Below are 72,089 nucleotides of genomic sequence, written 5' to 3'. Positions count from 1 at the left end.
GTGCGTGGAGTAGATGGTGTTCAACACAAAATTGAGTTGAAGCCAGAGGCCACACCTAAGGCTCAGAAGCTACGAAGGCTAGGAGTCATCAAGGAGCAGATTTTACTCAAGGAGGTAAGAAAGCTTCTAGCAGCAGGTTTCATTTATCCAGTAGAGAATTCAGAGTGGGTCTCTTCCGTTGTTGTCACTCCTAAGAAAAACGGCAAGTGGAGGGTGTGTGTGGATTACCGTCCACTCAATGAGGCAACAAAAAGAGATCACTTTCCCCTCCCATTTCAGGATGAGATACTAAATGAGGTAGCTGGTCATGAGAAGTACACTGTTTGTGATGGCTACTTAGGTTACTTTTAAATAGGTATCGCATTGTAAGATCAGTTAAAAACAACCTTCATCACTCCTTGGGGTTGTTATGCTTTTAGAGTTATGTCATTTGGCCTGACAAATGCTCCTGCAACTTTCCAACGTTTCATGAACATGGTGTTTCAAGCATTCTTTGGAAGTTCAATCAGGGTGTTCATTGATGATTTCTGCATTTATAGCTCAAAATCATTGCATCTACAAAAGGTAGAAGAAGGTTTAAAAGAACTTTACGACATGGGAGGTCAACTCAACCCGGACAAGTGCCACATAGGTGAGGATGAAGTGATCTCACAAGGTTTCCTATAAAGGTATTGAGGTGGATCCAGCAAAGACAAAAGCTCTCATTGAGCTACCATCACCAAAGAGTCTTAAGGAGGTCATCTCATTCATTCAAAAGGTGAAGTATATGTCACGCTTCATTCACTTAGCCTCGGAGCTACTTCACCCTTTGCAAAAGTTGACACAACAAGTAGAATTTGCATGGTCTGATGATCTTGAAGAGTATTTTTGTAATATTAAAGTCATTTTGTCAGAGCTACCAACACTCATGCCTCCTTGTTGGGAGTACACATTCTTTGTTATCTCTAGTGTTGGAAAGGAAACGATTGGTGCAGTTTTATTACAACAAGATCCCCACAGTACCAGGATGCGACCCATCTACTTTGCTAGTAGGGTCATGAATGCTTTAGAGAGAGGCTACACGGAGGCAGAACTCATGATGCTTTCTCTCATGTTTGTAGTGAGAAAGTTTAGATCCTACTTGCTACCAAAACCTTTTGTAATTATCACTGCAGAAAATTTGTTCCATTGGGTGTCATCTCAAATGAATCTTAGTACTAGGATCTCGAAGTGGATTATGGAGTTGCAAGAGTTTCAATACTCTTTCAAGGTAGAAGATAGTGTGCGTGCACAATTGGCAGGGATTCTCACTTATAAGGTACATGAGAAGGAAATTAAGGTGCCTAAGGTAAAGACCCTACCATTGCCACCACCTAAAAGTATTTCTAATGCTTTTACCTTGTTCTTTGATGGAGCTTTTCGACGAGCCACAGGAAAAGCAGGGGGAGGGCTAGTGTTGCTCAAGCCAAGTGGGGAGGTGGTCATGAAAGAGAAGGTCAATCTACCAGGTTCAACTAGCAACAATGAAGCAGCATACGAGACACTACTTCATGGTTTAAAGATATGCATCGGCCAAGGTATACAACGTCTCATGGTAAAAGGGGATGCACTTCTCATTGTGAAGCAAATTTTAGGCATTTGGGCATGCAAGAATGAAAGCCTAAGGACAAAAGTTCATGCCATTCGTAGATTGTTTAATCAATTTGAAGAAGTGCAACTATATCATATTCCTAGGAAATAGAATGAAGATGCCGATTTACTTGCACAGCAAGTAGTTACATGTGTTGAGAAAGAAGTGCAGGTCATCATGGTGGCAGAACCTGTCAAGCAACCGAGATACCAAGGATTGGAGTCATTGACTCCCATTATTAGCTACATTTTGGAGGGTGAGTTTCCACAAGACTTCACGAAGGCTCAGAAGAGGAAACTCATGAAGAAGGCAAGCACGTATCTCTTCCTAGAAGGATCCCTCTATCAAAGAGGGAAGGATCAAGTGTGCAGAAGAGTACCAACTATCAAGGAGATTCCAACCATTCTAAAAGGTTTGCATGAAGAGGCATGTGGTGGTCATTTTGCCCAAGAATTAACTGTGAAGAAGATTTTGCTTGCGGGGTATGTTTGGCCAAGTCTGCATGTGGATGTCCAACATTGGTGTAAAAGTTATCACAATTGTCAGGTAAATGGGAATAGAAGATTGGTTTATGGTCCAAGGCAAATCGTGCTTGCAAATGGACCCTTTGAAAAGTGGGGCATTGATGCTATGGGTCCTCTGCCTAGGACAAAAAATGGTAAACTCTACATTCTAGTGGTTGTAGACTATATGACTAGGTGGGTGGAAGCACAAAGTGTGGCAAAGGTAAATGAGAGGATAGTGAGCAAATTTGTCTACACTCACATTTGTAGTAGATTTGGCACACCTTTGGAGATTGTTTCCGATAATGGTCCAGGGTTTAGAAAGGGCTTGCTCACAGAAGTCTGTGAAGAACTTCACATTCTACATCATCATAGTACACCCTACTACCCCCAATCAAATGGTTTGGTAGAAAACGCTAATGGTGTCATTGCAGGCATCATTAGAAAGATGGTGAAAAACAAGACAAAGTTGTGGGATGACTTCTTGGATGGTGCCTTGTGGGCGTATCGAACCACATATAGGGAAGCCACGGAGTTCACACCATTTCACTTGGTCTATGGTCAGGAGACTTTACAACCAATTGAGCTCAACATTCCAACAATGCGACTTCATGGCAAAGCAACACAAGATGATCAAGAAGCATGGATGGATCGACTTCTTACCTTAGCTGAGCTTGAGTGGAAAAGAGAAGCAGCATACGAGTGCTACAAGATGAAAGCCACACAAACGAAGGAAAAGCTTGACAAGAAACTGAAGGACAAAGGAATCAATGAAGGAGATCTTGTGCTAAGGTATGACAATCGACTCGATAATCGTTTTCATGCCAAGTTTGAAACTAGATGGCAGGGGCCATACATAGTCAAGAAGGATTTCAATTCAAGTTACTATCAACTTATGGACTTGAATGGGAAAGAGCACTCCAGGAAGGTAAACGAGTATCGCTTGAAGCCTTATTTGAGTCGCCTTCTACCAAAGGATCTACCAAAGATCTGTCAAAAGGCAGCTATCTCATGTGAGTATTGTTCCGTGAAGCATGAGTGTAACTCAAACCAAAATTCCAAGGGGCCAAACAATGAAGAGCTTGTCAAGGACTCTGAAGCACTCTCTTGGGAAAAGATGCTTTATGATGGTACATGAATATACCATCATTCTGGGGGAGGGCTAATGATAGCTGTTTTTCGGCTCTCTGTAATTTCCATAGCGAGTTACATCACCCTATCAAATCACTCAAACACTGTGGTTACCCTCACCCTTTCACTGTATATAGGTGTGTGTGAGTTAGGGGACTTTTTCCATATCTTCTAAAAAACCCTCAATTAGCTAGTCACTGGGCTAGTTGAGCCAAAAAAATAAAAAATACAAAAAATACAAAAATATAAGTATATTATGGCCCATTTATGTGTAAATATTTTATTGTATATAGGGCCTAAATAAAAGGATTTTTCATAATTATTTTGGTATTTATTTAAATATTTCTACCTATGGTGTGTTATTTATGCTATGTACATTGACTCACCATTACCATATTTTTTCTTACCATTTTTCATACTCTTTAATCCATATAAAAATAATTTCATGCAAGCTTCTCTTATTTTTGGTGTAACTCCATCCCAAAAAAAATCCAAAAAAACTAGTTCTATTTATGTGTATATTTTTTCACTATTGTGATTTTTTTCTTCCTACATCTATTCTCTCAATTTTTTTCTCAATTTTTTTTGAGCTACGAGCTGTGAGCTATGATTTTATTGGTGGACCCCAGTTTGCCCATGCTATGCAGCCACACTCCCTCTTCCACTTTATCATTTTCCTCTTTCACACACACTTCTCCACTCATCATCCCCACCTCTCTCACCACTCCTCTCTGCACCCTACTCACCTTCTTCTCAACCTTGAAGAATAAGAGAAACCATGGTGAACTCATGTCTCCTACACACACTTCCATTCCAAAATTGACCACCTAGTCTCATTTTTCCTCATCCATATTACCCATATCTATCAAAAAACCACAAAATTCAGCCTCTTCTCTTGAAAGACAGCATCATGGTGATTGATTACTCATGTTCACTTACCTTGGCTCCCAAGGAAGGTCAAGAGTGGAGAAAAAACGTACCGTCAAAGCTAGTGGACCGTCAACAAGCGTCAAAATTGACCCTACTCAAGACACTTGAAGCATCAACATTGTAAGAAATCCATGTTTTTTTACCTATTAGGAGTTTTTTCTTCCTTATTTGTATCCTACATGGATACTCCCATTGTAAATATCCAATTCCATTTGTAAATCAATAAAAATACTAACTCTACTAATTTACTAACACTAACCTACTATGAAAAGTCCTATCACCTCCACTTCTCTCCTCTCTCTCTTCTTCATCTATCCACACCAACTTCTTGATAATTCCAAGCAAAAGAAATTAGATAAGTGCTGAAAATCTAACCCAACCATGGTTAGAGGAGTAACCCTAGCCCCCAAAATTGCTATAAAAGGAGGGTGTAGCTAGCACAAATGGGGGAGCCATAAGCAAGAGCACTATGCTATAGCTTGAGAAGCCAAGCTCAACCTCTCTAGAAGGAGCTCTTGAGTGGAAGCTCATTGTCTTATGCATATGCATGTATTGTATTAGGGGTGATTAGCAAGGGAGCTCTATGACATTGTAAGAGAGAGTGATCATTCAATTGAGAGTAGGAAATCTATCATTTCTCCTACTAGTGTAAGCCCAACATTTGCTGAATCAAGAGGGTGGATTTGGACTGAGCTTGGATACTTTGTCTCTCTTCCAACTTGAAGTAATGGACAACAATGATGTGTAAGTGTCTTGGTGTTTTCTTTAAGTTCTTGATAGCTTGTCTCTGGGTGTTGTCATCAATTTAGCCATAAATCCCACATACTGTAAGAGGGCGACAGGGTGGAGAGGACTCCCCTGGCCTTAAGACAATGATTGGGGTGGCTTTTCTTGTGATGTGTTGTGGTGTAATTTACTCAAGCTATGTTGAACAAATACTAATCTCACTTTGATTGGTCATGACAGATTTGTAAGAAGGCTCCCCCTTCTCTCTCTTTCTTACATATATAATTGTGTTTTCTTGATCACTGCCGACACATTTCAAAGCAACCCGAGCACTATCTCTCTCTCTCTCTCTCTCTCTCTCTCTCTCTCTCTCTCTCTCTCTCTCTCTCTCTCTCTCTCTCTCTCTCTCTCTCTCTCTCTCTCTCTCTCTCTCTCTCTCTCTCTCTCTCTCTCTCTACGCGTCCTAGTTCGAATCCAAAACTAGGTGGTGCCCCAAATTTGTGTAGGGTTAGGTTGCGGGTTTGTGTGTGTGTTTGTTGTTTTTTCCAACCCCAACCCAATTGAGCAACACAGGAGCCTAGAAGGGTGCTTAGAGGCCGCTCTTCTTGTTGCCCGCCCCGGACCGCCTCAATATGCATACATTGAGAGGCTCAATGAGAAGGATATTGAGACTCAAGTCAAAATCCAGAGAGTGGGAAAGCTCAATATGGAGAGATGCAGATCACATGACAAGCTTGTAACTTCATACGATGGTAAAGACAACTCAAAACTTTTCTCATGAATATAACGGAGTCCTCCTTAGTGGGAACCTCAAGCACAAAACAAAATGAGGATGTTTCTAGACTCAAGAGATAAATAGAAGAAGAATACGGATGCTTTCTAGTGGTATCATGGCCACTACTTCTCAAAATCAAGCAAAGATCCGAAAGATGGGAGCAAATACCAAAAATGAAATAAAAAATGGAGCTCCAAGATACACAAACAAGAAGAAGATGCAAGAAAAATAAAAGTAGGATTTATGTAAGAGATCTACAAATAAGAGGGCTCCAACCAACAAATTGATAATTTCTTCAGCTAAACAAGCTTGGAACAACACAAAAATTTAGGAGACTATAGGCAAGGACTAAAAGAATCCATATAGAGTCTATAAAGCTATTTTTGAAAGGTACATGAATTGTGATTCATGGATTTGTAGGTGTGAAAATGTTACCATATATGTGGTAGTGATGTGTGAACACACATAGGACCGTGGGGGCACTTTTTCTCTCACTAGAAGTTTTTCCAAGTGCATTCAATGTGTATATGCCCATCACTTTAGGAGTAATTTATCTTTCTATTTGCACCACTAAGCAATAGACTCTTTGTTTTGTGCCTTGAGCTTCTTCATCTTCTCTAAGTTGTGTGTGCATCCGTGCAAACCTAATTCCAACAATTCATATTAGAGCAAGTTACGTTGTCTTGGGCAGAGTTTCCAACATCACCAGCAACCCCTGCTCACTTTCTTCAAATTGGGTGAGCTTTGGTGAGTGTTAACAGGTCAAATAATACTTTGGGTAAGCTAGTAGAGCTTATTGTGCTTTAGAATTTCAATCAAGGCTCATTTCAGCTTTTGTTTCCACTACAAGTAGTACTTTGCAGGCAATTTTGTCCTTTTGTGCAAGATTTTTCTCAGTACACTTTTAAAAAAACCAAGTCCCTTACAATCCTCTTCATGTTGTGCTACATAGCACATGTTAGAGTAATTTTCACATCGGGTGCAGTCACTCGCCATGGCTAACAACAACATAGATGTTTTCAAGATATTTGTTATTGAGGACACATTGGCATACCCAATGCGTGCTTACACGATGACACATGTTCTTGTCTCAAAGGGCATCTGGAATGTTGTGTAGTGCACTGATGTACATTCTCCTTCTGTGGATACAGACTCTATTGAGAATATTGCAGGTTCTAGCATGTCTATTCCTATTAAAGTTCATTGGGATGTTAGAGATGTGCACTATTACTCCTCACATTTGCTTAGAAAACTCGAAACAATGCACTACTGCCCCTCACATTTTCTCAGTAAACTAAAAAAAATCAGCTTGGGATACTTTGGCTAGTCTTTAAGCAAGTCGTATAATGAGGCTAAAATTGCATTGTTGCGTAAAGAGATTTAGGTGAAGTTACTTCTAATAGTTCACTTGTTCAGATTGTTCTCCATGCATGCGGTCAGACGCTTATCATCCTTTTGCTAGTACTTGGAGACTTATGAACCAAGAAAACCCTCAAGCTATCAAGCGTGATGCATTATGCACATTGTTGTTATAGGAGTCACTTTCAAGAAATAACAGGGCTTATAGCATTGTTGTGCATCTTTGCTTCCATGACGAGAAAATGAGCAAAGGGATGCATATTAAGCTTCTTTGATGGCTATGTATTCATTGATTAGTGGTCAGGGCTTGATCACAAGCTGAGTTTAAGCTAAATGTATGCTAGGTGTGGCTTTAAAGGGCCAAAAGTTGTCTTGTTAATGCTAACATAGAGTATTCTTGAAGTGGTCATAGCTGGGAGTTTATTGATTAGAATTGTAGTACTTAAAGTTCTCTACAGTCTTGTCTTTGAGGCTTGTCCATTGGAGCTACAAATAGGAAGTTATGCCAGTTGAAGTTTGAGTTGATAGCAGATCCGTACCGGATTGGATAGTTGTTGATGAAGGGTCGAAGTTGATATGAATGCATGGGCCTAAAGTGCTCACTTTGAGGAGCATGTTGGTCTTTTCAGATTGTCAATTGGAATTCCAACTGTCAAGATATTGCCATTTTAAGTTTCATCAGGGACCAGTTCCACACCACTTTAGTCGCCTCAGTTAGTTTGTCATTTGGGAGTTTTGAGCTTCAACTAGGTTTTGGAATATGGTAGAATAAGTGCTTGAGGAGTATCTTATTCAAAATTTTATCTCTTGCAGTGCATTGATAATTGGTGCTTCAATTGAATTGTATTTCATGGCCAGCTAATGAACATGAATGATGTGCTTAGCAGTGCCTTGGACGATAAATATGTTAAGTGGATGAAGTTCGAAAAGCATTAAAATGCTTGAGGAGCATTGATTGGGGGATATGCTAACCAGGGGTGGACACAAAGCTATGAACTGACATCCGTCAAAATACAATCACCTATAATTGCATTTTGAGGGCATGTGGCACTATCCAAGACATTGAAATGTGTAACAAAATTCATGACAATATTGTCAATCAAGGGCCGCTGAAAATAAAATATTGTGCTTAACATTGCCTTGGTTACTATGTACACCAAATGTGGTTCCATTACAAAATCACATTGAGTTCTTAATGAGGTTTGTGTCTCAATGCCATGCGAGGCAATGCCTTGGTTAACATGTAAACCAAATGTGGTGGGGTAGTGGCCACCCAAGAGGAGTTGGCCGCCTAAAAGCACAAGGCCAAGAATGTAAAAAGGTTTAACAAGTGGGAAATAAAGGAAAGAAGGCCAATGGTCACGAGTCCCAATGAGCAGAACGGGGAAAGGGGGAGAAAGGGATCACAAGGAGTGCTATGGTGCTCGGATGATGCCGCCAAAGAGACAAGTTTTGCTTAGCAGCCCTTGGTGCCCCTATTCAGTCTTGTTTTTTCCATGTTTGGCTTAGCTGCAAAAGTCGATTGCCACATCCTCAAGGGGTTGTGCCCACTAGCGATATCACTAGTGGTTGGTCATAAATAGAAAGGGGAGTTACCCATCAAAAGGCACGCTCCCATAGCCCACTCTCATGCAAAAAGGATGCACGCTCTCTCTCATGACACACATTGGGAGCCCTCTCTCATGCCAAAGGAGCCATAATCCTTGATCTCTCCCAAAGGGGCAAATAAGCCTTGATATCTTGGTCAATCCACACCCCTCCATAGCCACTCTCCTACTGAAAATATCACGCTCTCTCTCTTTCCTCCTTATCATGCTCAAGCCTTGGAGATTCATCGTCCGGCCATGTCAGAGCCACCTGGCTCTCTCTTGCAAAACCTAGAAAATCCATCAATGTCTCTTGCTTTCTATTGTGGATCATATCTTATTAGCCTAAACCTCATTAATCCTATCAAAATTATGTTGACTAAGCCAAGCTTGATAGTTTGAATATCATTAAGACTTACTTAATCATTATACCTCTCTCTCTCTCCCTTGAAGTAGAATGGGAGAAACGAAGGAGAGGAAGAGCATCAAGCCACACACCCGTGAGCACACGAAGGAGAAGGAGATAGAGATGGAGCAAGAGCACTTCTTAGCTTGCACCTCCAAGAATGAGGTTTTTTAGGTCAAACAGACCTTTTATAAGAGTTTGACCCATTCACACATGGGCATCCACAGTGGTCGGTAGTTGCAAAACTACTTTAAAAATAAGATAAGTGGGGCGCCTCTCATCGGCAATCACATACACACCTATTGGACCGACAAGCCCGGTCCATGATTCAATCAAATAACTTATAAGGTGTCCGTCCTTGAAGGTGATAGGGTGTTAATGAGGGTTAACATGACCCCCTTCCTGATGTAGATTCTATCCTCGAAAGCTATTGAGATGAAGCTCATTCTTCAAGGCGGAAGAGCATCTGAGGTTGAATATCCTTAGCCTTCTTCAATCACTGCAAAATCAACCAAAATTGGCACAATAATTACATTTTAATATACCATTAAAAAGCATATGCAATTATAGGCACACAAACTGATTGGTAACAGAATATTAAACATTTTTTAGCACTAAAACATTAAACTGTAGTATAATCAAACTTCATAAGCACTTGTAAAGGTCAAAAAATAAACAAGTCTGGGGTCGCTAATTTGACGGTCGAGAGGCACTAGAGGTCAACTGTTGATACCATGGGCAAGTTTCTCAATTCTCCCTGGTGAATTAAGCTGCTTAATCATGAGAGAAAATTATTTCATGTTCGAGGATTGAATAGAGGCTATACCTAGAAGACCTTGTAGTTAAGCTACGATAAAAGGAATTGCTCATGAAATCATCGCTAGACTTATTACCTTTTCTTTGACCCCCCAAGGTTCACATTGATCAGTTTTGATATGTGTGCTTATTTTGTATGCCTTGGGCTTTTTGCTTTTCAAGGAAAAGCGCCCACACTGGGAACCTCTGGGGCTCTAGTACCATAGGTAATACATGTGAGTGAAGTACCAAATCAAGATGGGATTTCCATTCTAGCTTAAGCTTTTACATTGTGGCACTTTTGATTTTATTGTTTGTTCGTTTTTAGCATTTCAATTTTGTAACTTTGGGGGGTCATATGACACTGTTATCCTCCCCAAACTCATCACACTAGTAAACTCCCGTTATAATACTTAAGCTAAAGATCAATAGGGACTAAGCCTACTAGAAATCCCTCAGTACATTGCACACAATGCTGCTTAAATCGGATTAAGAATGTAACCATTGATTATTAGGAAGGCATTCCCCATGGTATTAAGAGAACATCTCTAACGCCTAACTTGGTCAAACTAACTTAGTATTAAGTAAGACTGCTTGATTCATAAACCTAGACAAGGGATTATGACAAAAAATTATATAGAATCTAATTTTTAATCTAAGCAAATGTGTTGAATATTGTGCTACCAATCATAGTTAAAGTAGACAAACATGGATGCTAAAAAGAAAAACAACAGGCAATGCTAATGGACAAGAAACACCTGTTTGTGTTGATGATTGCACTCGATTCAAAGAGTGAGTGAGAGAAAGATTCCATGAAGTTCAAATTCCTAACAATGGCAACGCATTCATGTACACACTAGAAAACACAAGGAATACCTCTAGGAGGCACATCAATGGGAAGAGGCACCAACCTTTATTGAACAGAATCAAACAACATAAGGAACCTTAACCTAATTATTTGCACCCTCCTAGAGAGTCAAGGGAACAGGAAATTGAATAGATGGGCAGGTAGCCCTAGGTCTAAACCCCTATCCTTGTCATCGTCGAGAAAAACAAAGTCATCATCCGTCAGACCATGCGTGCCATCCGTGTAATCATGTAGCTCTTCCTCATCATTAGAGGCACAAATGTTCACTAAGAACGTCTATAATCATCTTGGTCAAGAGGGTAATCTTGTGCAATCGGAGAGATGTCCTCTATTAAGTATGGATCGGTCATGGTCAAGAGACATATCAGCCATTCTACTTCCTTGAAATTCCTCTCACATGCTAGTGTATCTACCAAATCCCATTCACAGGCAAGCATCGTGTAGACTATGTGAAACACTTGCGAAAAGTAAAGAGGGTACCTCTCACCCAAGGTAGGAGTGGATGACTCTAGCGTACTAGCTATATCTGTACACACAGATAGATGATGGTTAGAGTGAAAATATTATAAGGGTCATGATAAAAGGTAGTGTCCTTGCTCATAATGTGTTTTTATGATTTTGGGTCATGTACTAAAACTTGTAGGTTTCCAGCTTTTTGTTTGGTGGCTCTTGTTCTTTTACTTTTTTACTTTTTGTTTTTGTGAGTATAAGGTTATATATATACATTCACTAAGATTGTAAGATTGAGAGGTCAAGGAGGAAGGTTAAGAGGGGAGCAAGTGAATGATGGATTTCAAAAAACACTCTCCCCTTCCTTGGGTAGATCATACCTTTTGGAACGACGTCATCACCTTTTGGAATGATGTCGCCACCTTTTGGTGAAGACTTTGACCAATAGTTTTCAACCTCCCTAGGCATTTCTTCTAGTTGCAAGGGTGGTAAGGTATTCTCCCATGATTTTATTTGCAACGTTGTTTCAATTGGTGAACTTACAACGGGAGGTGCAAATTCTTTCTTGTTTGTATGGATATGTACAATGGTAGGTGGAGGTTGTGTCGAAGCTTCTATTTCCATATATATATGAACTACATGAAGATCAAGAAGCTTCATTTGTTTTTTCTATTTTGAGCTGAGCGAAACAAGCCTTTCTCGCTTGGGTACCCATACTAGCTCCGGATCCGCTGTATAGTGTTCTGTGACCTTTCCCTTCCCACAATCTTTAATCAGCTTCATCGTCAAAGGATTTGACTCACATGGGTCAGATGACAGGTAAGAACACAATTATGTTTTGGCACCCAGATTTGATCATTTCCTTGATAGTAGCCTTGGGCTTCCAATTTTTGTTTAGGAATCCAACACAATTTTTTCTTACCTTTCTGGGAGCAAGTGGGGCGTCTCTTACCAAGCTCGTGTTTTTTAGCATCAGCAATGGTTGCTAAAGAATCTTTAGGGACCCACTTGTATGTTTTCTTAGTTGTATTAGAGAGTTGGGCTATAGGGACATATGGTTCAACCTCCTGGACATGCACTGTTTTAGTTTTTATTTCCTCAAGAGGTAATATCTCAAGGACTATGGCTTGAGTGATAGGGCCAAGAGTTGGTTTCTGCATTGTGACACTCCCTATCCCCCAATCAATAGTGCATTTGGTCGATATCATCCACGTGTGTCCTAGGTTTATATTACCTTCCATATTTCCAGCAGGCATGACCAAAAAATCTTGGGTTACAACCCCCTTATCATAATTGACAAAAGTGTCTCAAATTCCAAAAACTATAGTTTTTTCTTGTTGACACCCTTGACTTGGATAGTACTCTCAGATAGAGATGGGTTTCCTAACTAACACCACACCCCATATGACAACAGATTATATTTAGCACCCATGTCCAATAAGGCATTATATAACACTTTTCCATAGATGCTATTTAGCTCAATAGGGTATTGTAGAGGTGTGTCAGAGTCCAACAAATCATCCTCTGTTTCAACATGGAATGCATGTGTAACTCTCTCATTGGCGTCTTATGCGTTGTTGTCGCTCCTTAGCCTCATCTTGAGCTTGTATCTTCTTCAATTTTTCTTGTGCCTTGGCTGCCTTTTTTTAATGGATGGCACGTAGCTCCTCTTGGCTTAAAGGATCATAATATCTTTTAAATTTTCTCCCATTGAGGAATCCAATGGTTTCAACTCCATCAAGAGTTTCCACACGAACGGTGCCTTGTGGGGTGATTTTGCATACTCTGTATGGTCCTTTTCCTGCATATTTTCAACTTTTGCTTCTCGTTTTGTAGTCCATACATAAGGACTATTACCAACATGATATCTTTGTCTTTCTCCTATCTTTTTCCACAAGTGCATTTTGCACAACCAATCGCCTTTATTTGTCTAACCTCTCAAGGATATATAAACGCTCAACGAAAGGGTTACCATCCCAACCTTCTTATGAAGATACTCATAGACTAGGAATTACAAACTCCCATGGCATAAATGCTTCTTGGCCATATGCCATTTTGAATGGTGTACAATTAATAGCCACTTTGTAAGAAGTATGATAAGCCCATAGAGCTGATGTCAGCTTAAAGTCCCAAAATGTACGATGAGCTTCCACTGTTTTGGCCAAGATAGAAATAAAGGTCTTGTTAGTGCTCTCAACTAGGCTATTTTCTTGTGGGTAATACGGTGTAGGCTTATGGTGAGCTATCAGGAAGTTTTTTGTAAGTTCCTTTATCACTCCAACGTTTTCCATTTTGCATAAGTGTAATAACGTTCTCAAAGAGAAACTTGGCAGTTGACCTTGCATCAGCCTTGCGTGTTGCCTTGGCTTCCGCCCACTTTGTCACATAGTCAGTGGCAACAATAATATATCAAGATTGAGTGTGATGAGCTACCGAACTAATTGGGCCTACAAAGTCTAAACCCCATTTTTCAAATGGTTGAGTCACTTTAACAGGATGTAAGGGCATCTTATCCTTTCATTATGTGATCTCATAATGTTGGAATTCATCACACCCTTTTGCAAAAAGTGATGCATCTATGAATAAGGTAGGCCACTAATAGCATTGCAACACCTTTCTAGCAGTTAGTCCTCTGGCTATACCCATGTAGGCTTCTTGGAGTATGTATAAATACTCATCCTCACGGGCACAACATCTAAGAATATCATCCTTCCCTAGCTTGTAGAGAGTTCCTGCAATTAGAGAATAAGGTTCACATTATTTTAGCAGTTTTTGAGCTATATCCTTACGAAGCTCCTTGGGTGGAAAAATGTTAACTAAAATGTTTACAATCTTCTCACTTCATTCAGGCATGGTCTCAACTAGGAATAGGGAAGGATTGGGCAATTCATCATCGGCTCCAGTAGGGACTTCACCATTGGGCATGCGAGACAAATGATCCGCCATGACATGTCTTTTACTAGGTTTCACCACAATGGTAAAATCAAACTCAAGAAGAATTAACAACCATCTTGTAATTCTTCCCGTGGAACAAGGTTTATTTACTAGATACAAAAATGCTTGATGATCAACATAGAAACAAACTTGTTGGCAAGAAGGTAGTAGCAAAACTTCTGGACTGCATAAATCATAGCTAAACCTTCCCTCTCGGTAGTGATGTAGCTCCTCTCAGCATCATTTAATTGACGACTTGCAAAGCTAATGGGTAGACCAATTTATGTTCTCCTGGTTGAGCTAGAACACACCCAATATCAAAGTTCGATGCATCAATATGCACATGGAAAATTACATTCCAATCAGGCACTCGTAGAATGGGAGCACTGGTTAAGGTCTTTTTTAATGACTCATAAGCATGGTCACACTCTGCGGTCCAATGGAACTCAATAAGAAGCTTGTACAAAGGACGAGCTATCTCGACAAAGTTTAAAATAAACCGCCTGTAATAACCAACATGACCCATGAACCTTTGAACTCCTTTATAGTTTGTAGATGGTGGAAAATTGGAAATGGCTTTAATTTTGCTATGGCATCTGTGGAAATCCCATTTTGGACACTATATGCCCTAACATGACTCCGTGTTTAACCCAAAATTGGCATTTGAAAGGGTTTAAGGAAATGAGATACAATCTGCACTTCTCAAACACTTTTTGTAAACATGATAGATGTCCTTTAAGAGGAATAAACACAAAGGTCATCTAAGAAAGCTTTACAAAACTCCCTCAAATATTCTCTAAAAGCAGTGTTTATCAATCTTTGGAAGGTAGCAGAGGCACAAATCTAGCCAAAAGCCCCACAAAATGCGAACACTCCGAATTCGGTTATAAAAGTAGTTTTAGCTTGGTCTCCTAGTGCAATTGTGATTTGATTGTATCCAGAGTACCCATCTAAAAAGCTATAAGCTTCCTTTCTTGCAACTCTTTCAAGCACATGTTTTGAATATGGCAAGGGTTAATGGTCCCTCCTAGTGGCGGCATTGACCTTCTTGAGATCCACGCACACTCTGAGTTTCCCATTCTTTTTTGGCACAATGATTGTTGGAGACACCCATTCTGAGTGCTCAATAGGGTATAAGAATTCGCATTTCACAAGATTTTCAATCTCTTCTTGAACAATCTTTGCATACTTAGGATTCATTGGGTAGGGTCGTTGCTGTACTAGTTTAGCCATGTTATTCATGGGAATCGTGTGTTGCATCGCAGAAGGTGGAACACCTTTCATATCATGATATATCCAAGCATATATAGAAACACCTTTCATATCATGATATGTCCAAGCAAATATATCCTTGAATTCCTTGAGAAGTCCTTTAAGTAGATACTCCTCAGTCTCTGTCAGCTCTTGGGCAATGAAAACAGGTTTGGACTCCTCACCAGGGTCTGCTAACTCTATTTCCTTACCTATTGTTGGACCATCATAGAATCCATCACTTCCATTGATTAGGTTTTCTATGGGCCACAACCTTATGTTCCTCCGTGGTGTAGGATTTGAAATGATCAAGTGGTGTAGGGTGTAAGTCTGTGGGGTCTTGTTGCTCTGTGGACTGTGATTTCTCTTTCGCTTCCTTTTGTTTTTGAGCTAACTCTTGATTTTGTCGTCTCCTTATGGTACGGATCAACTTTGGCTTCTCTATAGCCTCTAGCTATGCTATGTCAACGGGTTGTGGACTACACCACATGACGCTTTGAAGGTATTCACCCCAGTTATCTACCAGCTTTTGATGAACATCACATGCCCCTATATAATTAAGCCATTTTGTGACAGATTTCTTTTCATTTATCCTAGCATGCACATTTGCTCGATAATGTCGACTCTTATATCTCTTACTCTTCTTGTCTAATTTTTTATTGCGGCCGATATCCAGTGAAGAGTCACTAGATAAATTGCTACTTGTGTCTTCTCCCCTCCCGGATAGATTGTCATCTTGGGTACCACTCAGCCTTGAATTGTTTGTCCCCACATTTGCACCAAGATCTAACTCAGATTCTTCATCCTCAAAGTTGATTTGAATTGATGATTCTGACTCCAAATGGTGTGGGCTATAGTCTTTTGAGATGTTACTAGTCCCAATGTCAGTCAAGCCTTCATATGGTAGGTCATCAGAAGCTATATGCATTGCTTCTATCATATTTAAAGGTACAAGTGGTGGAATTTCATCCCCCCTCAGGTGTTACCCATGCCGTCCCCCTATTTTCCCAAGTGTCTATGGTTGCTGCTAGGTGGACCCAATCCACATTGTTAGACTTAGTCATCCCAGGTAGAACATCCATATAAGGAGAATCTTCCCCAACATCAGTGTCCATTTTACATGTGTAACAATACTGCAATGGGGCTGAGTGAACGGTGGTGTCAGATCTATGATCAATTATAAATTTGTTTCCTAGAGGATGTGCTCGACTAGTTACAAGATCAACTTGAATGACAAAATCTTGGAACTGCAAGTAGACATGGTTTTTAGACCAATCATGCACCATTTTTTCTTCCCTCATGAAAAATCCATAACAATGAAGGTATTTCTTATTCAATATGTTTAACAATAGTCCCATTGGCCATATTTACCACTATGTTTGTAGTCCCAAGGTGAGGTCTTCCCATAGTTTCTCATCAATTTTTAGTCACAATGCTAACCCCAGCGCCACCATCAAGAATTCCCTTCATAGTAACTCCCTTGGTAGTGATTGGTATGGTTGCATTGGATTCATCGCCTTCAAAGTATTGTCCCAACTTGCTAACGGGTCTCATCTAGGTTGGGGTTGTGGATCTAAGTGTTCCTCCTCCACTGGCATCTCCCTACTCCATCCATCTGTCCAAATTGTGGTAGCTTGAATTTCAGTTCTTCATTGAGGAAAGATCAAAGAGCTAAGAATAGCTCGGGGTCTCCATATAATTTGGACATGATGATGGTTCTAACTTCTAAAGCCATGAAAATTCATCCATTTGGCAATATTTAACGAGGACCTTTTGGTATTTAGTCCCTTGACTTGGGGAAGATGGGATCTCCATTTCTTCGATAGGGTCAGGTAATCCCTCTGTAAACATTCTCTCCAACAAGAAGGGAGTACATCCACTTTCCCATGACTTAAAGTCATCTTCTTCTTGGATGACACTAGGTATGGCTAGTGGTCTATGGACTTTGTGAGGTTGCTTTTGCATAAGGAACAATGTGTCAATAATCTGGATCTGAGCTCTAGATCCCTTTGGGTCTCTTCTACCAAACCTATTTATTGCTTGACTCGCTCCATCTGCTTTGTAGGGTTTGGGTAAGTTCCTAACTTCTTCTTGGGTCCTGATAAATTGTGGCTCATGACGATCTTCCTTGTTTGTTTCTTTCCTAGTGGTTGTTTTAGTCTCATGGTTTCGCTTGAATCAGAATCCTCTTCAGTGTTGTTCATATATATGGGGTCGTCACCAATCTCTATGTTGGTCTTTGAACTGGGATCTGACTTTTTTGCTTTTTGCAATCTCTTCCTTCTTTTTTTCTTTTCTTATGAGATTGGGCAATTGATGTTGTGTCTCTTTCTTCAAGAATATAATTTTGGTTTTGGAGCATTGATCATGTGACTACGCTTACTTGTACCACAAGCATACTTTGTGTTGGCTCCTCAGTAACCTCGATTAAATTCAATGGCGTTATCTTTGGTACATTTGGATTATTAGGACATTGGGCAATCAAATGATCTATGCCACATCGAGTACACATGAGTATTGGCATTGTAGATGTGCTCGCTTGATTGGTTTGCATCAGTGTGGCATTGTTTTGGACATTCGACTACACGATGTGGACCCTTCACACTCATAGCATTGAAGAGGTGGTCTCTTGGCAGTGTAATTTATATTTTGGCCTCTTGCCGCAAGAGAAGCTACTTGATAGAAAAGTTTGACTTGTTTCCAATAGTCCTCCATGTAGTTTTGTGGACTTTCTTCAAGTGCATCAATCCCATAGGCAATATTAGGGTCTATATTTCCTCATAGCCTTTCAAACCAACAAAACATTTCTCACAACCCACTTGATTCAAAGAAGTGATTCTTGCGGCCCTAGCACTGGAGGTGGTAAGGGTGTTGTTTGAGCAATATTTTTAGCCCTAGGGACCATGTGTTGTGATGTTTGTTCGAGAGGTGGGGCCTGCCTCAATGCAGGCACTCGAGGTGTATTTGTCCATGCTAAGGTTGGTCTATTGGCCATCGCATGTTTTAATACTATGCAATCCTTAACTTGATGACCATACTCCCACAGGCATTGCAATTTCCATTAAATTTTACTCTAAAAGTAGGGCATTCACTGGTACTATGTGGACCATAGCAAACTGAGCACCATTGTTGCTCCCTTCTTGGATACATATGATTGTTTTGCGGAGCACAATTATCTCTAAGACTTTCTTGAATGGCCTTGATGAGATCTGCTAAAGTCATCTCAGATATCTTTGGCTCCTTAGCAATATGCTTTAGGGTCATTGGATGATGCCCCGATGCTTGCGAACTAGTAGATTTAGGCTCAATAGACACTCTTTCTCCTTGAATCATTAAATTATCCTCCAATTGGATCGCATTGGTGGTGACTGCTTCCCAAGTGGTAATACATGTAATGACTAGACCCTCAGGGGATGCACTATGGAATCATGTTAATGTATAACCTGAGTTCAAAAGGAGGCATTTTAAAATACAAAAAGTTTAGGAAATTTAACAGAGATACATTAAAATAAGGGGTTTGTATATTCACTTTTCAAAAAAAATACTAAAATAAGGGATCATTTTATTCATTCAGACATGTTAAAAGAGGGGTTTTTAAATACCCCATGAATGCACGTTATGTAGGAGGGTATTGAACAGTGAACCCCCCAAGACTAGACCACTGTAGATATCCTCATGTCGTAGTCCCCTAATGAATCTATGAAGCAATTGGTTATTATTGAAGCACTCATTTGGATTACAACAAGAATTCAAATGCTTCAAGCGACTAATAAAGTTTCTCACGGACTCTTCTTCCTCTCGTTGGGCTTTCTGGAGCTAAGATGCTACGCCCCAAAGCACTCCCTCTCGTATGTATTCTTTCAAGAACAGTCTCCTAAGAGTAGGATAAATCATTTTTTCTTCCACCCTTTGGGTTCTATACCAATCCCCAGCCTTCCCACTCAAGTCAGGCTTAAAGCATTACTCTTATGCACGTCATTGTGTTCTCCTATGGAATTGCATATTTTTTCAAACACTTCGATACGATTTCCCACATTCCTGTCTCCACTAAATTTTTTGTGTGAGCTTGGGCTATTCGCACTGCCTTACTTCTAGGCTCTCTATCGGGCGTGTTACGCATATTTTCAGCAATGGATCGATCAATAGCTTGAGCAAAGGTTGCCAAGTCACCTACGTGAGCGGGTATAGAGGGGACAGGCGCTCTCGGAATTGCATGTGGAATGGGGGCTGGCATTGAGCTTGGCATATAGGAAGCCCTTGGGTTCCAATTTTGTTACGGTGTTATGCCATGTGGTGGCCCAAAGTTCAAATGTGTGGCCATAGGCATAGCAGACGTCGGATGTGACATGCTAATGCTAGCCAGTATGGTCCCGTTGAAATAAGAGCTTGGATGTCGTGGTTGGAATAAGTTGTTGAAAAAACGGGAGGGGTAGGAGCTACATGAGCATGAGGTGCATATGATTGATACACACTTGTAGGTACTATTGCATGCATTGGGCTACCATGTAGTGGTGCTTTACTAACAAATGAGTTCCATAGCGTGTTTTTTGTCATGCCCATCACCGGGGTAGGCATGGTAGCCGTGGTGTCATCAAGAGAGAGATGAGCTAAACTTGGAAAGGTAAAGCTATCACTTGTGGGCTCAGATTGTAGAGATACCCTTAGAGAAACAACATATGGAGGATCCATTGGACTTATCGAGAGAGTCTCTATTTGCAATAAGGTTGGTTGCTTAGCCTTCCATGTATCCAAGAATCTCATGAGACCCGTTGACGGCGTGTGGATCCCTTTGTTCTGCCTCTCCAGCTCAATAACCCTATGGATGACATCACAAACTCTTTGTTGTTTATCATCTACGCTAGTAGCACCCACTGTGGATTGTAGGACATCTAACCAACCCACGTGATAGGAGTGACATGTGTATAGGTTGGTTAGAGTTTTCGTTTGTAGTTCATACTCCCAATTCTCATTTAGAAATGCTCCATCTAGGATTGAGGTGCTAGGGGTGTCCTGTGAGCTAGATGCAATGTGGCTTTCTATGGGTTGACCCTTAGTGGTTGCTAATCTAGGAGCACTCAATTGCTCAACTAGCATGGATGTTGACATAGGGGCCTTTGCCTTAAGCTCTCTCCGTTGTTCCGCCTTGCGAAGACTCTCGATTTCCTTTTCCCTAGGCACAAGGATATATCGCTCAACTTCTTGCACTTTGGCAAGGCTTCTCCCATCACATAATATAAGCTTAGAGGGGAATATCTCTAAAGAGTCAGGGGGTGCAATGAACAGAGTATTCACATGCACACTCTCCAAGAGCATGGGATCTAAATTGGTCATAAATGGAAAACTTACTTCCCCATCCCCTTCATTCACATCGTTAGCTCCATGTTCGGAGTGAGTGGCTCTACTAAAAGTCTCCTTCAAGCGGCTAAGCACGCTCAGCCTAGACCGTGGGTCCATGGCATGCATGTCTTGGCTTGAACTATCGGGATCAGGCATCGGGTAACCTTCCATGATGTAGTAGTCAGAGGAAGAGTCACTAGACGCAATATGTGGGTCCTGAGTAGTACTACCTTGGGTTCCTACTGAGGGCCTAGAGCTTAAGGTGGAGGAATAATGAGTGCCTACATAAACGGATACACTCTCTATGTGCTCGTCCTCTAGCACACGACCAAAGCGTAGGTGCATGTGACCTCAACACTCTAGAATCGTTGGTGAGTGCCCGTAAAGGCCGCTCACCTAGTTTTTTAGGTGTTTACAATTCAAAAAATTTACTATTTTTGGTCCTTTTTTTGAACCAAGCCAGGAAATATGGCACGTGAGCTCAAAATGAGCATCTTGGCTAGAGAGACGTGTCATGCTTTACAGCCCCCAATTCGGTTACGTAAAGCCCTCGGAATTCTAAAAATAATATTTTCCTAGGTGGGAAGAGAGCTAGAATTAGTAAGTTCAAAGGGTGATTGTGAAGGGGATGGTGGAGGACTTGAGGAACTTGTCCCACATGCCCTTCCTTCACTTGAGGTCCTAGTCTTTATATATAGAGTAGTGTGTATAGTATATCATAAGACTGAGCCTCGGCTAGGGCTCAAACTTGGGCTCGAGCTCGGGCTCAGGCTTGGGCTCGAGCTCGGGCTCGGGACTCGAGGCTTGGGGGAATGATCCCAATCACGATCCTTCCTTTTAAGATAATTTTTTCTAATTTTCTTTTTGTTCTGAGTTTTCTTTTTAGTTCCAAATATCCCGAGCGTTTTTTTTCTTTTTCTTTTTCTTTTTAAAACTTATTTTTTAAAAAACTTTTTCAAAAAAATATTTTTTTCATTGGATAATGTTGCATGTGGGCGTCGAGCTCACACGGGCACACAGTAACTCTGTGTACCTCTTTCTAACCTCCTTACAACTAACACAGCTAATTAATGCTAAATACCTTTGCTCACACACTAACACAGCACAGTACACTACACACTCGCAATACAGTCAACTCTCTCATTGTCTACTCTATTGCTCACTGTCTACACTAACTAAAAGACCTATTAACATAGAGATCTTAGCAAATCTAACAAAAAACTTGTGCATTTCAACACTAACAAATTCTAAACAAACTTGCTAAACCTGTGCATTACAGCCACTTAGCAGATCTACACAAACTCAGACAAAAAGCTAAAAACAGATGGAAGAAAGGCTTCCAGAGGTAGCACAGAGTGCTCCTCAAGCTTAATGCAAGGCAGTCCCCAGCAGTGGCACCAAAAATTGTGCGCTTTGCCGTACGTGTCGAAGGCTGGCAACTTGCATATGCATTGTGTGTGAGCCTCGAAGGCTGTAAGCACACAACTAGACAGTCCTAGCAAGCTCAAAGAAACAATAGTGTGTTACGCACCACTCAATGCTTCCGTCGTGAAGGATCCTGTGCTACAAAGAAGAAGAAGTCACCGCTGAATGCCGCCCTCAACCGCCTCGCTGCCACAATGCTTGATCTCTCTCTCTCTCTCTCTCTCTCTCTCTCTCTCTCTCTCTCTCTCTCTCTCTCTCTCTCACACACACACACACACACACACACACACACACACACACACACAAGCATGCACACACACACACACCCGTGAGCACACGAAGGAGAAGGAGACAGAGATGGAGCAAGAGAACTTCTTACCTTACACCTCCAAGAATGAGGATTTTTAGGTTAGATGGACCTTTTATAAGAGTTTGATCCATTCACAAACGGGCACCCACAGTGGTCGGGCGTTGCAAAACTACTGTTAAAATAAGATAAGTGGTGCGCCTTTCATCGGCGGTCACCTACACATCTATTGGACCAACAAGCCCGGTCCATGACTCAATCAATTAAATAATAAGGCGTCCGTCCTTGAAGGTGATAGGGTGTCCGTGAGGGTTAACACTATTGGATATAACCTTTACAAAGTAAGAGTGGGATTGATAGATTCCATAAGAACAAATTAGGCTTGGACCATTTACATATTACAATGTGGCTTTAAAAGGAATATTATGCTAGAAGGAATATCTATGGCGGCATCGGGCCAAATAACGATTATCTCACAAAAGAATGGCCGATATTTTTTGCATGTGTATTGCAATCTAGCATAAGACAAGCATATTAAATCAATGCAAGCTCTATTTTTTACCATTAAAAAACACATCAACATTATTATGGCCTTGCTTCAAGCAATAAAGGAGAAAAATTCTAAAGGTTTGGGATTCTTGAAGAATCTTGTGGCGGAAAATTCTTGGAGTGAATAATGTTCTATGGAGATATTTCATACATTTCAAATCTTTACAACACTTTGATAAATAGAGTGGGCAATGGAGTAGATCCTCTCAATTTTGGGAAGGAGGTGAATTAGGAGAATCTCGAAAGATCCTCCCAAAGCTTAAGGGAAAAGTCGATAATGGCAAGGATCTGAAGAGATGCCAGAGACTTGTTGTAGCTGGAGTGTGGGCCATTAAAAGAAAAGGGAAAATATCAAAATATCCCTCTCATTGTAGAAATTCCCAAAATACCCCTTGTTGAAAACAGGCAATTGTTCATAGACAAGCGGTTTTCTTATGAGAAGCTACAGATTTTTTGATGTTTTTTTATTTTAAAATCATAAGTTAAAAATTTGAGCTTCTTTATGATTTTGGTTTTGCAAAAATGGGTGCAAGAAAAGTGAGAAAAAAGATCTTCTCAGATTCGCTATAATAAAGTATGTAGACCCAGTATGTCCCTATTAATAGATTGGGCAATGGAGTATAAGTATGAAACAATACTTATTGAGAATAAATCAAAGTTCTTAAATTGCTGGATTTTAAAGAAGAAAGAATAGTTTTTTTTTATTGGTAAACCTCTTAAAATAAGTTAAAAATTTGAGCTTCTTTATGACGAGCACAATGTGGCCAATGCAGAGCTTTAGTGGTGTGCTCTATGAAGACGCGAGTTCAACTCTCATAGGCATAATTTTAAAGGACATAAGCACAATGTGCTTTTGAATGATAAAACAATATAGCGATGATGCATAATCATATTTCTCACGTCTCTAAACAAATGGTGTTCTTCGACCAAAGTGCTTTTCTCGTTTGTTGTCTAGTACTTACTACATAAGAGAAGGTTTTCTTTAATCGTATGTTTTAAATCTTAGCCAATACAAGTACACTATAAAAACTAATTTGGTACCAAAAAGGCCACTTAAGTGTCCTTTTCTCTCAATTTTAAATAGAATGCTATGTGATATGTAGAAAATTTCACATAAAATTCTTTTGCAAGCATACAATATGTAAACCAAAGTATTTTTTGTTGGAATTATGGTTGCAGGAAAACACCCACAGCTTGGAGAAGACGAAGGAAGCTCAAGGCACACAACAGAGAGAGTTTTTTACTTAGTGTGCATTGGAAAAGCTAGATAGCCCTATAATAAATGGGCGTATATACGATGCATAGGGGAAAAAACCTCCTAGTGAAGAAAAAAATGCCCCGACGGTCCTAAGTGTGTTCACACACATCACTACCAGATGTATATGGTAACAAATCCCCCCTGGAGTGATGCGGTGAACGAGAGCTGGCACATGAGTAAAGGGAAGTGCCATGCTCTGAGGACATGATCAGCCCACAAAGGGGAGTAACACCAAAGCTTTGCGGAAACCTTTGAACTTCTCACGAGACAATGCCTTTGTAAAAAGATCTACAAGGTTGTCCTGTATTGGCACATAAGGCAAGCTGATATCTCCTGTTGAGAGCCTCTCCCTGACATAGTGATAATGCACATCAATGTGCTTTGTGCGAGCATGAAAAATTGGGTTCCTCGCAACTTCCAATGCGCTCTGACTATCAGTGTAGATAGTGTTGGCAGTGTCCTGTCCAACACCCAAATCAGACCCATAAGACGTCTGAGCCATACACACTCAATCGTAGTTGTTAAGACTGTCCTGTACTCAACCTCACAACTAGAAGTGGCCACAGTAGGTCGCTTCTTGCTCAACCATGATATACATGAACTGTCAAGCATGAAACAAAAACCACTAGTGGACACTCGCGTGTCAAAACAACCAGCCCAATCCGCGTCCAAAAAAGCATGTAAGTCTGGCGGTAATGACCCGGGTCCCTTGGGATAAAACAAGCCAAGATGTAAAGTGTCACTCAAGTAGCGAAAAATCCTCTCGACATCCTGCCAATGCTTAGACCTTGGGCTATGCATAAATCTGCTAACCTGTGAGATTGCAAACTGAATATCCGGCCTCGTGTTGCATACATAAATGAGGCATCCAACAGCAGTTTGGTAAAGAGTGACATCTGCAAGAACACCAGCATCATGAAAACTCAATTTCAAACTTGTTTCCATGGGAGTGGCAATAAGTTTGCAATCCTCAAGTCCAAACTTACATAGTAATGTCTCTATGTACTTTTTTGACAAAAAGCAATACCACCATCACCCTGCTTAAATTATATACCCAAGTAATGATGCAATAGCCCCAAATATTTCATCTTGAAAGTAGCATTCAAATCAACCTTAAATTTAGCAATATGTGCCTCATTGGAACCAGTGATCAGCAAATCATCTACATAAAGAACCACAATGAGAAGTACATCACCCTCATACTTTACATGCAATGTGCTTTCTGTTGGACTGTTACGAAAGCCTTGTTTGACCAAATGAGTGCCAGCCTTCTCATACCAAGCACGAGGAGATTGCTTCAACCTATATAAATCTTTGTTACATTTGCACACCTTATCCTCTTGTCCTTTCTTGACAAATCCGCGAGGCTGCGTTACATAAACTTTTTCAAATATGCCACCCTTCAAGAAAGCAGTAACAATGACCGATTGATGTACATCCCAACCAAAATGAGCTGCCAATGCACATAGAAAAGGCATAGTAGTCATACAAAAGTGGGTGAGAAAGTCTCTTCATAATCTATGCCTTTTTGTAGTGCATAACCCTCTGCAATAAGTGAGCCTTATAGCGATTAAACTCATTATCCGGCTTGTGTTTCAGCTTGTAAACCCACTTCATACCAATCGCTTTGCCAAGAGGCAAATCACATAAATACCATGTGTCATTTTCTATAAGTGCACCATATCCTAATTGCATGGCAGCCATCCAATTTTTTGAATTTTGTGCTCCATCAAAAGACAAAGATTCATCAACATCATGTAAGCTAGACAGCCAAAGCATAACAATCTGATGCATAAGATGCATGGTGAGAACCTGAATGAGTACGACTAGAAAAAGGTGCATCCAATTTACTGTCACGCAAAGTATGCACCAGCCATTTAGGCATACCTCTAGCCTGCTCATTCTTAGCCCTTCCCTCATCAAGTACATCATGTACATCCGCATCGGTAATAGGCTAATATGTAACATTTTCAAAAAACCCCATAGGCTGTACATTTGCCTCATTGGAATTTACATTCGTACTTCCACCACCACTGAAAAGAGGCACCAAAGTGTCATAAATGTCTTGTGAGCTGACATTATTGTCTCTGGTACATGACAGCAAGGGTTGAACAAAATCTTCCACAAACACAACATCCCGTGAAACCAAGATACGCTTTGTTTGCGGATGATACAACCTATAACCTTTTCTTTTAGCACTATAACCAACAAAAATACATTTGAAAGCCTTATCATCCAATTTTCTACGTTGTGTTTGTGGCACCAAAGCATATGCCAAACAGCCAAAAACATGCATGTGTTCAATAGAAGGCTTTCTATCATGCCATGCTTCATATGGAGTAATAGACTGCAAAGCTTTCATAGGACACCTGTTTAGTACATAAGTGGCACACATGATGGCCTCAAGCCAAAAAGAATGCGGCAAAGCTTGATTTTTGACCATACATCGTGCCATTTTTGTAAGTGACCTGTTTTTCCTCTCAGCAACACCATTTTGTTGAGGCGTATAAGGCACTGTACATTGGTCTTTTATCCCACGACTAGCCAAAAATGCATTAAATTCATGAGACATATACTCCCCCCCTCGATCAAAACGAAGGGTGTCCATAGTAAGTTTTGAGACATCACGATGTGAGGTAATGTGCGTTGTAGCACCACTGTCAAAATACCACGCATGTGAATCTGCAGCAACTGACGTGCATGCATCATGGACAACATGATTATAGGTACACTCTGCACTAAAAGCTTATTTTGCATCAACATTAGCATCACAGTCTCCTTTCACAGAAGACACAACAATAGCTGCATTTATAGTGGATCCAGCATTTGTAGTGGAGGCCCCTCTTTCTTCTTAGCCTCTTTGGCCTTCAACTTAGGACACTGCATTGTTGTTACCACCCTTTCTTTGAGCAGCAATAAAAGCCTGTTCAACTGCAAGTTGTCTAGTCCTTTTTTTTTTTGGAAAGTGACTCTTGCAGCAACAATGTGCACAATGCATCAAACTAGACAACTTCAAGATTTCCTTGGGTCATAATTCTCCAAGTACTAATAAAAGTATAGTAAGAGTTTGGCAAGGAATCAAGAACAGCCTGCACAAGGGAACTGTCTGAAATGACTTCACCTACAGAATTAAGTTGCTCATTGATATCCTTGACACCAGCAAAAAAGTGTCCATGTCATCTTCTTCCTGCATAATCTTCGATTCTCGCTCTTTACATAGCAATGCAATTTTAGCCTCATTGCGACTTGCATAAAGACCATCCAGAATATCCCACGCCTGTTTTGTAGATTTTATTGAACGAATGTGAGGAGTAATAGTGCGCTTCACAGACAACGCAATCAATGCATGAGCCTGCGCATCTTTTACATCCCAACGAGCTTGTTCTACCGTAGGTAAAACAACTCTAACATTAGAAATCTTTGCAGCAAGACCTACAACATCCACAACATTGCCTACATCCTCAGAACCAAGATGTACATCAATGTCCTGCACAACATTCTAAACACCCTTTGACACAAGAACATGTTGCATCATGTAAGCCCACATAGGGTAATTGTCCCCATCCAATCTGTCCTCATCAGCAACAAACATCTTGAACACATCTGTGTTGTTGTCGGCCATGATGAATGTCTGCACCTGATGTAAAACTTGTCCGAAAAGAGGAGAAATAAAGCGGGAACAACATGTGCTATATAGCACAAACCGTAGAAGACTGTAAGGGACTTGTTATGTAAAAAACGGCACTGATAAAATTTCTGCACAAAATGACGAAATAGCTTGTGCAATACTGCTTGTAGTGGAAACGGAGGTCGAAATGAGCCCGAATCAAAAATCTAAGCGAATTGTGCGACTGTGCGAACGCTCGTCAAAGCTCACAGAAATCGAAAAAAATGAGCAGGCGTGTGCTGGAGCTGCTACTAACGACTAAGCCCGGAAGGATGTAACCTGCTTTGATACCAATTGTTTGAATTAGGGTTGCAGGAAAACACCCACAGCTTGGAGAAGACGAAGGAAGCTCAAGGCACACAATAGAGAGAGTTTTTTACTTAGTGTATATTGGAAAAGCTATATAGTCCTAGAATAAATGGGCGTATATACAATGCACGAGGGAAAAAATCTCCTAGTGAGAGAAAAAAATGCCCCGACGGTCCTTAGTGTGTTCACACACATCACTACCACATGTATATGGTAACATTTTTAAAAATTATAATCTTTTGCTTTTGAACACAATGAAACTACAATCAATGAAAAGTACCTTGCAAAATGATATGTGACTTCAGATTTTTTGAAGTTTCATGTGGAATGAAAAAATGAATGGGTTGCATGGTAGCTACTTCTGTATCTCCTCATATGTTTGCAAGTTTCATGTGAAATAAAATTCTTTCAAGTTAGGGTTACAATTGAATATGTAAAATTGTGTGGGTCCATTGTGCAAGTTCTCTAAATGTGATTGATGGCAAAGTACACCGTGTCATTCATGTAACTTCACATTTGTTTATGCTATTGATGTACTCATTCTACCAACTGATACTTAAGGTTTTTTATAAGAGTATTAGTTTTGAACGAAATTTTACAACTCTAATTTCTAATATAAACTTGATTTACAAGTTGCATGTGAGTTTTGAAATCTTGAAAAATGTATAGCTGGTTGTTTATGATGTAAAGATCAAACTACGACTTGAATTTTTGCAATATAACTCCACCATGTTGATGATAGAAGCTTTAAAAAGTCAAAATTTTCTCTTTCTCAATACTTTCAAAAGTTAGACTTTTTGGTTATAGCACACATATGTTGTGAAGCTTAATGTCTAATTGTAAAAAACATATTGATATCCATAAAACTTCAAAACAATGCAAACCATTTTTGTGATAAGAAGACATATGCAATTTATAAGAATTTTGACAAAACGAGACTAAATCATTACAAAACTTTAAAATTAAAATTTATCACCAAAATTTTAACAAAACGTTGATTTTTATATGAACAAAAATTGTCCTTAATTTTCATCTCATCATTGACTCAAAGTATAAGGATGACTTTTAAATCTAATTTCTAAGTTTACCAAATAATAGCACAAAGGCTCCTTGACTTGGAGGTAAAATCCAAGCAAGACAACTTTTCCAGACCATCGTTTCTAATCACGACAAGTTGGTGGAAAAACAAAACACTTTACTATCTCATGGCACTTGAGTGACCAATTACATAAAGTTGATTTGTGTTAGCACGGTTAATATATCAATGGCTCTTGAGCAACAAGTCAAAATTTGTCCCATAATTATTTGAGGTCTCTCACAAAAAGTTTTGGACGAATTCTCACAGTAATTCCCACATTGTGAGTTACCTCAACATCATGAGCTTCTGTGAGGGAGGCACCACATACCTAGCTAGGTATGATTGGGGGCAAGGGACCGCCGGCCTGGTGGAGGGCCGGTGGTCCCCTGCCCCCATTCGTACCTAGCTAGGTATGCGGTGCCTCTAGAGCAAAAGCTCATGATGTTATTCATTGTATGAAAAACACTGAAATAGACTCCATTTTCCTACATGAGAAAATTTATAAATCTTTGCGGTCTCTTGGGACACACTCTTCTTAACCACTTGCATGAGACTCAAGACCTACGTTGAGTGTCAAGTACTCCATTGGCAATATTGTCTTGAAAAAGATTAAATGAAAAAAAAAGCTGTTTTGATTGTAATTTTAAACGTACTTAAATTTTAGCATGAAAGGTGAATACCACTCGGAAATCCGGATTGAATTAATCAAGCCTCAGCTACTCAATACCCAAGAGGCCCCCAGAGCTCACTCTTAAAACTTGAAATATCTGATGTAAGTTGCAGAAAAGTAACCACTAGCTCTTACACCATGTATATTCTGGTATGTGTCATTAAAAGTTACATTTAATACTGTTGCTATATTTGAAACACCTACTCACTCACTCAGGTGGGTGTTCTAGCTTAGTAAAATCTACATCACTTCATTTTGTCCTGGCCTAATAAAACGAAGTACTATCTTGATCCATTTCTCTGTCCTTGAGCCACCAATTGCCCCAGCAAAGGATGGTACCTACAGGAATCTACTTCCGTAAGGCAATAGAAATAGGAATGACCAGAATTATAATTAGTATGAGAAGGATCAAGATGGCCAAGCCCACATACTTGAAGCTGTTTCTTTGATAATATTTGGCATCCTTCAGCTGTTGAGTGCCACCATCAATATGCGCATTAGCTTCGTTCACATTATGTTGAATGTCATTCAGCTTCTCCCCTTGGCCTTCCACCATTACAGACATGTCCAGGAATATCTGGTGCAGATCAAGTAGGTTTTGTTCGATTTCTTTTGCAGTATCATGTCTCTCCTGCAGCTCCCTGATGGTGTCCATCACCTGGCCTCTCCCCTGCTCATGAATAACTGTCTGCAGAAAGTTCTCACTTTCTCCGGTCGTGATGATTTGCTCAACTGTATCTTCATTTGGATGGTGACCTGTAACCGTGTAGAATCGCCTTTCGACGGTCTCCTTGTACTCTGTCATAATCCTATGCCGCAATATTTGAAATTCTCCCATGAGATCTTTGAGTTTTTGCCTGAGTGCATTTGTGATCGACATTCGAGTCCTGTCCACTGGAGTTCCCAACTCACACCTAAGACAGCTGCGATTCACCAAGTTTGATTTGTCCAGATCCTCAAGGTTTGCTTTTATTGATTTTGCCCTCTTCATAAGCTCTATCATATCTGCATCCATGCGGCCTCGCAATATCTTCATAGCATGTGCCTTGTGAATAGTCTTTCCCTCCTCATTTGCCGCTTGAATCTCCAAAAGCAGATGCTTTGCTTTCTCCATGTCACTCTGAATGACCTCCACATCCTCGAAGAAGGCTCTGAGGTTTCTGTCTTCATTTGCATCCCCAATGTCTCCCATTTCCACATCTCTCATATTCTCCTGTCTAAGATTCACATAGTTTGTGCCCTTGATATGCGCTTTGCACAAGAGGTCATTCATGTCCACAAGAAAGCAGTGTTCAAGCTTACAAGCTGCAAGAAAATTCCACAAAATAGTTAAGGACAACAATTAAAGGTCTGCAGAAGAAATTCCATCACAGCTTGAATGAACCATTCCAAAACAAGGTTGAGTCCAAAGAGTTAGAACAGCCCTTCACTCAGCAACAGCAGAGAGATGCAAGCAGATGATCGTTAGAACAGTCGCCATCTCCACACCAATTTACCGCGTTTGAAAGAAAGAATGTCAGGGTACAGAAAGAAACCGCATGCATCATCAATGTTGCTACATGACAAGAAGATTACAATTGGACAAAACGGTCACATGCTTTCACACAAAGGGCTAAGCGCCAAAAGGCTTGCATCCTCTTCCATGGAAGCATCCCAAGCAGCACGCTACAGAAAGATTTCACAATTGGACAAAACGACAAAACGGTCACAAGCTTTCACAGAAATGGCTAAACACCAAAAGGCTTGCATCCTCTTCCATGGAAGCATCCAAAGCAGCACGCAACAGAAAGATTTACCTGAAGCAAACTTCTATTTCGAGAACTGCAAGCAGGATAAGAAAATGCCGAAGAGGGATAGCTGTATGCACTTACTTGTACAGGAAAAAAAAAAAACAAGAAGGGAGATGGGTAGATACCTGCTCGTGTGTCGGAGGGTAGTTACGGGGCTCCAGCGGACGAACTGCAAGAGAAGTAAATTAGCAGAGAAGCACAGAAGAAAAGTGTGAACAAGAAGAGAGCGGGAACTAGAGTGATAACGGTGTATAGCGGACGCCTACTGTATTGTTGCTCGCAGGAAAGTCGATGCAGGGATGGCAGGCTGATTATTGCGCGCGCCTGCAGCAGAGAGAGACTCGCGAGCAGAAGATGGACGTTGCAACATGCAAGTACTCCAGCTGAGAAGAAGAAGAAGAAGAAGATGACAGAAATGAAAGCATAGTCTAGTGATGAGCGGCTAGCAAGAAATTAGCTCGAATTTTGAATGTAGCCGGTCGGCTTACCGGCTATCGCCGTCTGCCCATGGCGGGGCCTCAGCACTAAGTAAGAAGGCTTGCACACGGTGGGTTTGAAACTCACGTTTTAACTTTTTCTACTATGCCTAAAGGATCACCCTAAAAAACGTGTTGCATTCCCACAGCATAGTTAACGATAATTTTACCTGCTCTTTCCAGTTCACGTTTTTCATGTTTCACCCCTCTTGCAACAAGAACCAACGCCACCTTCTACAAGGATACAAAAACGCTAGCAGCTTCAGCCATGCACGGCGGATGAATGCTCGAGAGAATGAACATGGAGGCAGAGCAGAGATCCCTTGCGGAGCCCCAATGGTATCAGCATTTGATGCCAGCTCATGGTCTTGAGACGACAAAACCAAAGACAATTGAGACCAATGTGTGTCATCCTCCCACTCGAGTTGGGAAAGCTCATTCAAATCCACTGGGGTAGGCATGCTGCAAGTGCAGTGGAAGTATGCAATGAGAAACCTGGCTAGCCTAACGGCAACCAGAAACCAACAGATGGATGTCTAATATCTCCTTCACTAACAAGGTATGCTTAATCCTAGTTGAAATCCAAGTATGCACAAACATTTTGTGACTTAAAAAAGCGCAAATGCACGATTTTCAGATGCGATACCACACCCATATAGCGGACCCTAAACGATCATGCTTTCAATGGTTTCTCAGCTTGTGAAGAACCCAATAGCTTTATAGTTTGTACGGACTCGATCACCAAATTTTATGAAACCAATCAATATGAAGATAGACAAATCAAAGAGCACTTTGCACTTTAGTGCTACAAGTTGTCATGCATTGGAAAACAGCTCCAAGCATGCCAAATTAGAACTTGAAAAACAATTATGTGTGTGCACAGTAGACAGCACACCATTGCCTTTTGCTGAAAACCAGTGCATTAAGCAAGTGACATGAAAATAATTAAGACCAGCTCTGATGGTTGAACGAATAGTTGTGCACTTCAATGATGCAAGTTATTTGGCTTGTACTGTGACAATGCGTTTCTTTGAACCCATGTAAGTGAAGATGTCCGTGCATTTCTCTGAACCTGTGAGAGTGAACACATTACATAGAGAAGGGGAGAGAGAGAGAGAGAGAGAGAGAGAGTTTTGAGAGCATTACCTGTTTTGATGGTCTTCTGCGCTTTCTGAAGGAGAAGGCAAAATCTACCTGTTGAACGCTGCAGTAGCTGCTCTTTATAGATTGAAGCTTCATCACGTAGTACAGGTGCACCTGCATGAAATAATCTCCAACTACCTGCAGCCGGTGGATGCGCTTGATTTATAATTGGAGAGTTGGCGTAACTTTTGCTGTTTCAGTAAAAGTTAGCTAAGTTGCACAACTACCCAACATCTATGTGTGTGTTCGCTAAACTTACCGCGTGAATGGAGGCCTTTGAATGTGGACGTCCAAAAAGTGCTTTGAAACGCACCTTGTGCAAGGCCTCTAACACCTATGCAAAGTAATGGGATCGACGGTCGCGGCGGGGGCAGGATCTCAAGGCACACTAAACTTGGCCAGCGCGAAAAAACAAGGCGTGCCGTCGGAAAAATGGGGGGCACCGAACTTGGCTAGTGCGAAAAACGAGGCGCACTGGCGCGATTTGAACTCGTGACCTCGGGGGTCCGCGTTTAGGGTCAAACGGGCTAACCACCTCACCCCCGCGCTCATTGTGTATCCCAAATCATTTTGACGTTATAATATTGTGAGTTCGGGATGCATTGGCCACGTTGTCTAGGTTTAGCGCATGTCCAAGTTTAGTTTTTGAGCAGTCCAGGTTTAGTGCGTGTCCAGGTTTAGTTTTTGAGCAGACATCTATGCTGCGATCTTTTCGATCTCCATGCGTGAACTTCCGCGTCGTCGATCCCATTACTTGGCCCCACATTAAATATAGGTGTTACTTAGTCATGAGGATAATGGGGTGCATTAAAACAAGGTCATATTGTTGATATTGTTGGGCCGTTATTATTCCGGAAATGAAAGCCACATGTGTTCAAATTTCTCTAGAAAGTGAATCTTTCGTATGGGTGTATTAGTGGGCATCTCACCTAGAAGCAAAGGAAATTGGAAATCAAAGGCATGCGTTACAGGGGGAAGTAGTTGACATGGAGGAGGGCAATTGGCACAAGGAGGATGACCAACACTCATGGAAGGTGGTAGAAGCATGTGTCATCTGTCGACAAGGAGAGGCCTGGCCATGTTTTTTTTAATAGACGACATGTGCATTGCTAAACAGAGAGTGTGTTCCCCCGATTGGTGTAGGTGAGCAATTGAAGGGTGGTGTTTGACCGAGCCCTCCAATATCCCTTGGCAGCTCTACCCACACACCCGCTTGGAGTGGGCTTGGTGGTATGAGACACCAACCCTTGCAGAAGAGGGTAGCTCGTTAGCTTAGCTAGTGGGTGTGACCCCATATCGGCTCTATGGCTGGGAGGGGAGTCTGATTTCCACTCTCTATGCTTGTCTCTGTGTGAGTATGGATAGTTTCATGTCATGTGTGTAGGTCCTAGGATGGATTTGGTGAAGGACTAGCACGTATAATATATTCTCTAATTGAAAATTGTAGAGCGTTAAAAGGGGGTCATATTTACCTTATGCAAGCCGTACAAAGGGGGTTTTCCGAGAGTGTCTGCTCACAAGTGGCATTCCCTTTTCTATATAGAGTGAATCCCTTAGGGGCGAAGGCCAAAACCTTCACGAAATTCCATGGGAAATCGGGTAAGGTTGCATCCAAAGTCTAGTACAACCAATAAAAGGCTCTTACATAATGATGTGAAGGACCACTGAGTTGCTAGCAAAGCAAGAAATCATAAGGCAAAAGTGTGGGAAGCCTTGGATACAGTCTTCTTATATTGTGATAAAAGTCACTGGGAAAAGAATGACCTCTCTAACTTCAAGAAAGAACTTTAAGAAAGCAATGACAAATGCTTAGAGCTCAAAGCACTTCACACCCTACATGGTAATAATTGTGAATTATGGTTTTGCTAATTTGCTTCAACACTTTTTCATAAGTGGCTACATGAATTCTCTTTTCTTTTCAGCATATTATCTATAATCACACTCCTTGGTTTATAAATAAATATGGAAGCTTTCCAATATGGTCTACTCAAGGTATGGAGAAGTCTCATTGTGAAGCAAGAGCCAAATTTTTCAAGCACACTAGACATGATGGAGGAGCTAAAAAATCTAATAGCTTGCTTAAAGTATTCTAATGGTTTTACAGACAAGTGTGGTATAGGACAAGATCACAAGAAGCAAAAAAATTATTAGACAGTTCTAATATATATTTCTACAAGTATATAGAGGAGTATACAAAAAAGGGAAGATGCATACTATAGGTTATCTAAATAACTTGCTTGTAGTATTCTAGTGGTTTTACAGACAAGTGTGGTATAGGACAAGATCACAAGAAACAAAAAAAATATTAGACAATTCTAATATTGCTACAAGTATATAGAGGAGTATTCAAAAAAGGGAAGATGCATACTATAGGTTATCTAAAAGTGAAAGGTTTGAAATGGCTTGCCACTAGAGAAAGGTTTGCATACAATAGGTCATCTACAAGTGAAAAGTTCTTACAATGGCTTGCCACTAGAGGGAAACAGAGAAGCAAATGGGTAATTATCCAAGGATCAATTTTGTCTCCTTGAGCCAACTACCTGCTTTTCAATTTTTATATCCACTTCAAGTACTCTTGCTTCTTGTAGCCCTTCAATTGCTTATCTATGTCACCAAAAAAGGTAAGGACGCTATGAAAATTAGCAAACGTTTACAGTGGATATTTACCACGGTTTGTAGAGAGAGAGTCCTAAATGGCTCACCAAAGAAGAGAGAGGAGGGCGGAGGGAGTAATTTTTGAACTGCTAATATTACCAGGGTTATTACCACAAGCATTACCAAGGATTTTGTCGCAAATATTAACAAGAATATTACTACGGATGGATCTTTGGCACTATGACATTAAAATTTGAGTTTTCCTCTATCTAAATAGTTTTTTTAATGATCCAATTTTTAAAAACATGATCTACCTCTCTTTAAAAATGAAAGAAAAACAATATCAAAACTTGAAATGATGGCTATGTGAAGAAATATGAAACTACGAAGAAAAAGCTCCATGCCAGATGTACCACCAAAGATGAGAAGCCACACATGGACAACATCCTTTGCCAAAGCTTGCATATACCCCACAAGCACAACACACCAAACATCCATCGTGTTTTGTAACGACCCTCACAAATTGAGGCAACCGTCTCACACAGTTATAGTAAAAACACAGGCAAGCATGTTTTACAAATAGAACCCCTCGTCTTCTATGTACACCCTCCAAGCTTGGTGATGGCGTGCTTTTGTGATGGACCAGAAAGCCCTCCATTCAACAAAGCATCCTCGCCTTGAGAGTAAAATATATAGTGTTTGATCAAGTACCCCTTTGGAGCCCACATTTTTCATAATGATAGAGTGAAGTGTGCCCACATTTTACCAGATGATAGTACCTATGTTATTTTCTTCAAGCTCTATCTTGCCCTTCAAGCAGGAGCTCTGCATTTTTGTCAATGCACTTGTATGCCTCTACCCATTGGCTCAGCATTGACCACCTTATGATCGATTATCTTCGCAAGCTCTCTGACTTTGCCTTTGGACACCCTCAAGACCTGCTATTGAGTAGCGTTAAATGGTAACCTTGCATTTGCACTACATTTCTACTCAAATGTATATATTTTTTATCAAAGTTTTAACCTAGTGTTCATTCTCTCTTTCCGTAATAGCCTTTTTCCATACAAACATCTTACCCTTATTAGATCTTTATGCATTTACATCATATTTCTCTCTTCATGCTGAATGTAAATAGTAAACTTAATTCTACTCTCCTAGTTTTTTTACTGCATATTCTTTTAACTAATTACCTTTACTAATTTAAATACCTATCTACATCCCATAATTTGTAAATAAATAATTTATGGGCACTTATCTTACCCATCTTCTCTCAAGGGTAGGGTTAACCTTGTAGGCCTTCCCTTCCCCACCACTATGTGACCCAAGTCTTGGATCATTTACTTGTGTTGGTCAACAAATCTTAAATATAATGTATATCCCCAATAAATCAAACTTTATTGGAGCCTACCTCATTTGTTTAAGGTGGATTCCCTTTTGAAAAAAGCATGCTACACCTTGGATGCATGCTAAAGGGCCCCCTACAAGGAGACTTGGTTCAAAAGGTGTTTTGGATGCATCTTGAACGCCTTAGCTCGTGGGTATACTTGAGGAACACTCCAAAATCAGCTTAAACACTTTGAGAAGGTCAACTTTGCCTTTTACAGCACCCAATTCTGAGTTACAGGCTGAAAGTTATGGTGAAAACAAGGTGCTGCGGACACTGTTACTACAGGTCAAAGTTACAATCAGGTAAACCACAAAGGTGAAAAGTTTTCTTGACTTCTCCAACATTCTAAAATACCAATGGGGAGTTAAAAACCACTTGCATGTGGAGGGGTCGGCTCAAGATGCTTCCAGAGACACAACAAACAGGATGGGGACACTCTGCAGGAGCCACTAGAGGGACATCATGGTGGGGCCCACATACATTATCAACCCTTATGGAGCCTCCACGACCTAAAAAGCTATTTTTAATGAAAAAATAAGTCCCTTATTTGCATAATTGAAGGAATGGTCAAAAGGGAACCTAACTATGGTTAATTACCTACCCTAGTCAAGTTTAACCTAACCCAAGGTCTTGTACAGCTATAAAAAGGCCCTTTGGCAAGCACAAAAATACACACACCTACTCCATTGCTGCAAATAAGCTCCTCTAAGGTTAGGGAAGCCCTAATCTCTCTCTCCTCTTGTCTCCCTATCCATTTCCTAAGCTCGCTATCATAAGCGGCACCATAGAGAGAGCATCAATATGCTATTGCTACCATTCTCTTGTAAACATTTCTCTTATCATACTCACCCCTAAATAAGGATTGTAGATTCTATATGAGAGCAAGGATATCAAGTTCAATGATCTATCTCATGGTTTGATCAACAAATTGTTGCAATTGGGGTGTCGTCGTCACACTTTTGCTCTAAACGCATGTAAAATTGGTAAGCCTATCTTGGCAGCTTCTCATATTTTGTGCTCATTGGGTTGCTTGTTTGTTGAGAATTTTTTTTTGTGCACCATGGTGTCCATTTGCTTGGCTTCTCTCCTTATGTTGTGTGTAAGTAAGTCTTGGGGCTGCATAGATGGAGAAGAGCTCTCTATGCATGCCGCCTTATGTGTGTAAGTAGTCTCTTCTTTTGGGAAAGGAAAGGAGTTGTCAAGTATTTGTGCATTATGGTGTTTTGAGTTTTGAGGTTTTGTGCTTGCTTTTCTTAGAAGTATATGAGCACTAATATGGTGAAGGTCAATCTTTGCATGTGAGTTTGTGCAGTGTTCAAAGGGATTGCTTAAGGAGTGTGTGTTGAATGGTTGAAGGGCATTTTGTGTTGAAGCACATAAGGAAGGTGTGTGTGTGTGTGTGTGTGTGTGTGTTGTATATGGTTTGTTTTGGTTTCTTTCTTTCTCCATAAAAGAGGGTGGTGCCCCTAAGAAATATGTGTGTGTAGGGTCTCACGGAGTGGTTGTCTGGTGGGAGCCTTGAGTTGAGCCCCATCTCAAAAAATCCGCTCTCATAAAAGTGGTGCCCCCACGGAGGAACTTTCCTAATTGCCTTCTATTCTCCTCATGAACAATAGAGTTGCACCATATGCTTTTCATTTTTCACAACGCATCAGAATTAACATTTGTGTAGATCGCAAATTTTTTTACCAACAACGCATTGTTTTTATGTTTGGAGCAGAAAGACTTGGTGAAATCTTGGCATCTCCAAATCCCATCATTCTTCCATTCATTAATTATGATGATTCATTTGATGTCCATGTTTTTATTTTGTTTTGAGGCAGGGACAAGAGGCGCTTAGATAGCGATCCACTCAAAGGAAACTTTCTTCAAGAGAAAGAAAAAGGAGAACACATTGTCACATGAACCGACATGGAGCTGCTTCTCCTTTTACACCCATAGCTCGTCAATCTGTGCACATCATAATTGCTACAAAATTTAGATTTCAAGCAACCATTAGGAGAATTTTTGGACCCACTCACCTTAATGAAATTAATGCCTCAATCAACCCTTTTATTTTGCCTATGATAAATTATGAACTAACACTTGATGTATATATTTTCATTTTGATGTGATCACTCATCGTAGTCAAAACTTTGTGGTACACAAGCCTCCTTGTATTGTAAAAATGTCAAGCACTTTTCCTACCTTTCATTCTAAAAATGGTGAGGATGCACAAGAATTTCTGGATAATTTGGAGATGGCACACCTCATCTCTGGGAGAGATCAAGAAGAGGTAAAGCTGCGTGCTTTTCCACTCGTTCTCAAAGGGGAAGCTAAGGCATGGTACGAGGCCTTGCAACCTCAAAACAAAACCAATTGGGAGAGGCTACGTGCAATTTTTCTTGCCAAATTTGGGCAAGGAGATACTCCAGAGGGTCTTTGGAAGTGTCTACTTCAACATAAACAGGTATTCCTTGAAGACTACCCATCTTATGAGGCCGTTTTCCTTAACCTATGGGATAGATGGGAGGCTACCTTACAAAACCAAGGTGGTGCACCAAACTTTCTAAAGAAAGATAGGTTCATGGCTGGCTTGTATCCAATTTTGAAGACCAAGGTAGAGTTAAAATTCCCATCAACATTTGAGGAAGCACGTGAGGTGGTCATGGTCAAATTCAAGAAGTTAAATTTTCAAGCACATAGAACAAGGGACCTAAATGAAGTCATTGAGAGGGATTCTTCACCAAGCATGGGAGCACAAGTTAGGGGCTCTCTTGCCCAAACTTCACAAATAGGGGAAGGATCACAACAAGAGATCTTGCAAAGATTAACTCAACAACTAGAGAGTCTCACCTTGAATCTAGTGCAGGGCCTACCCCAACAACCACAACCAAGAGAAGGGAATCGCAATCAACGACGTCAAGCACAAGAGTTGAGATGCTGGAATTGCAACAAAGTTGGTCATGGCATATATAATTGCCCTCACCCTCGAAGGCTTCCAGGGGACATATACCCTCCTAGACCCCCTCCGCTCATGGTGCAGCAAGAGCATGCTCAAGCCCCGCAAATTCTTCGTCGACCACCACCACCTCCAGTGGCAAACATCCCTCCTGTCCCACTAGTGGAGGAAGAGAGAGGAGTAAACGTCATAAAGCTGGAAGAGGAGATAGAGGTGAGCCCTATACATTTTGATGTTATGCGAGCAGAAAAGCGCACAAGAGCACACAACAAGGATGAAGACACAAGGAATGAAGAGTCAGAACCTGCAAGGAAGGAGAGGAAGAAAAAGTCAAAGAAGGAGGAAGGAGGCAAGAAGCAGAGGTCAAGGCGAAGGGAGATCGGCATCAACGATTTTCCATTAGGAAAGAATATGGAACCCTACAACATCTTAGAAGATTTGCAAACTCAAAAGCCCAATATTTCTTGGCCTCAACTCCTACATCTATCACCCAAGGTGAGAAGGCACTGGTCCAAACTTGTAAGCACAAGACTCCCAAGAAAGAAAGAAAAAGTGACAATAAAGGCATTGACTTCAAAGCCACAACAAGATGTGGAACCTATTGTAGATGCTTATGTAAGGGGTAGGAAGGTATCCAATGTGTATGTTGATGGTGGAGCACAAATGTGTGTGATCACGGAAAGAGCCATGAATAGACTAGGGCTTGAAATCACTAAATCCTCTAATTGTCAAGCTAGGTTGGCCAACAATGCAAGTGTGAAGTGCCTAGGGATCATCGAGAACGTAAAAGTTTCTGTATGTAATATAGATGCACGTGTGGACATGTATGTTATGCCAGCCAAGGGGGAGGGCTATCCCATCATCCTAGGGAGGCCTTGGCTCATTGCTGTGAATGCAGATCAAAAATGGGGACGAGGACAATTGATTCTCAAAAAGGGGCAACATGTAGTATACGATTGGCATGAAGGAAAGCAGCTCGACATCAACTATGAGACCACGGCTGATGAAGAAAGTGAAGAGAGTTTTGGCTCAAGCGACGAGGAAAGTTCAACCACTACATCCAATAGCGAAGAAGAATCATCTTTGGAGGTAATGGGAATTATCTTCAACACATCAAAAACTCCATCAATAGAGGTTGACCCAACAAAGGAGCAAACAAAGGATGACAAAGGTGACCACAAGCACTTTGAAGACTTTGAGAGGATGCTTGCAAAAGATCTTACCCCTGAGGAGAAGCGGTCCTACATCGATATGCTCAAGAGGTATCCCAATTTGTTTATCACTGATTACTCACAAATTAGAGGTGTGGATGTTATAGAGCATGGCATAGAATTAAAACCAGGTACTAAACCTGTGGCTCAAAAGCTAAGGCGCCTAGGAAAAATACAACAAGAGGCACTTTTGACAGAGGTTAACCGACTCCTCAAAGCTGGTTTCATTTACCCTGTGTCTAACTCTGAGTGGGTGTCCCCAATTGTAGTAACCCCTAAAAAGAACGGAAAATGGAGGGTCTGTGTTGACTACAAACCGCTCAATGCTGCAACAAAGAGGGATCATTTTCCTCTTCCTTTCCAAGATGAAATCTTAAACGAAGTAGCCGGCTATGAATGTTACACAGTGTGATGGGTATTCAGGGTATTTTCAAATCAGAATAGCAGAAGAAGATCAGTTAAAAACCACTTTCATCACACCTTGGGGTTGCTTTGCCTATAGAGTGATGCCATTTGGGCTCACAAATGCTCCTAGTACCTTTATAAGGTTTACAACTCTTGTCTTTCAGCCCTTCTTTGGAAAGTCAATTAGGGTTTTTATGGATGACTTCTGTATCTATAGTAGCCAAAGACTTCATTGCCAAAAAGTTGAGGAGGGGCTTAGGAGGCTTCATCAATTTGGGGGACAGCTTAACCCTGAGAAGTGTCACATTGCAGAGTCACAAGTGGTATTGCTAGGTCATGTGGTTTCTTTGCAAGGAATTCAAGTGGATCCATCAAAAGTAAATGCTCTCTTGTCACTACAACCACCAACGACAACCAAGGAGCTCATGACTTTCAACCACAAAGTAAGGTACATGTCTCGTTTCATTCACCTTCTAGCGGAAGCTATTGCACCTTTGCACAAGCTAGCAAACAAACCCACATTTGAATGGAGAGAGGAACACGAATTATGCTTTACTGAAGTAAAGGGTATTCTCAACTCTCTTCCAACAATAATGCCACCAAATCCAAAGGATACATATTACATCACGCCAAGTGTAAGAATGGAGGCCATCGGTGTAGTTCTCATGCAAAAAGACCCAAAAACATGCTACATGAGGCCAGTATACTTTGCAAGCAAAGTCATGACCGCTGCAGAGAAGGGCTACACTAATATGAAGAAGGTGGTATTCACAATTATGTTTGCGGTAAGAAAGTTTTGATCATATCTCTTACCTGCACCATTTGTCATTCTCACCATGGAAAACAATTTACCATATGTTGTGCAACACATGAGCCTCTCATCTAGGATAGCCAAATGGGTTCTAGAACTTCAAGAGTTTGAATACACTTTTCTTGTGGAAGATAGCACAAGGGCAGGTCTTGCAGACATTCTCACATACAAAGTGAGAGAAAGGAAAGAGTCACCAAAGGCAGGAGATAAAGCTACACCACAAAATAATGAGGAGGAGATGGACAATGCACACATTTTGTGCTTTGATGGAGCTTACCGACGACAACACGATCAGGCAGCAGGGGGGGTTCTTATTCTAAATCCACAAAGGGAAGTTCTTGTTAAGAAAGGTATCACCTTGGAAAATGTTCATTCTAATAATGAGGCTGAGTATGTCACCTTAAAGTTGGGGCTTGAAGAATGCAGAAAACTTGGCATCGAAAGACTTATAATAAGAGGTGATTCCTTACTAGTTATTAGGCAAATCCAAGGGATATGGAAGTGCAAGAACCCTACTCTAGTGGAGTGGCTTAGACAGGTGAAGGCTTTGATAAAGAACTTTGAAGCTACACAGGTACAGCATGTTGTGAGAACCCTCAACAAGGAAGCAGATTATCTCACCAATGAGAAACTTCAGATCATGGTGGGAGGTGTGAAGCTCTACGAACCAAAGTACCAAGGCCAGGAGGAATTGAAGGACATCATATTTTTCCTCCAAACTGGGTTTGTTTGGCCAAGTCTACACCGTGATGTCCAGCATTGGTGTAAGTCATGCAAAGGTTGTCAGATTGCTGGAAATCGACGACTCACTTACAAACCTCGAGTTCCAATAATTTCGTATGGTCCTTTTGAGAAGTGGGGTGTGGATGCAATAGGCCCCTTACCTCGCACATCTACCGGGAAGGTCTTCATCATTGTGAGAGTAGATTACATGACACGATGGGCGGAGGCAGCAACTACAACACGAATTACAGCCGAGGAGGTATCAAAATTTATCTTTGATCACATATGCAGTAGATTTGGCACACCATTAGAGATTTTGTCAGATCGTGGTCCAGGGTTTAGAGCAGAGCTCCTAGATAATCTTCTGGCAAAGTTAAAAGTCAAACATTTGCATTCTACACCTTACTACCCTCAGTGCAATGGGTTGGTTGAAAAGGTGAATGGAATGATATGTAAGATCATTTCTAAGCAGGTTGCAGATCGACCAAACGACTGGGATCGTCATTTGACCACAGCTCTATGGGCATACAGAACATCTTTCAAGGTATCCACTCAATTCACTCCTTTTCATTTGGTATATGGACAGGAGGCACTCCTTCCTATTGAGGTGGAGATTGCAAGCCTACGCATTCTCTCACGGGGAGCAAAGAGGCCAAAAGAAGCTTTGCAGGAAAGAATTTTAGATCTTCAACGACTTGAGCTTGATAGAGAAGAGTCCATCGACTATTACATTGCCCAAGCCACAAGCCAAAGGGACAAAATCAACAAGAAGCTCAAGGGGAAAGGATTGAAGGAAGGTATGTTGGTTCTTCGCTATGATAACCAACTTGATACTCGACTTGACAAAAAGTTTTTGCAAAGATGGGAGGGACCTTTCATGATAAAAACAAAGTTTGAGAATGGTAGTTACAGATTAGCAGATTTATCAGGAAAACTCCACAAGACCAGAGTCAATGGATGGAGATTAAAGCCCTACTTTCAACGTATCAATCCGTTGATAGGAAGTCATCTACCTACATCGTCTAAGCTCCAAATTGGCATGGCTCCCTTCGGCTTGGCAAATGCTCCACCTATTTTTAAAGCTTTGATGTGCAAAGAAGAACCAGCCTTGGAATCTCAACATACCCAAGGCAACCCTCCCATCTCCGATTTATGGGATTGAGGTAATGAAAAGCATGTCTAATGGAGTAAAAGAGTGTATATCACTCCTCCTTTTTTTTAGAAAAAAAAAGAAAAAAAGAAAAAAAAGAAGAAAAAAAAAAGAAAGAAAAGAAAAAGGAAAAAACTCTTTTGTTTCATCTAGGAGCATGAATGATCCTAGATGAACGGGGAGGGCTAATATGAGTAGCGTTAAATGGTAACTTTGCATTTGCACTACATTTCTACTCAAATGTATATATTTTTTATCAAATTTTTAACCTAGTGTTCATTCTCTCTTTCCGTAATAGCCTTTTTCCATACAAACACCTTACCCTTAATAGATCTTTATGCATTTACATCATATTTCTCTCTTCATGCTAAATGTAAATAGTAAACTTAATTCTACTCTCCTAGTTTTTTTACTGCATATTCTTTTAACTAATTACCTTTACTAATTTAAATACCTATCTACATCCCATAATTTGTAAATAAATAATTTATAGGCACTTATCTTACCCATCTTCTCTCAAGGGTAGGGTTAACCTTGTAGGCCTTCCCTTCCCCACCACTATGTGACCCAAGTCTTGGATCATTTACTTGTGTTGGTCAACAAATCTTAAATATAATGTATATCCCCAATAAATCAAACTTTATTGGATCCTACCTCATTTGTTTAAGGTGGATTCCCTTTTGAAAAAAGCATGCTACACCTTGGATGCATGCTAAAGGGCCCCCTACAAGGAGACTTGGTTCAAAAGGTGTTTTGGATGCATCTTGAACGCCTTAGCTCGTGGGTATACTTGAGGAACACTCCAAAATCAGCTTAAACACTTTGAGAAGGTCAACTTTGCTTTTTACAGCACCCAATTCTGAGTTACAGGTTGAAAGTTATGGTGAAAACAAGGTGCTGCGGACACTGTTACTGCAGGTCAAAGTTACAATCAGGTAAACCACAAAGGTGAAAAGTTTTCTCGACTTCTCCAACATTCTAAAATACCAATGGGGAGTTAAAAACCACTTGCATGTGGAGGGGTCGGCTCAAGATGCTTCCAGAGACACAACAAACAGGATGGGGACACTCTGCAGGAGCCACTAGAGGGACATCATGGTGGGGCCCACATACATTATCAACCCTTATGGAGCCTCCACGACCTAAAAGGCTATTTTTAATGAAAAAATAAGTCCCTTATTTGCATAATTGAAGGAATGGTCAAAAGGGAACCTAACTATGGTTAATTACCTACCCTAGTCAAGTTTAACCTAACCCAAGGTCTTGTACAGCTATAAAAAGGCCCTTTGGCAAGCACAAAAATACACACACCTACTCCATTGCTGCAAATAAGCTCCTCTAAGGTTAGGGAAGCCCTAATCTCTCTCTCCTCTTGTCTCCCTATCCATTTCCTAAGCTCGCTATCATAAGCGGCACCATAGAGAGAGCATCAATATGCTATTGCTACCATTCTCTTGTAAACATTTCTCTTATCATACTCATCCCTAAATAAGGATTGTAGATTCTATATGAGAGCAAGGATATCAAGTTCAATGATCTATCTCATGGTTTGATCAACAAATTGTTGCAATTGGGGTGTCGTCGTCACACTTTTGCTCTAAACGCATGTAAAATTGGTAAGCCTATCTTGGCAGCTTCTCATATTTTGTGCTCATTGGGTTGCTTGTTTGTTGAGAATTTTTTTTTGTGCACCATGGTGTCCATTTGCTTGGCTTCTCTCCTTATGTTGTGTGTAAGTAAGTCTTGGGGCTGCATAGATGGAGAAGAGCTCTCTATGCATGCCGCCTTATGTGTGTAAGTAGTCTCTTCTTTTGGGAAAGGAAAGGAGTTGTCAAGTATTTGTGCATTATGGTGTTTTGAGTTTTGAGGTTTTGTGCTTGCTTTTCTTAGAAGTATATGAGCACTAACATGGTGAAGGTCAATCTTTGCATGTGAGTTTGTGCAGTGTTCAAAGGGATTGCTTAAGGAGTGTGTGTTGAATGGTTGAAGGGCATTTTGTGTTGAAGCACATAAGGAAGGTGTGTGTGTGTGTGTGTGTGTGTGTGTGTGTGCTGTATATGGTTTGTTTTGGTTTCTTTCTTTCTCCATAAAAGAGGGGGGTGCCCCTAAGAAATATGCATGTGTAGGGTCTCACGGAGTGGTTGTCTGGTGGGAGCCTTGAGTTGAGTCCCATCTCAAAAAATCCGCTCTCACTATGCAAAGGTGTTGAGCAAGGAGCACAATAAAGAAGCTCCTCTTCAAAGCAGTTTTTAGTACTTCCTTCTATTCTCTTAAGAAATCACAAAGCATTTGTTTTTTCTTAAATACTTGTACAAAAAATGATAGATATTTCATTATTAAATTAATCACACCCACTTGATTAACATAAAAATTAGCATGCTTGTCAAAATTAAAAAGAGAGATAGAGGGGGAGAGACAAAATGGATGGACGACATGACAAACCCGTTTCATAGAATAAAACATACAAAATGTTTATAGATCATCTTCCAAAAGATCTCTACAAGTAGATTGATCTAAATCTAAACCCATGGATACTAAATTAATAAAGAGGGAAATTGAATTGATGTTTGTGGATGTGATGGCCATGGCTTCATCATCTTCGAACTCATCATCTAGATTTTCCATCTTATCATCGTCATCATGGCAATCATCCTCACTGAGATTGGTGGCACTGGGCATTGAATCACTATCGATCTCTCTGTCCCCTGTCCCCCCCTCATCCAAATCAGTAGGCGGTAGAGGGTCGAAGATGGTCTCCACGTCATTAGTGACAAAAATGGTCCTTCCCCAAGCTGTTTTACAGGAACTACAAAACAAATCTTTGGTTGATGCAGTGATGAGATATAAATAACCTGCTGCGAAAGAGAAGTTCAAAGTGAGTGACATTGGTATTATGTTACAAGCAAATAAGGATAAAGAAGGTTTTACACTCACCTGCTCACAATTGCGTGGTTTATAAAACTAAGCTATCATACCTCCCCGTGTGATACACACTAGAATCCACCATGTAGAGCCCATTCTCATGGCGCATTGACACATTTGCAAACCACTTGCACTCGAAGATGAACGTATGAAAGGTTCTAAAATCAACCTTTAGTATCCTTTCAATAGTTCCACAATACGTGGCCTCATCACCATTTTTGTCAGAGTTTCCCATGACACCACAATCCATGGTGGTTTGACGCTCTTCAATGTGGTGTGTACAAAAGTGTTAGTCCTTTGACCACATAGAGTTAAAGGAAAGACACTACAAAACAAAAAAGATTATACAATCAATGCGAGAGCTAAAATGAAGAAATAGCTAAATGCAATATGGTTTAAGTGTACGAGTACTATACCTTTGGCACGCAACCTTGTGCATACTCCCATTCTTTGTTGGTGATATCCTCTCCACGTGCCGAAGCTTTGGTCATTCTTTCATGGATCCACTCAGCACTAATGAAATCTAGGAAGCATGCAAGGTGTCAAGGAATTGGGGGTGCCCTCCTACCTCCATGGACTTGCTTCCATGCGGAATTCCATCTCCTGCATATGTAATGTCTTGCCATTGTCCACAAGTCCACCCACTTGGTCATAACCTTTGCATTGAGGATGCAAAAGTTGTCAACGACTCGACGTAGATCCACATCCATGTTAATTAATTTTTCCCTCCCACTTGTTAAGTGTGAATTCATCCTTGCATCCTCCTAATATGACCGTGTGTGAGGCATTCAAGGATCAAATTGTGCCAAATACTCTGAAATGTAAACAAATGCCTCTTGCAGAATCCTTCCTTTGGCCATGCATGCCTCTGGGCCCGTAGTGTCACAAAATCTTTGAGAGTCTTTAAAACCTCTCTAGAAAGAACATATGTCGTTCATGCACTACTCCACATATAGCAATCTCCTCAACCACATAAACCAAGAGGTGTACTTGACTAAGAAGAACGGGTCGCGAAATGCATCCTCAATGTCCCACACTATTTCCATGGCAAGCGTTTGAGCAACAGGGACGACATCTATTTCAATTTCTTTGGAGATCACAAATCTACAAGATAACACACAAGAGTACACTAAGAGAACACACAAGAAGATATAGTTTATATAGAGAAATTTACATGAACAGAAATATGAGATACCTTGCTAACTCCCCGAGTTTGAAGATAGCTTTCCTCACTTTCTTGTCAGGGCATATGCACATACTCACCGGAAAAATAAACTACAATGTCAACAGATTAGAATACCACATGATAGTACATGTAGCATCTTGTGCCAGTCATGGGACTTCAAGCCATACAATTAACACTTCCACATTTCTTTCCCTTCATGAAAGTGCACGTGAAAGCTCCCCTTTAGTGACCTCATGTACCTTGTTGGTGTGTGAATAGATGCAATGGAGCTCTTTACTCGATCTAGGTCACCTTTGGCTAGAATCCATGGTGCTTTAGGGAGCAAAATCTTCCCATTGGCGGTTGTACTGGAGTGTTGGAGGAGGGGAGACACCTCAAGGCCTCAAATCCTCCCTAGCCCCCAAAGAGTCTTTTTTTCCCATAATGTGGTCCCATAGTGTGCATGGAATCCAAGAGGTGTTGTAGCTTTAACTCCTTCCAATACGAAAGCCTAAAAATTATGGAGTACCTTGACATACCTCTTGGCGGAGTAGATGGAGGTGGATCTCTATTGTAATGCTCTTCCCAAATGCTTGCCCAATCTACCATTGTAAGCTTCAGAGGTGTCTTTATGATTGGTTGGAGCCTTGTATTCGCTATAAATTTGGGGTAGGAAACAATGGTTGTTTGGATAGATAACTACCTACAAAAGAAGAAGATGGCAGCATATCCTAGTGATGAGCTGCTAGCAAGAAATTAGCTCAAATTTTTGAATGTAGTCGGTCGGGTTATCGGCTATTGCCAATCGCCGTCTGCAGTGGAGTCCCCATAATGAGATGCATTAAAACAAGTTCATATTGTTGATACTATTGGGCCGTTATTATTTGGGAAATGGAAGCCACATGTGTTCAAATTTCTCTAGGAGGTGAATCTTTCGTATGGGTGTATTAGTGGGCATCTCACCTAGATATAGTCTGGGAAGCATAGGGAATGGGAAATCAAAGGCGTGCATATAGGGGGAAGTAGTTGACATGGAGGAGGGCAACTGGCATGACGTAGGCACCGGCAGGATGACCAACACTTGGGGAAGGTGGTAGAAGCATGTGTCATGTGTCAGCAAGGAGGGGCATGGCTTAATAGACGACATGTGCATTGCTAAACAAAGAGTGTGTTCCCCCGATTGGTGTAGGTGAGCAGTCAAAGGGTGGTGTTTGAGCCTATTTGCATTCCAATCTGTGAGCCCTCCAAATTTTGAAGGCTCACTTCAAAGGCAAAGCCTTTAATAGATGGAATCTACAAACATTCTAGCTAATGAGAGAATGAAAAGGAGCGACTAGGGAGTATATACTCTAGGATCATGATAAGGGGTTGCTATGAAGTGTATGAGCTGCATACCATGAGGTTAGTATGTCATAATAAGTAATATCTAATTCTCCTAAATGATTTTCTCATGTTAAACCGATCATTTAATATGGGGAAGTACCAGGGGAGAAAAAGCTAGAATATTGGTAAGGCTAGCAGACTGGTCATAGTAGGGATCCAAAGGAGGGAAAACAGGGATCCAAAGAGGGACCATCTACAAAAGAGAAATGTGCATGAATGGTGCTATAAAGACCCTAAGGTTCAGCCCATTAAGACTTCCAAAAGTTAAGGTTTTAAAATTTCAATTAAAAATTCCATCGGAAAATTTTAGGAAATTTGATGCTTGTGGGAAAACTCAAAAGTATTCCCACATCCCTATCAAGGAGGGGGCGAGCCCTAAAGGTAGGGGAAGAGAGAGAAGAAGTGAGAGAAACACACACACACTCTCCCAAGCTCCCTTTACACAAAGGGCATAGTGGACACATGCCAGGCTCCTAGGCCAGTTGCCCCCAAACCCCCATTCAAATCCTATTCGATAGCCAAAGAGATGGACCAATGGGAATTAGGCTAGAGTAAATTTAGTTTTATTAATTTAAAAACACTTGATAAGAGAATCAATGAAAATTTATTTCCTCAGAAGACTATTGGACAGTCTGCCAAGGGGTCCAATGAGAATTAAGCAGCCCAATGGCTTCCTATTGGCCAGAAAACTAAAAGGTCCAATGGGAATTTAAATGAATTATTTGAATTACCTAAGCTCTCACTAAAGGGGAAACGAGGACACTTGTCAAAAGGCTCTTGTTTTTGCCTCCTATTTCCTATTGGCTAAGCTTGGCATGAGTGAATGAGGGGCAGCAAGAGGAAATAGCAAGAGGGGTCGACAGAGAGAGAGAGAGAGAGAGAGAGAGAGAGAGAGAGAGAGAGAGAGAGAGAGAGAGAGAGAGGAGGTTGATTTTGCAAAGGCATTATCACACACACACTCTCTCTCTCTCTCTCTCTCAGTATATGTATGTGTCTCTCTATCTATATGTATATATGTATATCTATGTGTATGTGTGTGTGTGTGTGTGTGTATGTTGTGTGTGTGTGTGTGTGTGTGTGTACTACAGCTAAGGGTTGTGATATTGTAGAGGACGAGTGCATAGTCTCGTAGTGTTTAATTTATTGATTATGAGCATGTCCATGGGCCACTACTCGTATGCATACATGCACACACACACACACACACACATGTATAGACACAACTATTTAGCCACATATACAATTATTTGACTTTGTCTCTTTCTATAGGATTATTTGGAAAAGCTCAAAAAATGGTGCTTTCATTCAAAAAGCCCAAAATAAAAAGCTCGCAAATAAAATGCACTCTTTGTAGAGTACGTTTCTTTGATGGCTCCTTGCCATGCGACAGTAGGCTATGATTGTCTTCCCATACATAAACCTTTTTTGTGCAAGGGATTCAAATTGAGGATGTGTAGCAACCTCTCCTTCAAACTCCAAATTAACTTGTTTCTAAAATGGATCCCATCCATCAATAATTTCATATTTATGAACATTAAACATACTTTTGAAACTGATATTAAGAGAAATAATCAAAAGAAATAATTAGAAAGCATATATGAGACCAGAGTTTCTTCCTTTTGACATGTAGTCAAGGACACAAAAAATGCACCCTTCTCTTTGATATATACTTCTCTAGCAAATACAGACTTCAAGCCATTGAGATATGCCCTCAAACCACATACTCTGGCATGTGGTATAAGCCTACAAAGTGGAACAACGTTCAAAGAAACTAAAAACTCTTGTTTTACTAAGGATTTCCTCTCCCTTGTCCATGTGCAATGTGCTATCATCTTCATTTGCAAAACTTTGACGTATTTCAAGACTCATTTTAAATGGTACAATTTGCATAGTAGCTTCAATTATAGCTATCTCTTGATCTACATCATGAAAATAACCTAAACCAATGTCATGACTATCACTATCTTATAGCACCTCTCTTTCTACAACCGAGCTAACTTGGTAACTACAAACAAGTTTTGGAGTGGATACACTCTTGCCACGTCTTCCAGGACCTCCCCTAGAACAACAAGGAATACATTCCCTTGGGACTAAGGCTTTGGATAGTTAATGCTTTCTACAAATTTTATGTTATGCTTGGGATGCATGAAGCTTTCCATCTTCATTGCATAACATAGGTCATAAGGAACACAAAGATTGTATTGTACCAAATCTCTCTTGATGGGAGATCCTCTCCAAGAGGAGAGAGAGCTTAGGAGGTATGTTGAAGAGACCCCCAAAATAAGAGACTCTCCCATACAAGCGGAGGAATCCAAAGAGCAAGAAAGTAATGAGACTTTAAGTTCTTCTAAAGATGTGGCTCCACAAAGACGGCGGTCTAGACGATGCCAACTCCTCACAAGAGGAAAAGATCAACACACAGTCCTTCTCCTTGTCACTCCAAAAGGGAAGAGAGGAAACAAAGGAAGAAAAGGGCAAGAAAGAGGTCATCCTCTTCTCCTTCTTCTTCACCTTCCTCCTCTTCCGACGAAAGCTATGGCTATTCTCCTAGAGAATACAAGAGGGGAGGGCATCGCAAATCATACCCTGAATGATGAAGGTCGCATGGGGAAGGTCACAAAAGCTCAAGAAGTTCAAAGAGGGAGGAAAGAGTATCTCTTTTCTCACCTATGATGGCACCTTTGGTGCCACCAAAAAAGTATTGGCCTTCATCCAGAAATTTGATGTGGCCTTTGGAGACGAGGGCTTCACGAAGTCCTCCAATCTATGCCATGTAGCTATGCACTTTCAAAAATCGGCTCGTCAATGGTGGGCTAGCCTTCGTGGCAATGGAAAAGCCCCAAAGACATGGAATACTCTACGAGTTTCCATCATGAAACAATTCCTTGCAAGCGATGCAAAGGACAAAGTGCTCACTGAATGGTGCAGCTTGAAGCTTTTATCTCATGAGTCTATCCACAAATACGTAGACAAGTTTTGGGACTTACATCTCAAGGCTATTGTCTTCCGAAAGATAGACTTTGCCGAGAAAAATCAACAATTTTGTGCGGGATTACATGAAGAGATGGCCAAGTATGCCAACTCTCAACGACGTGGTTCTATCACCAAAGTAATCCACCACACCATGGTTGCTTCACGCATCAATTTCCAACAAGGGGCTAGACGGAATGTCAAGCCCATGGAAAATAAATACAAAAGTGATGCCAAGGGGAAAATAAATGCCCAAAATTCTTCCCAAGGCAACTCCAACAACAACAACAATCGGTCCAAGGAGAAGAAAGTTTACAAAGGTAAAAACAAACTCTCTCATGAAGAGCTTGAAGCTTTTTGCAAGGACCATAAGTGTTTTCTGTGTGGGGAGCAGGGACATGGCTATCGTTCTTGCCCGAAAAATGCTTGCAATGAGACTCCTAGGGCTTCCACCATCGAATCTCCAAAAGAGGATGCTCATTGAAAAGGTGAACATCTCTCCTATGCTTAGGGAAAGGTAAGGGAGCATGATGCCTTCATCTTGTTTGACCCTGGCTCTACTCACAACTTCATATCAATGGAGCTGACCACCAAGTTGGGCATTCAAGCTTTTGAGATGGGAGATGCTGTGAGGCCAACACTGCTTTCAAGGGATAGCGAGCCTCCATTACTCCCTTGATTAGGAAGTTGAGGCTCCATGTCCAAAGCTATGTCGACAAAGAAAACTTTTTCATCTCTCCTCTCCAACATGAGGGTGCTGTCCTAGGGGCACCATGGTTCAACCACATGGCTTCCAACATGAAGTTCCTTGAAAGGAGAATCTACTTCACCTACAGGGGAAAGAACATGTATATAGATGCTATTGAGTTTGGTCGTATTGTACCACTTGTAAATTCATGTGTTTTTTATAAATCAATGAAGAGCTCAATTTTTGTGTACATGATTTTTGTCAAATAGTCCCTAAAAGGTCCTAATGTTTCATCAAATGTAAATAGTAGGAATCAAAGAGTTAGACTTGTCTATTTTTCTAAAAGGACTCCAAGATATGTTCATCGATGATATCCCTATGGACTTACCTCCAAAACTAGGAGATGATGACCATCAAAGTGAGCTCCTACCAGGAAGCTCACCGCCTAACAAGCCTCCTTATCGAGTTTCTCAAGCTCAACAAGAGGAAATCATGAGACAAGTACAAGAATTGGTAGAAAAAGGGATGGTGAGGCCTAGCTCCTCTCCCTTTTGTTCTCCAGTCCTTTGGTGCAAAAGAAAGATGGTACATACCGTATGTGTGTGGACTATCGAACACTAAACCATATCATTATCAAAAATAGATTTTTTGTGCCTTGGGTAGAAGGTCTGCTTGATAAGCTACAAGGCTCTACCTACTTTAGTAGGATTGACCTTAAAAATGGCTATCATCAAAAAAGGATATTGGACGAAGATATCCTAAAGACCGTGTTTCATACAACGTTTGGACTTTACGAATATCTAGTCATGCCTTTTGGCTTGACCAATGCACCAGCCACGTTCAATCGTCTAATGAAGAAAATATCTAGAACCTATCGCAAATACACTGGAGTGTTCTTTGATGATATTATCATCTACTCCAAGTCCTTGGAAGAACATGTCAAGCAACATCTCCAAGTGATTTTTCAAGCACTAAGGGAGAACAAGCTTTTTCTCAACCAAAAGAAAAGCAAATTTTTCCTTTAAGAGATTTAATACTTAGGCCATATTATCTCTCAAGATGGTATCCGTATGGATCCATTGAAGTTAGAGGTAATAAAAGCATGGCCTAATCCAAGGAATCTACATGAGCTAAGAAGCTCCATTGGTATGTGTGCATACTATAGACGCTTCATAACAAAATTTTCTCAAATAGCAGGACCATTACATGACTTGAATAAGAAGAACATTAAGTATTTATGGACTGCTAAGTAGACATGGTTTCTGAATGGCTTTCGAAGCAAGAATCTTAGGGAGCTGGAGGTACCAGCGCCAACCAAGAAATTCAATGATCTGGTACAACGGGCACTGAAGCTGGAATAGCAGGCCAAGAAGAAAAAGAGCCATAAAAAGAGAAGATCCAGTAGTAGTAGTTCTTCTATTGAGAACTCTGGTTCCAGGGAAGTGTCCAGCAGCTCTGAAAGTAGCTCTAACAACAGGTCCAAGGATAAGTCAAAAATGGGATCCTAGACTAAGAAGATTGAAGAGATGGCTAGGTAGATTGTCGAGATTAGCCACACTAAACAACCAGTTCGGAAAATGGAGACTTGGTGTTCGAAATGCAAATCCAAGGACCATATTTCCAATGAGTGCCCACAGTGTACTTACTGTAAGGCCTTTGGCCATTTATGGAATAATCGTGGTATCAAGATTCATCACTTTAAGAAGGGCAACCAACGTTTTTTAGCCCCTGCACTTGGCGATTCTGCAGCAGTAATTCAGTCCTCAGATCCAGCATTTTGTAGGCCTCAAACCAGCGCTTAGAAGAGAAATATAATCAACATTTTTAGGAACATCAGAGCATCATTTTTGACAGCCCTAATTAGCGTTCTCAAAAAGCCCTAATCAACGTTTCCAAACAGCAATAAAACAACGTTTTGGGCAATGCTTAAGAGGGTATCAGGGGGCATTTTTGAAGCAGCAGAAACTAAGCAAGAAACAACAACAAGATCAGTGTTTTCCTTGTAGCACTATGGACAGCAGAAGGTAGAGATTCAGGTCGTAGACGTCGTCGTCGCCATCCTCGTCGTCGTCGTCATCTCCAAGTTAGATCCACCTTGCTTGATAAGCTCAAAGAGAAGCTTACCTCCCAACCAGTCCTCATGCTTCCGGATCTCTCAAAGCCATTTCAGGTCCAATGTGATGCTTTTGGTCATTGCCTTGGAGCAGTTTTGCTTCAAGAAGGACATGACATAGCATATGAGAGCCAAAGGCTCAATACATATGACATGTCTTAGGAATTTATGAGAAAGAGCTATTAGATGTTCTACATGCCCTAAACACATGGAAGCACTATTTATTGGGGACTCCATTTATTCTACAAACCGACCACCAAAGTATCAAGTACTTCATGACGCAAACCATGCTTTTCGACAAACAAATGAGGTGGAAAATTTTCTTTCGCAATTTAATTTTCATATTGCTCACGTTGCTGGTAATCACAATCAAGTGGCCAATGCACTTTAAGGAGGCTATATCCATCTCTCAACAAAGGCAAAAAGTTGCTGCTCGACAAGCACAGAAGGGCCTTAAAGTTCAAAGAAAATGATTGGGTCTTACTTAAGTTTCCCAAGGCTTGATTGAGGAAAACGATGGGAAAAAATGCTACGGGCCATCAAATGTATTATGCTAAATTAGCAAAAAAATACTATGGTCATTTTCAAATCTTGAAGCCAATCAATGAGATGGCTTATCAACTCAAGCTGCCCAACCATTGGCTCATACACAATGCTTTTCATGTGAGCCTACTTAAGCCCTACAAAGGAGAGCCACCAAGTGAACCAATTATTAAAGACCCTCCCAAAATTGAAGACCAAGAAGAGGTGCTACAACCCGAAGCTATCCTTTAGCATGAAGAAAAGGTACTATGACATGGTAAGATCATCCAACGGCTACATTAGAGTAAGCAAATGTACAAATGTCTTTTAAATGACCAATGTTTTTGTCTTATAAGACTAATTCTCTTTTTATTGTGCACAAATTTTTAAATAGTATGTATGCTTAGAGTCATGTTTGTGATGAGGACGACGTCTCTCAAACACCAAGTAGAATTTGTCACTCTACTTGGGAAAATGAAATGGACTAACGAGCAGACATGCTTGCGGCATCTATGTATCCCAAGCACCAAATGGATTTGTCATCCATCTGGAAAGATGTCATAGGGTAAAAAGGGATCCTCTACCTGCTAAGAAACATCGAATAATGATTAAGGCTTTATCTCTTCTACCTCATAGTTGAGGACGACTATGATTTCAAGAGAGAGGTAATGTCATAAAATCTAATATCTAACCAACCCAAATGATTTCATATTAAATTGATCATTTAATGTGGGAGAATAAACAAGAACAAGGGTTAGGATATAGACATGTGCTTACAGATCTATATCAACACGAGGCCAATGGTAAAGGGGCCCAAATGAGAGATGGTCTGTCAAAGAGCAAGGCTAATCAATGGAGCTTAAAGACCTTAGGGTTAGCTTCATTAAAGACCTCCAATAGTTAAGTGTTAAAAGTCCTTTGACCTTAGGTAAGCTAGGGTTGTGCTTGAGGTGGGAACCCGGCCCAAGCTTGAGGTGCTTGTCGTGCCTAATGAATGAGATCCTTGAGATGCTTTTCATGCTTGATGATCGAGATGCTTGAGGTGCTTTTCATGCTTGAGATGCTAGGGTTGTACTTGAGGTGGGAACCCAGCCCAAGCTTGAGGGGCTTAAGGGTCGAGCTTGTGGTGAGAACTGGGCCCAAGGTTTAGGGGCTTGAGGTGTCACAAAAGTCAAATCATATCCCTAAAGACGAGGGGAGCCATGCAAGTAGGGGGGGTGGTTGCTTGACCACTCTCTCTCCCAAAGGCCACCCCTTGGTCAAGAGGCAAGGGGGACACATATCAAGCCTAAGTGTCATAGATTTTTTATGTTTTGTCTACTATCAACACAACCATATAGTTTCCTATCCAATCCTTGTTTTTAGTTATTGTTTGCCATGTAGTCAAAAATTTGTATGGGGTTATAGACACTGCCACAAACAAGCATGGTAAGATCTCCCTTTTTGTTTGGTCAAGTTCTTGTTGTTTCACTATGATAGTTGCTTCAGGGAAGTGCACACACACACACTTATGTTGTTGTTCGGGGGGGGGGGGGGGGGGGGGACTCATAGTTTTAGGTGATAGAGATTTGCCATAGTTTTTATCAACAGTGGTTTGGGCTTGAGATGGGGATTGTTGGGTTCAACCCCTTGTCGGCATGTTTGATTCGCATGGGAACAAACCCTCTGCCATGCACTTAACACACTCAGTTTTGCATGGGTAAGTTTACATGACTACATTTATATATGTGAAGGCTTCAATATATTAAAATAAGTGTGTTCTATTTTTGCATCATGTTGTGCTGCTCTGTGTGTGTGTGTGTGTGTGTGTGTGTGTGTGTGTGTGTGTGTGTGTGTGTGTGTGTGTGTGTGTGTGTGTGTGTGTGTGTGTGCACCTGCACGCTCTTCACTTCTGCCATGGATCCTACTTGTTATCATCCACCCTAGCTTCACATCCAAGACCTGCCTGCTTTCATGGGAGGTTGAGATGCTGCAGAAAGATGGATTTATGATGCAAGGCGATAATGCGGTAGCGCAGTCAAACAACCGCCCTGCTAGGCAATGTGGACCACAACCTAGTTATTTCCATGCTAAATTCAGAAATGGAAAGCACGTTAGATGGAGGTGAAAAGTTCCCAAAGACTTCAATGACACGATAACACTGGGTCGAAGCATGCAAGCACAACTAGTGAGAGAGGTTTTATTGGTGCCTAATGCATCGCATGTTTTTCATGGAGGGTTTTAAATTTGCAAGTTTTTCATTTCGAGTTTTTTTTACAATTTGAATTTTTTTTTTGAATTTGTCGAGCAAAATTCTCTCAAATGCTATCCATTGTATATTTCTATCATTAGAGGACCCTATACAAGAGTTGTGCATGGGGAGAGAGACTACAAAAATGGGGAGAGAGACTATGAAACCTAGAGAGAGAGTAACTATATGTGTTGTCTCTAGATAGAAAAAAATATAAAACCTGGTGAGAGAATAGCTTCATTATCTTGAAACCTTAGTATCTCAAAAGTCACTCTACGGGAAACATACAAGATTCCATTGGGAAACACCTCCCTCCCAAAAGGAATGCCATACATATATCCCTCTATGCCGCAATTATCTATGTAATCCCAATATGCATGCTTCCCAATGAGCTCCCACAACCATGCATGCAAAACAACTTCAAATTGTCTTGAATACAGGGATCCCCACTATTATTTATGGAGCAATGTTGCAATTGTGCCATATTAAAAATACAAGTTATATGGATAACAAGATGTACGATCCACAAACGTTCATTGATGTTAAATTCTATAGGTTGGGGAGCACAAGGGCCAAATGTCAGGCGGGCAAAAACAGAGAATTTCCATAGCCTCAAGCATAGTTTTTTTTTGCATGCTTATAGATGGGAAACCATATGGCCATGTGGGTTCGGGTATGGAAGCATACAAAAAAGGATTGCATACCCCTAGACCCTAGCCAATGGGCAAATTTTTTTGGGAGAAAATTGTTTCGGGTTGTAGATTTATTGCCGCACGAAAAGTGCTGTAGAAACGTTTTTGCAGGGAGTGCTCCATGTGTGAGATTTGGGCACCTTCAATATCTACTTATGTTTTTGCCTCCCACCTCTTGGCTCTACAGTCTAAATTCTAGTCTCTAGTCTCTAGAGTCTACTTATGTTTTGGATTCAGGTGCAGGCTTAAAGTTTTAAACATGGTGATGTACTATGTAGGATTTGAAGTTTCATATGTAGGCTATCTGATGTGGAAAATTTCCGAGGATTCTGGTTGACGTGTGGGAAAACATTGGCCTCTTTAAAGACCCACCTATCTTACTCTTGGATGAAGCCACTAGTGCTCTCGATGCAAATTCGGAGGGCATGGTGCATACAACCTCGACTAGGGTGCACTGGGCTGCATGACAGTCATTGTTGCCCACTGTCTGCTATCTGCCATTCCTTATGCTGGCCTCATCATAGTCTTCCACAATGACCAAGTCGCGAGGTCGGAAAGCATGAGGAGCTTTTGGTGGAGGATGGGGCCTATGCTACACTCACGATGGGCTTCAATCAATTTCCCCATGGCAGTGACCATTGTGTTCCACCCCAACATCATGGTGGCAATACATCCATTGGTTATGGCATATCGATGTTTGTTTGGGAAGTCTCATATGCAATGAGAGGTGTTGGGTAGGGCACCAGTGCCTTGTCGACTTATTGCACCACCATCCTCTCATGCAGTGGCTTCTTGTCAAGGGAGTTGATCCAGCTTCTTCAATTGAATTGGAGACGTCAATAGGGCTAGCTGGGACTTGGATGTGTCTTTGCCCCTTTGTGTCCGTTGGTGGAGCTTGTTGTGTCTCAATGGTTTGGCTTTTTGAACTGTCTTGGATTGTATGCCAAATTGATAGGGGTGTCTATTAAGACCCATTTCCCTTTAGTTTGCTTATCTAGCTTAATTGGTGTGATATGTTCCAGTTTTAGTTGAGTTAGCACAACCGTTGTCTTTTGTTTCTTTTTAGGTGGCTTAGTGCTACCACTGGTATTAGCTCCTGTTGTCCCAACCTCAGGTTGTGTTGATGTTTTCTTTGTGCCAATGGTGACAATAGCTAAGTCAGCACCCTCATTGGTAGTGTCTTGTTTGGTTTGTTGGCTAGCAGAATCCTGCTCCTTAGTAATATGATTGGTGCTAGCCTCAGTGCTTGCTGTCTTATCCCACACCTTATGGGAATTGGGGTGTGTTGGGATATAGGAGCTTGTGTTGATGTTTTCTTTGTGCCAATGGTGACAATATCTAAGTCAGCACCCTCATTGGTAGTGTCTTGTTTGGTTTGTTGGCTAGCAGAATCCTGCTCCTTAGTAATATGATTGGTGCTAGCCCCAGTGCTTGTTGTCTTATCCCACACCTTATGGGCATTGGGGTGTGTTGGGATATAGGTTTGCCCAATACAAGAACTACCATGTGTACCATGCCTTGAATACATATTGGTTATGGGTCTTGACCTTAGTAGTTTGGTGAATGAGGCTCCTGTGCAAAAAGATAGCTAAGTTGATTTTTGGCCTTCAAATTCTTCAATCTGTGTAAGAGCATACCAAATAATTTCTCCGCAACATAAGTGGGATTGCTTTTCAAAATGATGGCCTCATCAATAAACTTGTATATTGGCCCAAAATCTAGAGCTATGTTTTTTTATTAAGAATGGTTTTCTTGTTCTAGTACTACTGGGGTTTCCTCTCATCTGGCATAATATAGTTTGATATTGGTTTTGTTGTAAACTCCAGGAAAAATTAATCCAGATAAGTCCCTTAATCTTACTCTTCCATTAGAGAATATCCAGCCATCCTCATAGGGCCAAGCTATCTTCAAATTAGGTTTCTTTGGTCCCAGTTTGATCACCTTTCTTGAACCCCTTGACCTTGATTTTACTGTCATGCCAGTGTTTCCTTCTTTGTTGAACCACCACCTCATGTTCCAACATGGCTCCTTGTCTCAGTTCATCCAGCTATAACATCTCATTTAATCTTTGTTCTAGATTCTAATTGAAATCCATGTCGTGTTCTATTGCTAGGTTGAGATTGGGAATTGCAAACTCCATTAGAACTATTGCCTCCATTCCATACACCATTCAAAAGGGTTTCATACCAGTGGTAACCTTGTAGGTAGTCCTATAGTCCCATAACGTTGTTTGGAGTTTGGCATCCCATATGTGTCTCTTTCTGAATGATCTTTGTGACAATGGTCTTAATGGTCTTGTTGCTACTTTCTACCCAACCATTGAACCATGGACAATATAACGTTGATTTCTTGTGCTTAACTGAGAAGATCTTAGTCAGTATCTAATTTGTTTCATTTATGAAATCTGCTCCCTGATCTGAGACAGTCTCAATGGGACAACCATATCTACAAATGATATTCTCATACAAGAAAACAACGGTTGATCTGGCAGTGTTATCTAGCAAGGCTTTAGCTTCCACCTACTTTTTGACAGAACAGGTGGCCATAATGATGTACATGTTCTTTCTAGGAGTCACCTTCTTGAATGGCCCCCTAAAGTCTAACCCCCACTTCATTAATACTTTGAGTGGTTGAACTGGGGTGAGAGGTGCCATGTCAGCTACTGTTGGCCGTCCCATCCTCTGACAAATATCACAAGTCTTACAAAATATTATGACATCTCTCATGATATTTTGCCACCAGAGGCCTATGTGGGACGGGTGTCTAACCTCACTCCTATCTTATTGCAGATTTAGCAAGAACCACGATTAAATTGTCAATCCATGGGACGAAGCTGACTCGACTAGTGCACAGAGGCTACAAGAGGTTGTCAATCTCTCGGAAAATAACAAACAACTTGCATCTAACTCAAGCTACACTCAAGTGATTGAAATCACTAAAAGCCAATCACATCCGTTACAGCATCAAATGACATCCAAACGTAACAAAACTTCTACGACATGTTTATAAGACCTAAGCACACATGCTTATGGTCTCAATTCCCACTTTAGGTCAAGTGCCAAAATTGCGATTATTAACAGTAGTGGATTTTTGACCTAGTCTTTTTCGATCCAGAATGCATCTAAATGCTTAGCAATGATGCCCCAATACCCTGCCTATGTTTAGTTTTTTATTTTGAAGTGTAATTTCCTACTTAAGATGAAATTAGGCCGTTGGTCGACGACGCCAAAAGCTACAAAATATCGTGAAGTGTTTACGTCAATGTGTAGAGCTCTTACCTACGGTTGCATTGCAACAAACACAACTACAATGTGACAACTGGGGAGGGAGTAGGAAGCACGAGAAGGAGAGAAGTGAGCGCCATTAGCTCATGCTGTGTATTTCATTATCCAAAAACTTAAAATTAACTTACAAAAATTGGCTTATACCTTAGCCAAGGTTTTTGGTGGTCAAACCTAATAATCTGGGAGCTCTAACTAAAGATGGGTACTATCAGGTTGATACAATCTAGAAGCTTGTAGCCCTGGCTCATCTATTACAAAGTTTTTCCAAAAAATAAGAGTTACAATATTCCTGATCTATCAAAATAATAAGTGTCTTTACAATGAGAGCTCCGAAAAATGGTATCCAAGTTAGCTTGCTGCTAACATTCCCCCCCTCCTCGCCTGTGTCATCCCTTGACACAGCTTTACGGGCTGAAATAGTCTTCAGGTTGACGATTGGCGAGGTGGTCTTAAGTGCATTTAGGGTCTTTTGGTATTTGATCTTTCTCTCTTTATCTGGCACCTGCAAAAACTGCATAGTGACTCTATTTTTAAGCTCCACTGCTAAGTAGCCTACAAATCTCAAAGTTAGGTTGCTGATCACTGGCCCAAAATTCTTTGTTCGCCAAGTGAAGAACCCTGTGTAGAACGCTTTCCACGCCAGCATATTGTGAGAAGCTAAGAACATACATAGGGCGTAGAAGTCATAAAGGACTTCTTCGAAAGGTTGGCCACTAAGATCGTAGCATAAACCTTTATTACCCTCGAGGAATGACATCCACGGGGTGCTTGCTTGCTCTCACTCATGAAAAACTTCGATGCAAGTGAGCATCATTCGGCAGATTTTATATAGCATCACATATGATAGATCCGGAAGACTTTTGAAGAATGCCATGGCGCCCGTTAGGGTTTTCACCATGTATTCTTCTATCGGCGGTCCCTTTTCTGGAATAGGAAATCTTTGGTACTTCAGCCAGGTTGGCCGCTTCCTTGTTATTGCCTCATGTGCTTTCCAGGTCCTTACTCTTGGTACATGACAAAAAGTGGGATCCTTTTGAAGTGCCGCAAGTGATCTTGTGAATAGAATCAGGTATCTTGGATTCTTGTTCAACCAGCTCAGCCTCCACTTGGGGTGGTTTTCATTTGCGCCTTCTACTTGCATGTCTTTGTAAAGCCTCTCTTTGACTTGGAGCAACTCCACCTTTATCAAAGGATATGGTAGGGATTGTTGATGCCATTGGGCATTGATTTGATTGGGAATGAGTTGAGCAACATTGACAGAGTGAAGAACTCTCAACTCCCAATCCTCGCTGCTTTCCACTACTCATCCACCTCCTGGGTAATCTTCTCTTTTAGTGCATCTTCCTCAGATTTTGACAGTTGGACCAGTGGCACTGTATCAGCTTTTGTTAATTGTACCTAGAATTCATCCTCGCCACCTACTAGCCCTTTTGCTGGCTATGTCTTCATTTCAGTGAAATAAACTGAGGGAATATCTATGTGTGGCTGTTCTGAAGTTCTTGCTTCTTCTTGCATTTTTTTATTTTCCATCTCTGAGTAGTTGGTTGACTCTTTTAAGCTCAGCTAGCAGCTCTTCTTCTTGTTGCACCCGCATTAAAGCCAGGTCTCTACGCTGAGACTGCTCCAGTTTTAGCTCCAACTCGAGGTCTTTGTTCTTTTTTTCTAATGCTTTGTAGACTTCGTCTGTTCCTTTGATCGAGGCTACTGTGAGATTTTCTCATATTTGCCGCAAAAAAGTTGCCTGATCATTTATTCTCTAATCTGATTATTGTAGGGAGGCGTTCGCTACATCTAACTGTACTTGAATCTTCTGAGCTGACAAGGTTGTAGTTAGAAGTTCGTTGGTAATTTTTGTCAGTTGTTCATCTTTGGCTTTGCAAGCATCTGAAAACTTCGTAAGCAGGTCACCTAATTCCTCCATCTCCTTTTGTTGTTTATCCCGTGCTAGCTGATGTTGTTCAGCTTCAGCTTTCAATTCTTGCACTTGCTTTTGTAGATCGGTGATGACATTTAATATGTCTTCTAACTCTCCTTGGAGAGCATCAATCACCATCTCTAGTTCTTTAGCCTTTGTGCTACGGCTAAGTGCTACTGATCGAAGTCTTTCCGTCATGTCCTGCATTTGCTTTGCATATTTGTTGACTTGCAGGATTATCTCATCATTTGATTGCCAATCTTCATTTCTTGCTAGTTGCCTAGATGTCTCGGCAGTCTCTTGTGTCTCTCTTGGCTACGTCATGGCGGCTAATTGTTCTTGCCCTTGAGGCTATGTTGGCTGGCCTTCTTCTGCTTTGTCATCCTGAGGTTTCATGGATGCCTTGGCCATTTCATGTTGTGTTGAGGTAGAAGGGGTTTCTTCTAAATCTTATTCTTTGATTTGCTCAAACCTTGTGGTCTCCTCTGGTGCAAGACTCGCTGCCCTTTCCGGCTCTTGTTCCTTTGCTTTAGCTTGCTCCTGTGTAGTTGCTGCCTGTTGTGCAGATTCTGTTGCTTCTTTCTGTTTAGGCTTTGTTTCTTTTGTGATTCTATCTACTGGTGATGGTGGTGGGCTTGGCATGGGGTGATCATGTTGTCCTGTAGTAGCAGGTGAAGAAGGTCGGGGAGATATGTCACCTTGTTCATGTTAAGTCTCTCCTTGTGCAGTTGCTTCCTCTGCTTGTTTTTGCTGCTCCGCCACCTCTTTAGCTTTTGTTTTGCTTCTTGGGCTTCTTTCGGCTTCAAAGCTTCTGCCTCCTGATACATTTTTTCCAATAATTTTGTGGGATCTTCGGCCTGTTTCCTGGCATGGTGCTTTGTTCTTGGTCCTTTAAATTCGATGGGTATTCTCTTTGCTGGGTCCTTGCCTTGAGCTTGGAGACTTCATTTGTGGGAGTTCTTTTCTCTTTCAGACCTGGCCTTTTTCTATTGCAGCTCCTCCTGATGTGCTGCCACAAATTTTCTTTTCATCTCTTCCCTCGGACTCTTTTTTCCTCATTATCGGAGCTTTCACTGCTATGTCGTTCTCGCAAGCTCTCAGCAAACTCTTCATCAAACTTGTATGTTCTCTTGGTAGATATTGTGGCTTGAGGGGAAGTTTGTGTTGACACAATCCAAGTGTTTTGATTTGGGCAGGGGGCAAGTTATCTTCCATGCCGATAGCATGGTAGGCAATTCTTGTAAGAACCTCTGGTGCTCCCACATATGTTATTTTTCCCTCTTTCTTTGTCCCCTTCAATGTGGAAAACACGTGTAACATTTAATGGCCTAATAACTTGTGTGTAGCAGAAATTAACATGAACATAGTGGGCATTTCATTAGAATAGATTCCTAATGAGAATTACAAGAGTGCTTGGGTGGAGAGAGCAACAAAAAGCATAACACCTAGTTAGATAGCATCAACAATACTTTCAAAAGAGAGAGAAATTAAGCTATTGACAACAGTTGAGGACCGGATTTGAATGGAGCCACTCCCCCCTCCAAAAGGCTTTGTATTATGGTTTCTCCCATCAAGAGAGACATTGTACAATACAATTCTTTGTGTTCCTTCAAGACTAGCTAGTGCAATGAAGATGAAAGCTTCATGCACTAAGCAAAACACTTAGCAAAAAAAACTTTAATTATCCTCGTTCTCAGACCCAAGACCTCACACACCTTCGAAGATGGTGAGAGCTAGCAGCGTATGAGAGTAGATTGAGAGGAAGGAGTATCTTACGAGAAAGATGTACATCTCCTCACATAATCACTCATATTAGCATAGCTTTAGCTTAGTAATTAGCTTGGTAGAGGAGATGAGCATGCATTGAAGCTTGGCTCTTGGTTGGATTTGCATCCACAAGCCAAGAGTGTGTCGTTGTAGGCTTCTATCTCACAAGCTTGGAGTAGGTGATGAGCTCTCCATTAATGCTTGGGAAGAGATAGTCTTCTCTTTCTTCACACATGAGATTGTGTGAGTGTGTGTGTGATAATACTTTGCAAAAATCAGCCCCCTCTCTCTCTTGGGCGAGCCCTCTTGCTATTTGCTCTTGCTGAGCCCTCATTGGCTCTCCCCAAGTCAAGCCAATGATCATTAAGAAGCATAAGTGATAGCCTTCTGACATGTGTCCCCCTTTCCCCTTTTGTGAGAGCTTTAGGTAATTAAATAATTAAACTAAACTCTCATTGGACCCCTTTGCCTCCTGGCCAATAGGAATCAGGCAATCCATTGGGCTCCTGAATGCTCATTAGACCCCTTGGGAGACTGCCCAATAGTCTTCTAGGAGACTTAATTCTCATTGATTCTTTTATTAAGTGTTTTTAAATTAATTAAACTAGATTTACTCTAGCCTAATTCTCATTGGTCCACCTCCAAGGCCATCCAATAGGAATTGGGCACACCTTGTGGGCATCTGGGCTAGGGAGCTGACATGTGTCCCTCATTCTCTTTGTGTAAAGGGAGCCTGTGTGTGTGTGTGTGTGGCTTTCTCTCTCATCCCCTAGAAGAAGGGCTCGCCCCCTCCCATGTAGGGATATGTGTTGACTTTGGAGAGCACACAAAGCATCCAATTCCCCCTAAGCTTTAACCCTTTGGACACAACCTTTGAATTTTGGAACCTTAGCATTTTGGAAGTCTTAATGGGCTGAACCTTAGGGTCTTTTTAGCCCATTGTTGCACATGGCTCTTTTGCAGATGCCCCCCCCTTTGGATCCCTATTTTCCCTCCTTTGGATCCCTACTACGTGGCCGGTCTGCTAGCTTAACCAATATTCTAGCTTTTTCTCCCCTGGCACTTCCCCACATTAAATGATCAGTTTAATATGAGAAAATCATTTAGGAGAATTAGATATTGATTATTATGACAACACGTACTACGCGTGGTCTATAGGTTGCCTAGTTGTTGACGTGAGAACTTGTGTAAATGTTGTGGTAGCCGCATGACTGGGTGTCGTATACCTTGGCGGTCTCTTGGCGAGGAAGTGGAAGTGCTGATGATACAATCTTGCAGGTTCTTCTACCTGCTTCTGGATGAGATCGGCAAATGTCGCAGCGGCGGTTTCCTTGGTGAAGGTTCCTGCTGTCTTTCTATCTCTTGCCCTCATTGTTATTCCTTCTGTTGACAGTTTGAGAGCTTCTACCACTATCTCTTTTGTAATCACCACTTCGACTTTGTTCCCTTGCTAATCAGAGATTTGGGCGGTTCCATCTTCTTTGATTGTGGACAAGAGCTCATAAGCTTTTTGGAAATCCACTCCACATGGCTCTTGTTCGTAAAACTCTCTAAGCCCAAGCCTTATGTTGGCTTCTTTTGTCTCGGGCTTTGCGGCGACATCATAGACGTCTTTTGGTAGAAGTTGCAGCTCTACCTGATGTCCTTCTTCGCTCTTGAATCTACTTGTGAACATTGTGGTGTTATGCTCTTCAAGCTGTTCTTTTGACAGGTAGGTCGCTTTGGCAGTCTTGACTGAATTGGGGTCCAGTTGGTATGGTGGTAGCTCTTGCAGCTTCTCCTTTTGCAAGAGCTTCTTCTTGGCCTTCTCTGCAGCTTGCATGGCTCCTATTAAGTGAATAGGGTGTCAAAATTAGCAAATTTGGCAGATTCTTCTTTGAATTGTCCTTCACTCTAAATTGCTGACAAATTGAGTCCAATTTGCTTCAAATCAATTTTTGAACATGCATAGATGCCATGTAAAGAGCAAAATGATGAAGTCAAAACAAAAAATTGCAACAAAAGTAAATAATCAAAAATATTTACAACAACTGAGTGATTTTTTTAACTTTTTATAAACTTGACATTATGGGATTGAAGTATATACCAAATACACACTCTGAGTGAAATATGGGCTCATTTGGGTGCATAGGATGAGAATGGTGCTAGATTTAGGCTTTAGGTCTCTGAAACAGTAGATGTAAAGAAATTTTGAGATTTTGAGATCCAAATTTGTTCAAACTTGGTTAGTGGGCTTAGAACATCATGTACTTTGGTCCCATGATGACAAAGTTGCAAATTTCCCCCATCTTGGCCAAAAAGTAAATAATCGCGATTATTAACTTTTTCATCAAAATGAACCTTTTTTGGTACAACTTGGTTCTAGGCATGGTGTAGACCCTGTGTATGTGATGTGAGGTAATTTGGATCAAAAAATGTGGCTCATAACTCAGAATTTGGCTTGCAAGGGCTTCTTTGCGTTTTCTTTGGCAATTTTTCAAGATATAATTGATCATTTTGGCTCATACTTGAAATTTGGCATGTAATAGGTGTGTACAAGTGATAGGTGAGGTGATGATACAATTTACAAGCCAAAATATTGCAAATGTTAATAGTCACGATTATTTACAGCAGTCAACTTTTTCTTGCAAAACTTGAAAATTTTGACCTAAACACATTCTATACACCTAAAACAAGTCCTAAATTGAATTTGGTAAACTCTGGTCTTGCCGGCATCACTTTGTGCTTTGTCGACTCTAAAATCACCACCTTTTGTGACTACATGGTCTATAGAGTTGGTTAGTCACTTTTGAAGCTATGGACTTGTCCGCAACATAGTTGTGAAGCAACTCGTCCAATTTTGCCCCCTTTGGAGTCAGTTTGACCTCATATGTCAAATTTGACGCTTTGTAGCCTTTGAGCCCTTTTTTGCTTTTCGAGGGCTTGGCTTGATTGATTTTATGAAACCAATCATATACATTGTGTATAGACCTCGTATGCAAGCTGTCTGTGGAGTTAGAATACAATTCTGTCATCTGCCAAAAACCTAACTTTTCTACTTGGGACCCCCTCGACCCTTGCCGAATGGTCAACTGTTGCTATAGAGGTGTTCTATTATGTTGGGGCATGCTACAGTTCAAATATCATCCGATTTGGTTGAGTTGGCAGGCCGCTATGGTCGATTTTTGGTCATGGGTCCTCGTGCACTGCTCGGATTCTAGGGTTTTTTCCAAGGGTAAATAGACTAGCACCGGCCGTACAAAACGGATCATTCATAAGTATAGAACTTACCCCTCATGTCTCGTGTGAGGCGGTGCTGAAAACAGGTGACTGTGGACTCCGGAAAATACTCACGAGGAGGATCGAAAAGCTCTCTCTCCAAAGGCAACAAGTGGAAATGAGGTGATTTTAGCCTATCTTGGGTATCTATACTCGGACTTCTCGAACCATTTTTTCCCAAATTCCCTTGTTAGTCCTACTAGGCCATGAAATTTATGTTAGACTCAAAAATTTCCCCAATCAGATTCCTATAGCTCATTCTGCAAGAATTCTGCAAAAGAGCAAAGTGAAAATCCATTAAAAAACACAGCTTTATTGTTTTTTGTTGCATTTCTCCATTTCTAAGTCTCAATATCAAGAAAAATGATGAAAAATAACAAAAAAGAACTATTTTTTGATGATTTTTTGATAGTATATACACTATTTAACCTCGTCGGGGAGATATTATCAGTTAAATTTCCCCTGTTGATGAATCATAAGGACATTATTAGGTAATTTTGCAAAAAATCACACGTTAACATCAAACTTTTTCCTCCCTCTTCAAACATTGCCCTTGATTACTTAGTGCCCTTCCACCCCTCCTAGATGGCGTACTCCGGGACGACTGTGTGCATGGGTTGAACAATCGTGTCTATGCATAGCCTTGGTTGGCTCTACCATGCTTTGAAGATGAATGCAGTTCAAACCATTATGTTGTGGAAGAGTTGGGTGGTTGAGTAATTAACTCAAGGGTTCCTGATGTCGAGGCTTTCTGATGCTGTCTTCCAAAGAGCAAATCTTGTAGCCTGTATGCTCTTTGCTTGATTGTACCATCAGGATGCTTTAGCATGCTGATTGCCTGAGCTGTTGGTATCACTTTTGACTGTTGTCGAGCTTTTACTCGCCATTGATACCTTGGTTTGCTTTGTGTAGAATGGTGTGGTTTAGTTTTCTGAGACTTAACCCAAATCATTGTCTCATTCATGTGTTCATCTGGTAAGCATACAAACTGATGAGGACATGAACATCCATGTACTATCACATTTAAGTTGACTACTCCCAATGTTGGTGTTGGGTTCTTGTTGCATCCTTTGATAGTCGCTATTCCTGTTGTCAGAGACTGACTTGTTGCTTTCTTCTTGTACGTGGAATAATTGACTGCATTTACTCTAGCTCCTGTGTCAACCACTACATTTGTGCTATGATTGTTAAGTTTTACTTTGATACGAAGGTCCATTCCATCTAACCATTCATCATCTGTTGACACTGCATCTTTCTGCAATTCCCATTGTCGGTCATCTATTTCTAGAGTGTTGATGGGAATATGTGTTTGTTGATTCTTGAGATCAGCTTTCCTTTTGAGTACTCAAAGCCAAGCTTCCTCTTGGGCTTCATCAATAACCTGTTGTCGTTTTATCTTTCTTTGCTTGGTTGCATGCATTCTTTCTAGCAATTCATTGGTTAGTGGCAGATTGTACTTCTTTAAATGACATCCACTAATCCAATTAGCCATTGGCTCACCATCTAGGGTGGACAACTTAACTGCTCCACTTGGAGATACATTTTCAATGATAAACGGTCCCTTTCCCTTTTTCTTAAACTTGGGGAATGTGTTGCTTAAGGGAATAGACTAAAACTAAGTCCCCTTTTTTGAAGATTTTTGTAATTAGATGGGAATCAAAAAATTGTTTTTGTTTTCGCTTTTATGCATAGATGTGAGCTACAACTGTTAGCCTTTGCTCATCTAGCTTCTCTAAATCTTCAAGTCTTTTTGATAATTCATGTCCAGTCCACTCAAGATCCTTAGCTACCCTTAGTGTCGGCAATAGAAATTCTATTGGCAATATGGCATCAAGACCATAAACAAGGTTAACGGGTGTAGCATTTAAAGCTGTTTTGAATGAAACTCAATAAGCCCATAGAGCTGCATGAAGATTCATTTCCCAGTCTGTCCTCCTTGAACTAACCACTTTAGTCAATACCGAGCTAAGATTTTATTCGTATGCTCAACTTGTTTGTTTGCTTGTGGGTGATAGGGAGCTGATTTGTTATGGATGACCATAAATTCATTAGGCAAATACTCAATTACCTCATTGAGGAAATGAGTTCCTCTATCACTGACAATTTCTATTGGCAGTCCATATCTTGTGAATACATACTCAAGAATGCGGCAGTGGTTCTGGAATCATTCTTTTGAGTTGCTTTAGCCTCGGCCCACTTAGTCAAATGATCCGTAGCTACAATGATATATTGAGCTTGGTTTCTATAAGCAAGTGGATGTATTGACCCAACAAAGTCTATACCCCATTTTGCAAAAGCTCTAGCTCCCATCGTTGGTCTTAAGGGCATGCTGTCTACTTGTGTTGGCATTTTTTCTCGTTGAAAAGCATCACATCTCCGAACATATTCTTTGGCATCTGCAAAAAGTGTTGGCCACCATATGCCTGCCATTAAAACTGCTCTTGCAGTGGTCTCACTAGAAAAGTGACCTCCAGCTAATCCAACATGTGCTTGTTTTATAATTGGAATATATTCGTCTTCATTTGTACAAAGACGCAAATGTTGGTCCTTACCTCTCCGATACAGTTGGTTTCCAATAAGAGCATAGTCTCTTGCTTTAGTTTCAATTGCTCTTTGAGGCGTTTA

The 72,089-nt window shown here is 40.9% G+C and overlaps 1 protein-coding gene across 2 annotated transcripts; it reads right to left on the bottom strand.

Moving 5' to 3' along the window:
• Nucleotides 1–29,903: 29,903 nt before the first annotated feature.
• On the bottom strand, nucleotides 29,904–32,162 carry LOC147438739 (syntaxin-124-like). Of its 2 annotated transcripts, XM_086484190.1 has the most exons (4): nucleotides 31,980–32,162; nucleotides 31,839–31,882; nucleotides 30,355–31,228; nucleotides 29,904–30,262 (listed from the first exon to the last, which is right to left on the bottom strand). In XM_086484190.1, the coding sequence occupies exons 3-4, from the start codon at nucleotides 31,194–31,196 to the stop codon at nucleotides 30,205–30,207; spliced, it is 900 nt and encodes a 299-aa protein (XP_086340316.1). In that variant the 5' UTR covers nucleotides 31,197–31,228; nucleotides 31,839–31,882; nucleotides 31,980–32,162; the 3' UTR covers nucleotides 29,904–30,204. The 2 variants fall into 2 exon arrangements, with proteins under 2 accessions (XP_086340316.1, XP_086340315.1); XM_086484189.1 differs by having other exon boundaries at nucleotides 29,905–31,228; nucleotides 31,980–32,159.
• Nucleotides 32,163–72,089: the final 39,927 nt, after the last annotated feature.

Source organism: Adiantum capillus-veneris, chromosome 16 (assembly GCF_014529385.1).
Source record: "Adiantum capillus-veneris isolate H3 chromosome 16, ASM1452938v2, whole genome shotgun sequence".
NCBI lineage: Eukaryota > Viridiplantae > Streptophyta > Polypodiopsida > Polypodiales > Pteridaceae > Adiantum > Adiantum capillus-veneris.
The sequence above is the reverse complement of the archived record's forward strand: the minus strand, read 5'-3'. Positions and strand labels throughout refer to the sequence as shown.

Excerpts from the sequence above, each read along its gene's own strand:
- LOC147438739 (XM_086484189.1), bottom strand. The coding sequence starts at position 31,196 with ATGAATGACCTCTTGTGCAAAGCGCATATCAAGGGCACAAACTATGTG.